Source organism: Haliotis rubra, unplaced genomic scaffold, assembly GCF_003918875.1.
Source record: "Haliotis rubra isolate DU_JTF1 unplaced genomic scaffold, ASM391887v1 Scf494, whole genome shotgun sequence".
In the NCBI taxonomy this organism is placed as follows: domain Eukaryota; kingdom Metazoa; phylum Mollusca; class Gastropoda; order Lepetellida; family Haliotidae; genus Haliotis; species Haliotis rubra.
In genome coordinates, this window is record NW_025767184.1 from 202,928 (window position 1) to 275,016 (window position 72,089).

General features: G+C 40.2%; 1 protein-coding gene and 1 long non-coding RNA gene across 2 annotated transcripts; one reads left to right on the plus strand and one right to left on the minus strand.

Moving 5' to 3' along the window:
* Positions 1–7,085: 7,085 nt before the first annotated feature.
* LOC124291528 lies at positions 7,086–30,191 on the plus strand. The gene is made up of 3 exons (XR_006902233.1): positions 7,086–7,096; positions 20,234–20,237; positions 29,815–30,191. It is a non-coding gene; the product is annotated as an uncharacterized LOC124291528 (long non-coding RNA).
* Positions 30,192–36,074: 5,883 nt separating this feature from the next.
* LOC124291529 lies at positions 36,075–38,590 on the minus strand. The gene is made up of 2 exons (XM_046728530.1): positions 37,907–38,590; positions 36,075–36,515 (listed from the first exon to the last, which is right to left on the minus strand). The coding sequence occupies exons 1-2, from the start codon at positions 38,142–38,144 to the stop codon at positions 36,322–36,324; spliced, it is 432 nt and encodes a 143-aa protein (XP_046584486.1). The 5' UTR covers positions 38,145–38,590; the 3' UTR covers positions 36,075–36,321.
* Between the last annotated feature and the right edge of the window lie 33,499 nt (positions 38,591–72,089).

The window sequence follows — 72,089 nt, forward strand, 5'->3', positions numbered from 1 at the left end:
AAGCTGAGAAGGCTTAAACAGCATTCAACATACATACATTAAACAGCAGAATCATTCCAAAACCTTTTTTACAGATTCATTATCTTGCCTTCAAGCACTTCAAAATGTTACTTCAAGTCACCCAATCATTCTGGACATTTTAGAACTTTACAACGACCTTTCTACTGGCAAATGTGACATCATCTTCTGCTGGTTGCCGGGTCACGTCGGCATAGCAGGTAACACAAAAGCCGATACTGGAGCTAAAGCAGCTATTTACAAGCCCTTATCTCCACTGCTGATCCTGTACAGTGATTTCAAGCCCACTATCAAAAGCTATACTCGGGACCTCACGCAAAAGATATGGGACACTCAAGTAGGAAGAAAATAAACTGTCTCTATAAAAGACATATGTAAGCTAAATGAGTGTGCAGTAGTTTTTGAGGAGAAGTGGATAAAGTACAACCCCTGTTGTATAGGACGAACAGGATGAATAGAACCAAATTCAACTAAGTTCAAACATCTGTAGATGTGACAAAAGTAAGAAATTGCATGAGGAAGGTGTGAGATGCACACCTTTAGAGTCCCAATGAAACACACGTAGAAGCTCAATCAATTCTGTTGCGCAGCTTTTGTGGAGAAGTGGATAGACTTCATCCCCTATAACACTTTATTCAGAGAGAAATTCAACAAAATTTATGTAAGTTCAAACTGCATTAAACTTGGAAAAATAAATACAATACAAAATCAAAATATGAGATGCACGAGTCCCTAAAAAGCACATGTGTAATCTAAATGAATTCCATAAAGTAGTTTTTTAGGAGAAGTGGATAACACTGTTGGATGGAACGAACAGGCTGAATAGAACAAAATTCAACTAAGTTCAAACATCTGTAAAGGTGACAAAATTAAGAAATTGCATAAAAAATTATGCAATGCACACCTTTAGAGTCCCTACGAAAGACATGTAGAAGTTCATTCAATTCTGTTGAGCAGTTTTTGTGGAGAAGTGGATAGATATCATCCCCTATTACACTATCATCATAGAGAAATTCAGCAAAATGTACCTAAGTTCAAATGTCTCTAAACTTACAAAAAAACCAATAAAATACAAAAACAAAATATGAGATGCACACCATTCTAGCACGACAATGTGTGATACTCGATTCTGATTGGCTGAGAGCTCATCAACACCGTACTTAAATGACAGTTTAAGGACCGCTAATTAAAGTGACTGATTCACCGCGTATGAATACAACGAACTCGTTGACCCTATTGTTTGTAAACAAACATGTCGGACATCTGCAATTTCTATCTCGGCAGCATCTTTGGTGTTTTTGAAGTAAAAAGCGAATGGATTGAAGAAGAATTTCATGACCCTAATCCCAGTGAAGAAACTACTAAGCTGGAAAATCCGTCAGCAGCGCAAAAGCGGCAGTAGATTCAAAGCGGATCCAGATCTACGTGTGTTGACGTCGACAACACACGCCGGCCCACACGTCCTAACCTGACCGCTTCCGTCCCGGCCGTAATGCCCAGTCCTTCCACTTCCGCTGTCCATGTATCCAACATAAACGTGGCATGTCAGGTCTTTTCCAAATTGGGAATAGTAGGGTGGTTATCAACGATTATTTCCGTGAATAAAGTTAGCGGCGACTAAACTTAGTGAGTTCACGGCTTGCATTTTGGGCGAGTCGATTGTCATACAGTAGGGGAGATCAATAATTCGCTTGAGAATTGCTCACAGTATAAACTGTATTTCTTTTCCTTCATGTATGCTACTTGTTACAAATACAAGCATACTAATTCCTGAAATATAGCATTTATGTAATTTCCAGGAAAAGGCCCCTTTGCGCCTTGTGTTCTTGCGCGCCAAACAGTTCGGTTTTAAAACGCTTATCAGACCGCTAAATGTTTAATTTAAAACCTCACGCTAACGCTTAGGATTTTAAATTACATTTAGCGATCTTAAATCAACGATAAAGGACCGCAAAATTGAAAACAGAGTAGCTTTATCTTCTAATTAGAGTCCCAAGAAAGGCCATGTATAAGTTCATTGAATTCCACAGAGCGTTTTTTGTGGAGAAGTGGATAGTGTACATTCCCTGTTTCGTACGGACGGACGGACACGGAGGGTGACCCTATATGCCCCAAGGCCATATATGGCGGGGGCATAAAAATGATGCATTAAGTCCAGTTTGTTAGTAGACTTTGAAAAAATAGCACTAAATACTGAACTGTACAGTTTAAGAGATGTGTTTATGCAGCATGAATTTTGACCAATATTTATAATGCATTTTTCTGTACAATATTAGAATCCCAGTTTTTACGTAATTAATTAATTAATTTAATTAAGGTCATCGCAGTGAAGCCGTTCGTGTGTACAAGAGGTCTTCAGATCAGCAAAGGGCATCAGTTTCCGATCTATTATGCGCTGTCCCCGACAGAAAAAGAAAAATTGATTCCGAACCAACTGTTCAAACTCTTGAAACGGAAGGAAATGATTCCGGTAAAAGTGCAAAGAAACACGACATTCTGTGACTATCAACTTCAACTGAAGTAAAGAATTGTTGAAAGATAGTTTTGTTAATCATGTGAGATTTCACAAGAAAACTAGGGCCTGTATTCACAAAGCGATCCTAGCGTTAGGATGTCCTAACTTGGTTCTGTCTATGTATGTGAGTTAAAGCTATGATTAAGTTAGGACATCCCAGCACTAGGATCGCTTTGTGAAAAGCTAGCCAGGTATCTGGATCAGATACGAAAGTATCTCCGGTAGGAGGTCTTACTTTCGATAGTAAGACCCGGTAGGAGGTGTTACTTTAAGAGGTAAGACCTGCTACCGGGTCTTACTTTTCAATAGTCAGATCTCCAGCTCAGCAAGAGGTCATTACATGAAAATTGGGTACCTCCAGTATAACGGTATATATCACACATAGGTTTATATTGTCTGTTGTAAGTCAGATATCTCAGTAGGTTTAAATACTCATCGACGCAGAGTGCTGACGGTTTATGGTCTTGAATTAATAACTGAACTTCATTTAAGTTCTTTCAAAGTCCTCTGCAAATCCACAAAGATTGAGCCATGTAGGCTGAATTGGGGACCCTATTTCGTGACTGTGAGGAAGTCTGCGTCTGGTTTGCGTACAGTTTTGTTGCTTCAGAAAATGAAATGTTATTGTTGTATTTAGGTATAACTATATCAGACTGTCTTTGCCACTCGGGACAAGACTTTGAAGAGACTATAAACATGACTACAATGACAGTTTGCACATTTGATGTCTTTTTGACAATCTCAAACATCATGGTGGTAACCACACAGATGCCACACAGCAGGACCTCGACAAGATTTTGAGCCATGACTAAATTTGTGACAGGTGTTGTATCAGAATGGATTGGGGATATACACCTCCATTCTGATATTCAGAGACCCGTGAAGATCCGGGATAGAATAGGTCTTCAGAAACCCATGCTTGCCACAAAAGGCGACTATGACACATGTCATCGGTTCCCAATTGCGCAGATCGATGCTCATGCTGTTGATCACTGGATTGTCTGGTCCAGACACGATTATTTACAGACCGCCGCCATATAGCTGGAATATTGCTGAGTGCGGCTTAAAACTAAACTCCCTCCCTCACTCTGATATTCAGATATCTAGACTTAATGGATCGTGGTGCTGACGCACAGGCAAAACTCACCAAACACGTGTTTGTTTTTTCAACTGTACCATCGATATTTTGGGTGAAACGTTTAATGGATGTTACACCTCGGTCTTCATGTTCAGCTTGAATCTCCTGTTCAGAGATGTCGGATAGGCAACCATTCTCTTTCCACAGAAGTAACTTGTCATATCTTTCCCGGTTCTCGTATAATCCCCTAGAGGCAAAAAATCGCAACGCGAATTATCTCCCTTCTTACTCTCCAATCAGAACACGTGTTACATCGACTTAGATCCAACTTGACTAACATAAGCAAATATGGGGCCACAAATATCACTCCTCTGCCGGGGACTTGTGTTGATGTGACACACAAGACATTTAATGGCTAGCTTGTCCGTTGTCAACGAGGGCGATGGAGACGCCTTTGATCCGCCATAACATGACCGAGTTCTGTCTAGAAGAAACGTTTGCGCATCGCACAGGGGAAGAGGTTATTAGTTTTCCCGAAGCATACGGAAATTACCGAGGCCTTGCGAACGATCACTTTTGAAACAACGTCGCTGATTGCACAACTAAATCTGATTGCAACCAATCACGAATCCTGAACTCTCGCACCATGAAAGGGCCGTATTAGAACAGAGGTTCGTAGGAAGGTATGACAAGCAACCTCTGTGGGAAGAGAATGATAGGCAACGAGCTCTGTTTCGGACAATGCCCCGACATGAGTTAAATGAGTGTATACTACCACAAGTATATTGGCAAATTTTGGGCCTGATGGAAGATTGTGAGATTGTTGTTTTCTCCCACATTCTACTAGAAGTGAGCCAGTTACATTTTCACATCTCCGCAAGGATACAAGTGAGTGAGTGAGTTTAGTTTTACGCCGCACTCTGCAATATTCCAGCTATATGGCGGCGGTCTGTAAATAATCGAGTCTGGACCAGGCAATCCAGTAATCAACAGCATGAGCATCGATCTGCGCAATTGGGAACAGATGACATGTGTTAACCAAGTCACCGAGCCTGACCACCCGATCCCGTTAGTCGCCTCTTACGACAATCATATTCACCTGTTGTGGCAAGCATGGGTTACTGAAGACCTATTCTACCCTGGATGTTCACGGGTCGATACAGCAAGTATGACACGAAAGGCAGAATGAGTTACCAAATTAAATGCCTGCTGCGGCCCATAAAAAGAACACCAACATCACCAGATTGGCCTATGAGCCACCGCCTTCCGGTATAAGATTCTAGGCAAATGGTATGTGAACGAGATAAATATTTTGGCCATGACTAACCAAAATACATTGTGTATTCAAATATGCTCTACCGCATACATCAGTTTAACAAAATACGTATAAGATAACTTGCTATTTTGTTGTCTATGTTTCCCGTTTCTGTATATTGAGACAGATATAAAAATATGGTGTTTAAGTAGAACAAATAAGTTTTCCAAAGGTAAGTAATGTATCGCTTACCGTAGGTACGAAACACCAGCATTCACGTTGGCAACTTCACGTTTAATGGATGGTGATGATATATGTGAGTATGCATACCAATTTATAGCCTCTTAATAGAGTGTTTTGATGAAAAGAATTGAAACTGGAGCATTACTCATTTCAAGAAAATAACGTCACCTATCAATACAGTTTAATACGTTTAATATGAAACAATATATGGGCTTAAATCATGATAATATCGGGGATCAATCCTTTGATTTTTTTGGGAATGTGAAATCAAAAAGAACGCCCGATAGTCTTTCTATGGCCCAATAATCATTTGGTATTATTAGAAATGTCACGTCATGTACTTTTTGTAATAAGGATGAAATGCATCCCTGAAACATAAGAAATATGCAACAAATTCGTTATTAAGATTTGCGATTATTCTCATGATTGCTTCAAGGTGGGCGGGTGTTTGTGGAAAGTAATAAAGACAGAATGTTCTTTTGCCTGCCATTATTGTTATTGGATGGTAAGAGCAGAGCTCATTAGCCACGAGGGACAGAAAAGATTAAGCTAACATTAAAACTATCTAGAAGAGTAGTAAAGGGATGTCGAACAGATCAGCGATGCCCTGTAGTTTTCTTATTACATGAAACGTTAGTTCATTGTCATTTATATATAACTTTTTATTCAGTAGAAATGGTCACAGGCCCATGTACAATGTATACTAGCCACATACAGAAACTGTACACACAGAAAATCCCTTCAGAATTGGAATACAACACAGAAAAGACGAAATGATGTGGACACTTTATAAGCTGAAGTATCGGGCCACAACAACATGTCAAAAGAACATGAACAATAAGCGTAACGATGACGTCAGAAGTTCAAAATTGAGTAGGGGGTCACACGTCAAAGTCACAAAGTCAATAACGGGTATGACCATCATGCGCGTGAAGCACGCATAGAGGCTACCAAATGAGCATTGAAGGCCTGGGGAATGTTTGGGACGTGGTCACTGCCGTCTGGAACCTGTGTCTGAGATGAGTCACCCGAATTCATCTGTCCTGTCATGGCGTCGTTACTCGGGGACGCCCAGAACGTGGGTGGTCGGCAAATCATTAATGTTTCCATAACGCCTGAGCAATGCAGATATCGTCTTACGATGACATTGGAAATGTGCTGCCACCTGTTGTTGGCTCATGCCTGCTCGAACCATTCCAATGGCTTCATGACGTTGAGCAGATGTTTATCTTGGCATGGTGTGCATGTGACTTCTCATGTGAATTTGTGAACGTTTGAATGACCAAAGATCAAGCTTTCGACAATGACAGCAATTTCTGAGTTTCACATGTAGTGTGCAGCTGCACAGGCTGCACGTGCAGTAACACATTGCAAGTCCATAGGCCACCATCAATGACGTCACGTCGCCTGGCACCTGCATGAGCTTTTGATTGTCTCCAATAGTTGGTATGTTCACACCTTTATTTATGTATAAAGACGCTGTCTGCCTATCTTTATGTTTTCTGTGTGCACAGTTTCTTTATGTGGCCAGTATATAATTCAGTACAAAAGGAATGATGTGCACAATAAGTAGAACATATTTTTTTTATATTTACAATAATAATGCGCTACGTCGCATAAACGCTTCCTTAATATACTACTTAAAACAAGTTAAGGGTCATTCGATGTCATCATGTAATGTTATTGGTGAGGCTGGTTGAATTATGTATAAATAAAATTTTACATTCCGCGTATGGCAGTTTATTCAAAGCCATTGCAGAACCTGGATAACGGCTGCAGATAACCGTGATGCCAACAGTCATCATGTGGTAGGGTGTTAAAAAATGTACAAATTGAAACATCGAGTGCTTTACAGAAAGATGATGTTTCAACATGAACAACATGTGCACGTGTTCGTCGTGGGGTTAGTCCTGTACATGCTTATTGTCCCTATAAAACTTGTAATTGTCGCATTGTTATTGTCACTTGAAACTACCAAAAGGCACCAGTACACCACAAGATCTATGTATGTGCCAAGTTTGGTGAAGAAATAGAGAACGGTTTTAGAGTTCTGCTCCGGAAAAGAGCACTACCCCCAATTTCAGTCTAAGTCAAACTTGTTGCCATGGAAACGCCACAAATATTTTATTCAGAATTCCAAAACTACCACAAGGCACCAGTACACCACCAGATCTAGCTATGTGCCAAGTTTGGTGAAGAAATATTGAACGGCCTTAGAGTTCTGCTCTGGAAAAGACAAATGTGCACGGACGGACGCACGGAAAACATCAGAAATTGTACCAGTTCCTATAAAGGCACAACCTAAAGAACTCTACGACTACAGGCCAGTTGCTCTCACATCTATAGCAATGAAGTCGCTGGAACGCATCTTGTTGAGACATCTCCGTCAGGAAGTTGCCGACATACTGGACCCGCTTCAGTTCGCCTACAGGTCAAGGAGAGGAGTTGTTGATGCCACACTGTCACTCCTGAATAATGTCTATAAACATCTAGAGACACCTAAGTCATACATCAGGATCCTCTTCGTTGACTTTTCATCTGCGTTCAACACTATCCAGCCACATATCATGGTACAGAAACTGTTAGACATGGGCGTTAACTCATACCTCATCAAGTGGATCGAAAACTTTCTTGTGGACAGACAGCAGTACGTAAATGTTAACGGGGCTGTATCGAGTAAACGGACCACCAACACTGGTGCATCACAAGGCTGTGTAATATCTCCTGTTCTTTTCACCCTCTACACTAATGATTGTGTAAGCTCGAATTCGACCTGTTCAACTGTAAAGTTCGCAGATGATGCAGCAATTGTCGGCAAACTGAACGACACTGATTCTGAAGAACTGTATAAAGAGGACATTAATCATGTTACGACTTGGTGTACAGAAAACCACTTACTCTTAAATGTCACAAAGACAAAAGAATTGATAATTTACTTTCGGAGCAAACCCACAGAACTGCTTTCAGTGATAATCAACGGTGAATGTGTTGAGACAGTGTCGGAAGTATAAGTATCTGGGAACCCACAAAGTTCCAATTGTGAAAATTAAGAGAGCCCGTACATCCTTTATTCCAAGTACCATATCTCTCTGAAACAAATGTGAAGATGCCTAAATCAACGAATTTATGTAAATATGTTTGGTATCTCTCTAATGTGTCAGTAGCTCTGCTGATGTAACACAAATTCCTGAAAAGGCATTAAAGTATTATTCTATTCTACTCTATTCTATTCTACCTTCCTCACTTCAGTAACCCATGGCTTGCGGTTATTATCGTCCATTCTTTTTAACATAATATAGGTTTGTTTTGGATATCTATTTCTTCCATAACTAATTATTTACACCAGTACTTAACACATCTTATTATAGAATGACAACAAATATGATGCCGACCGCATTCAGATAAAACAGCTGCATTTGTTGTGTTAATACCAACACCAAGAACCTATTTACAGTATTTTACATGAAATCTTTCTAGAATTAGCCACTCTTGAAAACCCCATATTTCTGAGCAATATAATAAGATAGGCTTAAATTGAGTATCAAACATTTGAAATAAGACAGTGGGAGATGAATCTGTTTAATTGGAAGAAGGGCTTTATTAGCTTTATGAACGAGAGTCTGGACTGCTTTTGACCAAGATAGCCTGCTGGAAATAAAATACCCAAATAACTGTAATAGCTTGTAGTTTTCAACTTCACATGGTTAAACACCCATTTTTCGGTCTTCTTCAATATACCTCCGTTGCGAAAAACAATTATCTCTGTTTTGTAAAATGAACATTTAAGCCCCATTTTGTACAAAATGTGGATAAAATATTTTTTTTTGTTGAAAACCTATAACTGTGTCAGCTCTAAAAATTCTGCTCCAACAAAAATACCTCTTTCGTCAGACGATGTAAGATCTTCTTCAAGTTGTTTTACAAAACATACTGAATAATAAAGGACTTAGTATACATCCTTGGCGTACACAACTCAAGAAATTGAAATATTCTGAAACACTAGAGTTCCATAGTTTTACAGCTGACATTGATTTAATGTACATATCACGCACTATTGAAAACATTTTATCCCTGAGAAAGAACATACCATAATAGATCTCTATTTATGTAGCAGCTTTATGGCTTCATCTCGAATGAAGATGACAACATGGCTACGGGTGTGATTCTCGACGACTGGGTATTATTTCATTATTTCTTATCACACCCTGAAATACACAATGACATTGAATAAGATAATAAATATAATCAGAGCATGATAATTCATTTGGGGTGCAAACAAAAGAATGGATAACACGTACATCATATGCGTCGTTAAATGAAGACGGTAAATAAAGCATCACTGAATGGTGTTATGATACTAGCCTTGCGACACAGTGAAGCATCTGACTACACAGTGCTGACAAGTAAGATACAACCTGAATTACAGTTGTCCAGATAAGTAATAGTAGATATAGAATATATGAAATATACACACATCTTACTGCGTGTAAAACGTCATCAATAGATAATTGTATATATTTACATTATGATAATATGCCACTATACCAGAAGTATAGCCTCTAGGTGTAGGTCGAATTATGCACGACTACATGGAGAAGGCTACAGTGACTTGCCTCCAACAGTGCCTACAAATATGAAAATAATTCCAAACTAACTTCCCTGCACAATGTCCTTACATATGTACATATTATCATCAAATCAGAATTACTGTAAGTACATATTTACAGATCTGGCATAGCACACAGTAGTCAAAGTCAAAGTCAAAGCGTGTATTGCATGAAAGGCCATTGGCCTATATACAAATCATAGATACAATATGTAAACATATTCGTTTTGCTGTAATCATTCATTCAATTATTTAAACCATGGATATTAGCATTCAATGAGCTGGTAGAATAATCATACAATAGAATTTCTTTCAGTGCGTGATGTACATACAAAGCAAGATCAGACAAAAACATTGCTTCATTTTTTTAGCCAAGAGCTTGGTTAGGACAATAATGTTCGCCAAGAAATTTTTTTCGCAGTAACTTAAAAGTTGGGCACAAAAATATAAAATGGAATTCATCTTCAATTCCAGAGCTACACCATGGGCATAATCGTAAAGACTTTTCTACATCATAATTTCTACCTTCATTGATCATTAGATTTGTAAGACCAAGTCTAAATCGAACCAATTTATTTCTAATATTTTTAGCATGAAGACAGGATAAATATTTTTCAGGTTCTAAGGTATCCTTAAAATAGATATAGGAGGTATAACGTGAACTGTCACATAAAGTAGACATCCAGCCTTGCCGAAAGTTATCAATCAAACGTTGTCGAAAATCGGTGATAAACATGTTTACATTTTCCACAGATTGTGACAGCCATATATATCCAAAACCAAGAGAGAAAAGTAACATACGGATGTGAGAAGCCCATGTGTCTTTACCAAGATTATCATAGTGCAATAATAGCATGTTGTAAGCAAGTTTGGGTAGGCGATGTGCTGGCATTCTTAAAATTCTAATCCAGAATCGAATACATTTTACGTTAGTAATCACGTATAGAGGGTACCGTCCACATTCTCCATATACCATAGCATTTGGTGTAGACAATCCAGCATTTAAAAACCTTTTACAAGCAAGTAAGTGTACCTTTTCTATAACATCTAATCTAATACATATACCCAAATTTCTGAACAATAGGTAAGTATAGGCTGGATTTGTGTATCGAATAGTTTAAAAAACAAATGGGGTGGCACCATCCCTAGTTTATTAGTTACAGCGAAAACACGCAAAAGAGCTCTTTTCGCCCTAAGTGAAAGATCGAAAGCAGATTTCTTTACATTCATTGTACTGTTAAAGAGCAAACCAAGATAGTTACATTCTTTAGCTATAGAAATACTTTGTCCTTTATAAAACCATATTTCGTTTGCAGAGAGCGTTCCACCTCTTCGAAACACAACAATTTTAGTCTGTTCATTTTAACAGCAAGACCACGTTCGTCACTATAAGAGGCTAAAATATTGGTGACTTGTCTGTCCGGTGACTGGGGTGCAAGTGAGGGTTAAAAAGCATGCAAGCTAAGAACAATAGAACATTTGCCCTGGTTTAAACAAAAGGAAGTGACAGGTAAGTGACTGACCCAAGCATCACCAACTTAAAATATTTAAGGTGTAGTATCACCTCTTAATTAAAATCCTTCACCCCCGTAATGCCAACTAATATCAATAGCTACTAACTAATTACTAATAGTAATACTATATACTAATACTAATGCTATATATACTATATAACACTTATACTATATACACAGTATACAAATAACTAGTTCTAATACTAACACAAATACGAATACTATATACACTGTATACTAATAACTAGTACTAATACTAACACACATACCATACTATATACACTGTATACTAATAACTAGTACTGATACTAACACAAATACCAATACTATATACACTGTATACTAATAACTAGTACTAATTCTAACACAAATACTAATGCCACTATTAATACTAATACTAATTACAGTGGTGTACAGTGTATGATTTATTTGACAGTAACACAAATATATGTGACTGCCACATTTACACCATCAAATGCTTTATGAAAATCAACAAATAAACAATAGAATCGACCCTTAGACTTTGACAAGTATTTTTGAATTAAAGCCTGTAGGGTAACAAAATTATCAACAGTTGAATAGCCTGAGCGGAATTTTATATTGTATTGTTTTCTTTAATTAAAATGTTTTTGTTTTACATGCTAGTTCTATATTCATATCTGTGATACTCTAGTATTTTTACAGTCCATCGTTGACGGGTTTTACTCTTCAAAATGCTTTTGATTTTTTATTGTATATATTGTTTTCGTCACGATATGGCTGAGATAAATATTAACTCACTCACTCTTAACGAATCAAACGAAGTACTGGATTAAAGTCAGTCTCGAACTGATTAAAACATATACCTTTAACACGAATGGGGCTTTTCAAATCGACCTAGGTGAATCGCCCTGACCCAGTTTCCCTCTATTGCACGAGCCTGTCGTGTGTTGTGATGAAGGAGTAAGAAAGGTGGATCTAGCAAAGTAAAACAATGTGAGGATATAACCGCAGAGCTGTCAACCCCTAAAGATGGTTTGGAGTGAGACTGAAAAAATCGGCCGGGGTCAAGCCGGGGTCATGTCGAGGGCGACGCCCCCCGAAAATTAGGTTTAGTGATTTTCAGGAGCATTTGGAGCCTTCTGGTGGCATTATTTTGACACTAAATGCTAATAAATAATAATAAGCCGAATCATTCGCATAAACATCGTTTTAGTACTTTGTTCATTCAGGCGTTCTTTCAATGTTCAAATTTACGCAAAAACGAACGAAAATGCGTATTAATTTTGAAATTATTTTTGGCTACCAGATATGCGTGAGATTGTTATTTGGAGGCGTGAGAGCGTGACATTTGTCAATAAAGCGTGAGACTCACGCCAAATGCGTGAGAGTTGACAGGTATGTAACCGGTTGCGTAAATCTGTTTATGAATGTGCACCAGTGCATAAATGTAATATTCACAGATAGGAGTCACGGACGTCGATCCCTCACTCCTCGAACCTCAATGGACCAGGCTAGTCCGGGCTTACATCTCTCATTACAACGTGGAACGGCAATACGAATAGTTAACTGTTAAAGGGTCCACTGAGGACCAAACACAGTTATGACATGGTGGAATCTGAGAATTTTTCTGGAACCAAAGGTTTAAGACGATCCTGTGCTTTGTTTTTCTTATTGACGATCCCTCCCTTCATTTCCCTCGCCCCACCTAGTTAGATTTTACTTCACTTTTATTTCCGCAATAGGGATATGTTACCTCTGGTGTTTCCCAAGACGAAGTTGTCTATCAAGCAGGCAACTGATTGCTACACTCCCCAACTTCATCACAGATCAATATTGCTTTGTCCAGGACGAGTTTCCGTCTCCACTTCCCAAGACCATGCCCTTGGTATACTGGCGGGGTACACCTGAAATGGGCTGGAATGTATCAAAAAGGGAATGTAACCCGGGTTTTATACGTGTGATGCGAACGCTTTAACCTCTAGGTGAACCCACTGTCCAAAACCCGTGACGATCCGGGTTGGAATTGGTCTTCAGTAACCCATGCTTGTCATAAGAGGCGACTAACGGGATCGGCTGGTTAGGCTCGCTGACTTGGTTGGCACATGTCGTCGTATCCCAGTTGCTTATGATGTTGATCAATGGACTGTCTTGCGAGCGTAGCGTTAAGCAACAAACAAAGGTATAGTGCCGCAGCTTTCAAGCTAGTCAACTTACCAATCCTGTTTTGATGTGCATTGTCTGCACACCTTCCTGCGTGGCAAAATAGAAATGAGTGATTACGACCAGTGAACTTAATATAAACTTGGCTGTTCCAATGCCCTACACGAGCGAAATACCGTCATAGCAATAGCCACTTGACCATGTTACTCTGGTATAGTCCGTTTGGCCCAAAATCGAACCGATGAATTGCACTCGAAAACAACTAAACATAGAATACTCAATGAAATACCAATCATAATCATAACATCAGACCAACTCTGATCACCGAGTCCTGCTGAAAACAAACGAAGCACATGTGTAACACGAAGTTAGTTAGCAATATTTTATGCTGCTTTTAGCATATTCCAGTCATACTTCGTGATTTTAATTCAGATAAAGGGGTACATTCCAACAAAATATTTTCTTTTCATGAGCTCCATACTGTCCCGACACTGCCACAGGAGCTGATATCATACCTTATCAACTTTTGAAGCACTTACCAGAATCATGTTAAGAGAAGCTCTGAAATATTTTTGAAGATATTCAGACGTCAGGGAAATTTCATTCTTCGTGCTTTAATCGTCCCAATACCTTTGGAGTGAGTTAAGAGTTTTAGTCACATCAACAGTATTTCAGCAATCGTGACTAAACCAAGTTATACATTCAGGATACAAAAGGATATATTATAAAATGTTATCGACGAAGTCAAGCAGGACAACGGTTCAAGAATCTGTATCGAAATATCACACTCACGAAATAAAAGAAGTTGTTTTGTTATCCATAATTTTTGCACAATAATTTTACAATATTTTAATCCCCTTTGAGCATGCAGTCCTTAACAATCTCAGTTAAATCCAATTATTATAAAAGAATTGTTCTCTATTCACAAAACAATTTATTTATCACAATTTTCAGACAATTTCATTTATATTTTAAGAAAATCAATAATTAGATAAAAGTTGACAATATTATCAAAATCCTTGATCGTTTGTGTGTATATCGTGTTACCATTGATTCCAACATTTCTTGGTAACCAACAAAAGCAGATATCGTGTTGGCCAGTATCAAGAACATTTATTAATTCAATAATTTCAATATAAGTTGAATGTTTAGAAGACATGTTTTTAATAGTCTGATGATACCAGAATATATTCAGAATACGATAAACTTTCTATATGGATGTATATATGTTCAAGCTTAATCGACTAATCTACACTTAAATATGTTAAATACATTTCCTTTTTTTGGGCCTGTGTGTTTCTTTTTTTAAGAGTTCAAGTTATATATTATGTTATGGTAGAATAAATGATATAGTGACGTTCCTCGTGGAGCGGTTTAAAAACACAGGCATATGCAGGATTGGATGTAGGAAAACGTAATTTAGAAATATACTGTAAAGACGGCGTAGTGTTAGCGACGGATCATCAACCTCCACATATAAACTAGAAATTGGTGATTCTGAAGGCTACATGGCAAAGCCTTAGGCATTAGTGATGAACAGATTCTGATAATTCAAATTGCTTTTACAAGTTCCACCATAAATGATGGAGCCATAATCAAGGTTAGAATGGATGAGGGGACTGTACAGCTAGAGGAGAGTTTAATTATCCCCACGAAACTTAGAGTTTAACACGACTTTTAATATATCAAGTGCCTTGAACTATTTTAATGTCATATGAGTTTACTGAGGGATCCAGGTCTATCTGATAAACATAATTCTGTTAATTGCTTCGGTTGATAATCTGTGTTATCAGCTGTAGCGGTAACCTGAGCCTGTTCAAGAGCGGTATTGAGCTCATAGACAGGAAATATATCGTAATAATCTTAACCAGTTTCTAAAATTGAAATTAAGTTTTGTCTTTTTCTACTGTTTTTGATACTTTTGCAATTTAGGTTTTTAATCAGATGAGAAAGAAAGATTCGCCAAGCAGTATAGGATTCATCAGTTAATAACTGCTATTAAAAGATCGTGAATACGTAATGTAGAGCCGTTAGCTTTGGTTTTCTCTATCATGGGCCATGACTTTAATAACGGCGCTCATAAGCTGATATTTCATACATAACTTCTTCACGATTGAGCTTTACCTTGTGTAAGCCGCCTATAGCTGGAATATTGCTGAGTGCGGCGTTCAGCAACACATCAAAAAGATTGTGGACCATAGGATGGCGAAGGAAATAATGCTCAGTTGAGGGTTGCAGTTTGTTTAACATTTTTGTCTGATGTATTTTGTTGATTTCTCTATGATTGCTTCCGAGAAGTACCCGAATCCTTGTCACAAGATGTCTGGGACTGAATGCCATTTGTGATCAAGACATGGTTTGTAAACGTGAGATCTCTTGTTGACGCCTCACCTGGATAATATAAAGTAGAAGCAGAGTTCTTTGGAACATTTTTCGGGGTTTGTATGAGTGAAGAGAGCAGAATTTGGGATTTTATCTGTCTTCTACATTCGGTCAGTAGAGAACCAGATCGTAGTTTTGCAACTCCTTTTGCTGCCCTTTGGTTTGGCAAATGGATTCAGTTTCAGAGGCCCATTATCCACAGCAGATATGCAGCAGAAAATGAGACTAATTGTCAGGATAAACGTCGTATTTTTAGTGGCGGCGCCATGGTTGAAACGAATATGGTTAATTCTTTTGGACCCAACATACCACGGAACCACCAAACGAAAACGATGCCTCATGTATTCACCAAGAGTGAGTGAGTGAGTTTAGTTTAACGCCGCACTCAGCATTATTCCAGCTATATGGCGGCGGTCTGTAAATAAGCGAGTCTGGACCAGACAATCCAGTGATCAACAGGATGAGCATCGACCTGCGCAATTGGGAACCGATGACATGTGTCAACCAAGCCTGAACACCCGATCCTGTTAGTCGCATCTTACGACAAGCATGGGTTACTGAGGTTCATTCTAACCCGGACCTTCACGGGTTTCATCAAGAGGGTATACTGATAGAGTATATTCGTGCAGAAAATATCTTGAAAAGATACATTCTACCAGATTGGGTCAAGAGCTACCGCCTTTTGAGATATGACTTTTTACAAATCCGTAACTTGTGACATTAATAGCTAAGACCAAGCAAACAATTTCAGGAAAATCAAAATGTGTGCGAAAACGTGCCATGCACTGGGCTCTACTCGTCTAGGTGAAGGAAGGGTGGAAATGATGTATTGGGCAAAAGAACACTACTCCTGTATCCAGAGCCCTCAGCCACGAGAAATGCCGTACTCCACCGATACTGAGCGCAACCACGGCAAGCAGGTTACCTATTCGGTCGCCTGTTCCGACCAGCAATGGGGTGCTGTGAACCTATTCTAACCTGGGTCCACACGGCGGAAATGCTACTAGCTTTACCCAGCACTCACCACAAGGAGGTTGCTCTTCACGAGTGCCAAACGGTAGATGTGTTACTATTACGACCAGGTGTTCGTGGGTGGGGGGCTGATGACCAATCCCGGGCCCACCCGGGTCCACATTCAACATTCAAGGAGAGTTTATAGCGTTACTCAACACTCTCCGAGAGGATACTGCTCTTTACGAGTGTCATTAATTTTGTTCACTTACTTTGTACATAACATTTAGAGGGGTGGGGGTGGGGTTTAATTCCCATTGTTTCTCCATAAAAAATCATCATTCCTACTTACCTACTTATCAGAATAATTACATATACTGGCGTGTAAAGACGGCGTAGTGTTAGCGACGGATCATCAACCTCCACATATAAACTAGAAATTGGTGATTCTGAAGGCTACATGGCAAAGCCTTAGGCATTAGTGATGAACAGATTCTGATAATTCAAATTGCTTTTACAAGTTCCACCATAAACGATGGAGCCATAATCAAGGTTAGAATGGATGAGGGGACTGTACAGCTAGAGGAGAGTTTAATTATCCCCCACGAAACTTAGAGTTTACTGAGGGTCTCATAACATAATTCTGTTAATTGCTTCGGTTGATAATCTGTGTTATCAGCTGTAGCGGTAACCTGAGCTTGTTCAAGAGCGGTATGGAGCTCATAAACAGGAAATATTTCGTTATAATCTTAACCATTTTCTAAAATTGAAATTAAGTTTGTCTTTTTCTACTGTTTTTGATACTTTTGCAATTTAGGTTTTTAATCAGATGAGAAAGAAAGATTCGCCAAGCAGTATCGGATTCATCAGTTAATAACTGCTTTTAAAAGATCGTGAATACGTAATGTAGAGCCGTTAGCTTTGGTTTTCTCTATCATGGGCCATGACTTGAATAACGGCGCTCATAAGCTGATATTTCATACATAACTTCTTCACGATTGAGCTTTACCTTGGGTAAGCCGCCTATAGCTGGAATATTGGTGAGTGCGGCGTTAAGCAACATATCAAAAAGATTGGACCATGGAGATTGTGGAAGGAAATAATGCTCAGTTGAGGGTTGCAGTTTGTTTAACATTTTTGTCTGATTTATTTTGTTGATTTCTCTATGATTGCTTCCGAGAAGTACCCGAATCCTTGACACAAGATGTCTGGGACTGAATGCCATTTGTGATCAAGACATGGTTTGTAAACGTGAGATTTCGTGTTGACGCCTCACCTGGATAATATAAAGTAGAAGCAGAGTTCTTTGGAATATTTTCGGGGTTTGTATGAGTGAAGAGAGCAGAATTTGGGATTTTATCTGTCTTCTACATTCGATCAGTAGAGAACCAGATCGTAGTTTTGCAACTCCCTTTGCTTCCCTTTGGTTTGGCAAATGGATTCAGTTTCAGAGGCCCATTATCCACAGCAGATATGCAGCAGAAAATGAGACTAATTGTCAGGATAAACGTCGTATTTTTAGTGGCGGCGCCATGGTTGAAACGAATATGGTTAATTCTTTTGGACCCAACATACCACGGAACCACCAAACGAAAACGATGCCTCATGTATTCACCAAGAGTGAGTGAGTGAGTTTAGTTTAACGCCGCACTCAGCATTATTCCAGCTATATGGCGGCGGTCTGTAAATAAGCGAGTCTGGACCAGACAATCCAGTGCTCAACAGCATGAGCATCGACCTGCGCAATTGGGAACCGATGACATGTGTCAACCAAGCCTGACCACCCGATCCTGTTAGTCGCCTCTTACGACAAGCATGGGTTACTGAGGTTCATTCTAACCCGGACCTTCACGGGTTTCATCAAGAGGGTATACTGATAGAGTATATTCGTGCAGAAAAAATCTTGAAAAGATACATTCTATCAGATTGGCTCAAGAGCTACCGCCTTTTGAGATATGCCTTTTTACAAATCAGTAATTTGTGACATTAATAGTTGAGACCAAGCAAAAAATTTTCAGGAAAATCAAAATGTGTGCGAAAACGTGCCACGCACTGGGCTCTACTCGTCTAGGTGAAGGAAGGGTGGAAATGATGTATTGGGCAAAAAGAACACTACTCCTGTATCCAGAGCCCTCAGCCACGAGAAATGCCGTACTCCACCGATACTGGAGCGCAACCCACGGCAAGTAGGTTACCTATTCGGTCGCCTGTTCCGACCAGCAATGGGGTGCTGTGAACCTATTCTAACCTGGGTCCACACGGCGGAAATGCTACTAGCTTTACCCAGCACTCACCACAAGGAGGTTGCTCTTCACGAGTGCCAAACGGTAGATGTGTTACTATTACGACCAGGTGTTCGTGGGTGGGGGGCTGATGACCAATCCCGGGCCCACCCGGGTCCACATTCAACATTCAAGGAGAGTTTATAGCGTTACTCAACACTCTCCGAGAGGATACTGCTCTTTACGAGTGTCATTAATTTTGTTCACTTACTTTGTACATAACATTTAGGAGGGGTGGGGGGGTGGGGTTTAATTCCCATTGTTTCTCCATAAAAATCATCATTCCTACTTACCTACTTATCAGAATAATTACATATACTGGCGCTAAAACACCTCGGGATCAGAATTTCTAGGCATGCATTACGGCGTTGCATTGACAATATGTACTAGAACTGTCTCGTTTGTTCGTTGACATAGGTCAAATTTGAGGTGACATTATAGGAATAGCTAGCCCAGTGCAGGCGGACACTGGTTGCGTTACTAATTTCAGTTGAAGAACGACATCTATGGAAACAGTATAATATGTTGAATATTGAACATATTTTATGTTTAAATCAAGACAATATAACAGTTCAATGTCGACAAGAACGCTCGATAGTCCAGATATGGACCAATTAATCATTTAATATCAGAAGAGTGAGTGAGTTAAAATTTAACGCCACATCGGCAATATCTCAGCCATATCGTGACGAGAACAATGTAATTCATATCAATATAAAAACCAACAAATTGAGACAATAAAAACCTGTCATCGAAGGACAGTGAAACTACTAGAATTTCACAGCTTTTAATTTAAAACTAATACGCTATCATAAAAAGATATCACTATAGACAACAATACAATGTAAAACCGGGCTATTAATATCGGGGAAATGTTTTATTTATTCTTGAAGATACAGTTAAGATTTTACACACACACACGTGTGTGTGTGTGTGACATGGAACCGTGATATTGTCTTGATTTATACATAAAATGTGTTCAATATTCAACATATTATATATATGTGTGTTCGTGCGTGCCTGCCTGCGTGCGTGTGTGTGTTTATTGTTATTATCGCTGCTTTTGCATCGTACTGCCTTTGTATCTGTACAGCCACTCTATTTTGTACCGGACAGTGGAGTAGCCAAGCAGCTAAAGCGTTCGCACCTCACGCTGAAGATCCGGGTTCGATTCCCTACATGGGTTCATTGTGTGAAACCCATTTCTGGTGTCCCCCTGCAATGATATTGCTGGAATACTGCGAAAGCGGCGTAAAACTAAACTCACTCACTCACCTAATCGTCATCAGTTTCACGTAATCATCCCACTTTCTTTAACCAAAAATTATATAACTATCACAGGTTTGCCACAGATGACGAAAGTTCAAATTCCCTGACTTTTGACTGACTTATCCCTGACCAATTTGATTTTTCGGTGATCAAATTAAAAGAAAACAAATAATATTTCGGCCTCCAACCTCCCCTACAGCCGACCTTTCGCTCCTTTTTACTTAAGACAAAGTAGTCAGATCAACTCATTCACTCTCACATTCATACTAATACTGTTGTGAGCTTAAAATAAACTGCCATCTCTTCACTTATGCTTTGGCTGTACTAATTGAAGAGTGGTTAATAGAATGCCCACTTTGTGTAAAATTTATTGAGTTTATTTATGCTTGAGAAACTACTTTTCTCAATAGAATACCTCTGTTCACACACTTTCTTAAAACCATCAATGTGTGGTTTTACGCCCTGACATACACAAAGAATTTAGCCATTCATAGTAAAAGGTAAAAAACAGTATCTGTGACAGTATTTGAGTTACACCCAAATATTAAAAGTTCAGCAGAGAGCTTGAGATTGAATATTTGGTCACATTTGTGTCAACCATCCACGGAAGTTATTCTAAACTATGTCTACAAATGGAGTCTACAAAATCTAAACTCACTCACTCACTCAAAAAATTAAGGACTATAAAAACTTTTCCGCATCCATAAGAAACCTCAGCTATATATAGTCTGCTGCACGATTCCGACTAATGATATGACATCATTTCTATGCGTTTATATTAGGAATTACTATACCAGGTGAGAGGATGGTGCCGCGCCGCTGTCAAACGTCACAAACACGTGAAAAGGCAAGGCCGGGAAAAAACACGGGAACATGTGGTAAAGTCAAAATAGTAAATTGCGTTGGACATTATTTGTATAATTGATGCGCAAATCCTGAACCAGAACTAATGGATTATTCAGTGTGCACCTTTCAGAACTGACGATCCATTCGAAGGAGACATGATAACTGATATGATTGGCCCAGGCCTTTTGTGAGAAGACCTGTATTTCACATTGGAATAACTATACCACCTTCAACAAATCGCCACGACTATTGCAACTCCAATACTTAAACATGCAGTAACGACATCCGAAGCCGTAAACCCCCCGTAGGTATTGGAGCAAAGGTACTTTTACTTTATACGACCCGACCATCATCTCACTGTAGGCAATTGAGAGGATCATTACGAAGATCCCGCCAGATCATGAGTTTGTCTTTAGATAATACGCGCAGAACCATTAACGTATGTTCGGAATTAAATGCATGTAAGAATCATGAGAAGTATGGCTATATGTCTATAAACTTACCATTAGTCGCTATGTTATTCAGATCACCTGTACATTTTGACATTGGTAATGGGACACTGCTATGATAATGTCTGTCTCCAAGATGAATGCTGATATGATCATATGAGTGGAAGCAGCATGTCGATCATTTATCACTAGGTTGCTTGTACGTTTTCTCCAGCGTACCGTATTTCCATCACAGTGTGTTCAGGCTGTTGAGATTCTAATATATTATAGATCTCTGCATGTATGTTGGGGCTCTTTAATATACTGTAATAGCTGGACGCTTTGTGATTTTCTCTTAGATACTTATGTCATCGGTTCCCAATTGCGCAGATCGATGCTCATGCTGTTGATCACTGAATTGTCTGCTCCAGACTCGATTATTTACAGACCGCCGCCATATAGCTGGAATATTGCCGAGTGCGGCGTAAAACTAAACTCACTCACTCACTCTTTTATACTTCTGATCTCTAATACATGTAAACCCTGGATCTCTATTGTACTTCGGATCTGTAATACATGTAGACAGCCTCCGTGGTGTAGTGGTTAGAGCGTCCGCCCGGAGAGCGGAATGTCGCGGGTTCGATCCCCGACCGCGTCACACCAAAAGACGTTAAAATATGGTACTTGTTGGTCCCTGCCTGGCGCTCGGCATTAATGGGTACAACAAGGACTGGTCGGCTCGGAGTATAATGTGTCTGAGTAGAGTATCCATGCTTCACTGCGGCATGGTATCTCAGTGGGCTAGCACTATAAAACCAGCTTCAGTCTGGGCTAGTACAAGCAGCCGCACATACACATACACACGCATACACGTCGTCATATGAGCGAAATATTCTCAAGCACGACGTTAAACCCAATTTCACCTCACCTCACCTCTAATATATCTAAACCATGGATCTCCAATATACTTTGGGTCTCTAATGCACGAACGCCCAGGTCTGTAATATACCCGGACATCTTATACATTGGCCCACTGTGTTTCTAAAACACACTGGGTCTGTACGATACTCAGGACCTCTTATACATAGGCGTCCTGTGTTTCTATGGTCTCTTAAATACTTCGGATCTTTTATACATGTACACCCTGGGTACCTAATATACTGGGATCTCTGATACAAGGAAATCGGATCTCTTACACATATATACTCCCATGTGTTTCTTAAACACACCGGGTCTGTAAGATACCCTGGATATCTGTGTTTCTAAAACACACTGGATCGCTAATATACTCCCACTGTATTTAAGACAACGCTCATAGTCACGACATGGCTGAAATACTGCTGATGATTTAAAATTTAACTCCCTTACTTCAACACAGGAAGTACGTTGACAGACATTTACTTTATATTTAAGTTTATTTAATACATCGCTCATAGTCACGATATGGCTGAAATACCGCCGATGTGACTTTAAATTTAACTCTCACTTCAACACAGGAAGTACGGTACAGTTATCAGTGATTATGTCAGCATCTGTAGTCTATGTGCATGCTGCGATGCAAGACGACATTTCAGTTTGAAGAAGCATTTCATTTGTGCGCTGTTCCCGTGTGTTGAGGGTAAGTATTTTGTTCCACAGCTGGTCAGTCTCCAGTCGGTAGAGACATGTGAGTGACAGCTGAGACTAAAGTCCATTGTCTTGTTTCATTGCTGATCATGTGCATATTTGGATAAGATATAGATTTATGCCATCGTCGTTTACCGTTGATATCTAAACATCTATATGTTTTTATTTTATATTCAACGTCACGTTTCGGACCGTACGTAGCAATTATGTAACAGTCAACTGTGCTATGGAATATTTTGGTGTCATCTAGTTAAGGGGCGGTGAGGTAGCCTAGTGGTTAAAGCGTTCGCTAATCACGCTGGGTTCGATTCCTCACATGAGTACAATCTGTTAAACCGATTTCTGCTGTCCCCCGCCATGATATTCCTGGAATATTGCTAAAAAGCGGCGTAAAACTGAACTCACTCATTCATCTAGTTGAACTAAAATACATTTAAAATTAAACATGTACGTTTTCTAGTTTTCGGCTTTTTACAGAATTTAGTGCGCAATTTCCTTTTGTTCCGGTTAATGATTTGCCATGAAAGAATGCCCTTTGAACCAGCAAAATAGAATACAGAAAAGTCTAAAATATTCAATGATATATTGAACAAACAATGACCAAGCTACAGTGCAAATGAGTCACAAGTCTAACATATTGGGTCACAAATATCAAATATTAACTCACCATTAACTTGACATTTATAGTGAGAATGGGGCGGTGAGGTAGCCTAGTGGTTAAAGCGTTGGCTCGTCACACCGAAGACCCGGGTTCGAATCCCCACTTGGGTACAATGTGTGAAGCCCATTTCTGGTGTCCCCCGCCGTGATGTTGCTGGAATATTGCTAAAAGCGGCGTTAAACCAAACTCAGTCAGTCAGTCAGTCAGTCAGTATAGTGAGAGCAGATATACTGAATGAAGGTTGTTTACAATGACAGCAGTTGGATAGACATGTACGGTCTATCTCGAAACGTTGATCAGCTTAATGATGGCAGACAGATGTACTGATTAACACTTCCCGTTTCTGTATAATCTCGGGAGTTACAGCGAATTGTGTTGTTACATCATTTGGACCCAATTGCATCAAAGGGTTACGCCGTCTTTCATGTGCCGGTTTTTACAGATTCGTTTTCATAACAACTTGTTCGTTGGGACTGAAAAACAATGCCGATATCCTGAATAGACAGATGCCGATGTTTACAGAAGTTTCTAAATGATAATAACGTGCATTTCTGCCGGGACTGAAACTTTGTGCAGATGTAGACAGAGTGCCGGTGTTTACAGAGGCCGGTATTGACAGAGTCCACTGTATATAAATCCAGTCTTGTAATAAGTCCCAAGTCGCACATCTCAACAACCAGCTTTTATATAGCTCTTACACAGTTCCCGAGCATTTTAGCAAAGCTAGGCTCCATCATTATTCTCTCAGAACGTTACGGGATTTTCTCGAACACATGACATGATGAAAGCCGGAAGTCAAATATGATGTGAGATGCGAGCCAAAACCCACACTCAAAACTTTAAACATTGTGACCCATAATAACTATCACTTAATCAATGTGATATTACAAATTACAAAAAACCTACTCTCATAACACTTTGATCAGTAGTTTAAAACGGCAAATTTTTTTAATCAATAGGATATCCTATGTGTGCACCATATGTGCTCCAAAGTTTACATAGTGGCCGCCAAGTGACGACATAGCGTTGTATCTAGTAACATGCCCCATCCAAGTCTTCTACTCTGTATTGACACGGTGCTGCATATAGTAATAACACCCCGGTTAGACGTGACACGGCATAGAGACAACGCCCCATATGCGTAGTACGGCAGATACACATAGCGCGACATACATGTATCACGGCACAGAGACATAATGCCCCATATATGTAGCACGGAATATGCACGTTATAGCCCCATTTATACGTATATACACATAGTGCCCTATGTAAAAATACCCGGCATATAGATTAGGGCTGCAACGATTCGCTCAGACCTCAATTCGATTCGTTTTTCGATATTGGACCCTCGAATCCATCATTTTCGATTTGGTTCTTCAGACAAGTAAAAATATCAAATTTTATTTAACTCTCAGTGTTGTCTATTTTAGGGTGAAATCCATCGCCAACTTAGCGATATCTACTAACAACAATTCTCAATGGATAATTAGCCCCGTGTCAACCAAACACGTTTCGCCTTATTTCCGAGCTCGAAACTGCTCGAGTTGGACTTCTGGCTGTGTGTAAATTTTTGAAACACGTATTCAAATATCGAATCAAAATGATGATAATGGTTATCGAAAATCGCGACTAAGGTGCCAGATTCGATTTTCGATGAATCGAAACGAGTCGTTGCAGCCCTAATATAGATACAGGGCCACATGCCGTAAAAATAACAAACATGGACGTGGTGCCTATATGAAACGTGTGCTGAGTTATTTTTTCACATTTTAACTTGTTTTACGAACTGATTAACATTTACTGACTGTATTTAATGTGTGTTTTTTTATCGCAGTACGAATCTATCTGTGTGACAACTGATTCAGCTGCTGCGGAAGTGTTGCGAGTATTCATGACCTTAACATGCCAATGAAAGGTATCTTGAACGCAGCGCTGTGTTGGTTTGCCTATGGAATAGTAACTACGGATCCAGTGGAACCAAAGGTAGAAAGAAATGTCTTGAAGACTCTAACTCAGTGCGGTGTGAATCTTGACTGTCGTCAAACTCAAGGTGGTCCATCTTGCTACCTACATAGAAAACAAGCAGGGAAACATTTGAAACTGAATTCACGCCTGACAAATCAGCTCCACCATCTATTTCAGTCGAGTCATGAGGACTCGAGTACCAAACCAAACGTGAACACTGCATCTGTTCCCAATGACCAGAAACGCCATTGTTCTTGTAAACTACCGGGCTATGGAGCCGTAAACACGCAGACCAAATACTTGTTCACCATTTCTAAACAGGGACCCGACAACAGTGTATACCTGCACGAACCATCCAACCTTTCTAAGAAGATCAAGCTAGACCTGAATTTCAACGGACAACCGATCTATCTGTTTCCGGTTATAAATTGGTGCCGGTTTCTGTGGATGCCGGAGATGAAACATCAATATAACTCCATGTGTTTTGACGGCAAGCACAAGAAGGTCGTCTTCAACGGTAACGCCCGATGTGGTTTCTATGATCACCTACGAGGGTTGCATTTCTTCTGGGAATATTCCAGGAACTCAACAACTCTGAAAGTATTTGACGATGACAAATACGAAGCGACAATACTCACTGTTGAACAATATTTGGACTGTAGATGCTTTTCGGGAAACGCAGAGTCCCAGACAATAGCCTTCTGCACCATCCGCATGACAGGAATGGACAAATGGTATAACCTATATACAGTAAACTATAGAAAACTTGATCGTGTAATACGAACAAAGGTGCTGACATTCCCCAGTGTGGTTGTATACACGGCAGTCGTGTCTGAAGACACTGTGGCTTTGCAGAAAGGGGAAGACACACTATATATTTACAATATCAGGAATCGAACAAAAAGATTAGTTGGTCAATGCCCATTCCCTTCCATCAGAATTCCGTCAATAGGTATTTGGGATGGACAGGTATATATAAAGTGTACGAAGAACACAACAGAGTATTATTACTTCTACACATCTAACGGTCTAAAGACAGCTGAAATGAAAACGGAGATCGGGACATTGTTGTCTGTTGGCCTGGCTTAGGTTCAGCGCAGTCTTGGTTCCCTGGTATGATGCGCAGGCACTTCAGTGTAGAACCAGGAGTGAAGCGCCAGTGCAGCATTTTAGACAGGGAACCAGGCTTGGGTTAAGGAGGTTGGATACAAAATTTCAAAATGTCAAAAATTACCAAATTTGGTATCATTTGGTAGAAAAATGAGTCCCGAATTTAATTATGTAATAAATATAGCAAGTCACCACGGCATTTGTTTGACAAGTGGCGCTCCCTTGTGGCACCGTCTGTAAAAAGTAATATGTCAATAAAACTTCTCTTAAAAGTAAATTGTTGACTTTTATTATTCAGTATGTGTTTTTTATAAATATTTCAGTATTGATATGAAATAAAGCAGAAAAATAATTTTCAAGGCAGTATGTAGGATTTGACACATTAATTAACTGCGACAAAAAAACAGGAATTTAAGAGAAATATTGATTCATCAATGAAAAAAAGATGTTCATAAAATGAATATTTATATAGTAAATTCACACTAGATTAATATTCAGCATATGTATTCAGCATACCCAAACTAAATTTAATAAGGAGGTACATAACTCTTGCCCAGGTTTTACCTCAGGATAAATGACATGTTTATTCAGGGGAGATAAGCGATGGTGGAAGTATGATTACAAGCCAGATAAAGGGAAATAACTGAGTAACATAAAACGCGCTCCTGCTGTCACGCTCCCGTCACATACGGTGTGCACACAAACACAGGTATCCAAACTCTTCAAGCGTGGCAGACGGACTTTGTCCAGCATAACTGTGGCGGAACTTGTGTGTTGGGGACCGTCGAGTCGTTTATTCATTGCCCCATTTATTCATTGCTACGTCATAGTGACCAAGAATAATGGTGGAATTAACCTGGCAGAGGTGATTACGCAGACATCACCTTAAACAAGAAGGATGCTGAGTGCTTTGAATCTTTTATTCGTGGTAGAGAGACACATATGTTACCTATCTGACATTATGTATTGTTCGTTGTAAATAATCGAGTCTGAATCAGACATATCCAGTAATCACAGCACGAGCATCAATCTACGAAACTGGGATACGATAATGTGCCTGGAGAGCCTGACCACCCGATCCAGTTAGTCGCTGCTTACAAGCATGGGCTGCTGAATCCTCACGGATCACATGGACCGTACCCGTGACCACGTCCAGCATGTTCCAGACTGGGGGAATAACGCCAGCCGTGGCGGCTTGACTGGGTTGCACACTTCAGGGTTACCGGTTACTGACGGTCAGCTGTGTTTACAGCAAGTGACTCACATTATCTCACTTAATATATGTTTTACTATTCGCCACATAAAATATTTGTGCATATTCAAACGTATTATTGAAATACCTCTGTAATATTGGATTAATTATAGTTATGTTACAACCATAACAAGCATTGTCACTACGGTGACATAATCCCCCGCCGCAAATTATCAAATCAAACTTAAAAAGAAATGAAGTTTAAGATGAAGTTAAATGTCAACAAAAACATGACCAGTCAACCTCTCTAGATATCTTCTCTTTAGTTGTTCAAACACACAAATATTTTCGAGACTGACTTTGACCTTGACATGAATGTCATAGTGTATGAAATAAGCAAATATGGTACTAAAGAAATTGCTTATTGAAAAACATTCAAGGGAAGTCTTGAAAGTCTATGAAGATAATCCAGTGAATTCAGGTTAACATGCTGAAATCTTCAAAGTGTCGCAGTGACCTTGAAAATTATGTGATGGTCACCAAAATTGACTGGGCCTTGGGCCTTCATTGGATAAAGCTTGGTGTCAAATATGAAAAAAATTCCAGTGAATATTTTTTTGCGATATCTTGCTGACTATCTCAACCTGCAGGTTAACATGCTCAAATCTTCAAAGTGTCTCTGTGACCTCGAAAATTAAGTGAAGGTCACCAAAATCTACTGGGCACTGCGCCGTTCCTAGATTAAGCTTGGTGTTAAATATGAAGAAAACCCAGTTAACGGTTCTTGAGATAGCTTAACATGCAGGTTATTATGCTGAAATATTCAGTGTAGCCATGACCTTGACAATTAAGTGAAGGTCACCAAAATCCACTGGGCCCTGCGCCTTCCCTCGATAAAGCTTGGTGTTGAATATGAAGAAAATCTAGAGAGCGGTTCTTGAGATACCTTGAAATGAAGGTCAAGGTACGTACGGACGGTCGGACGGAGCCTAATACTATATCCCCCGCTTTGCGCTAAACGCGCGGTGGGGGATAATAATAGCAACTTTCTTTGAAGTGAGTGAGTGAGTGATTGAGACCGGTTCTATACAAGATACAGACAGTCAGTTAATTACAACACTGATCCACTTGCAATGACAATAATACAAGACATCACAGTTTGTTTCCACTGGGAACAGTTTACTGACTCCGAGGAGAAAGTGAAAACATCTTAGAGAACACTGTGGATTTATTCCCAAGACTCAGTGGAAGAGCTTTTGCAAAACATGCGCAAAGACAAACCCAGAAGGAAATTGCAAAACTACATTTGAAGGGAAAACAAACCGAGGAAACGTTTGAGAACTTAAGATACTTTAATTCATCTTGGATGACCCCAATATAGAATTTCTATTCTTCCTTGTACATACCGCAGTTTTCTGCCTGTTCTATCAGGTGTTCAGTAAACTCTTCAAGACGTGAATAGTCAAATAAGGTTTGGATACCCTTTGACTTTCCCATAAGTTATATGAGTTTATCGTTTTCACTGCAGTTTAACACACGTCATTTTGTTTTGATGACATAAAGAAACTGTCTTTTAAGTCGATCAAGTACTGTTTGAATTGATCTCTGGCCTGGCTAGGTTCAAGATCATATGACTGAACATATATCCAACCATTATTATTTTCGCCAGAAAACAGTAAGTGACCAAAGGCTGATAGATCTAGTTTGACTTCTTCCAGGAGAGCAAGATAGAGAACGGCACCAAAATCGTGCGGCGAAAACGGCACCGTATTGGCGAAAACGGCCACTGATTTCGGAGCTACAACGGCACCATATACAAAACACAGTATGATGTTGACTTTTATGTTTTAGTTCGTTTAATTATAACATTAGAATCAACATATAAAAAACACAGTATGACGTTGACTTATGGTTTTTATTTCAGCAAGATTATAACACGCGATATAGCTGGAATATTGCTAAAAGCGGCGTAAAATCATAACTCACTCAATCAACCATTACATTAAAATAACAAGATTATAATAAAGACGATAACAAACCGTCAACATTACACATGTTCACACGTCCATATTTGGCCGGATGCTTATTTGGCCGAATGTCTTCATGAATTGCACTAACAAACCGTCATTACCCGAATGACATATGTGAATCCATATGAATCGACCAGCTTCTTCTTTCCTTTCTGAGAACCAATCTCCACGATTGTGTACTCGTTGTCCGGGATATCAGCAGTAGAGGGGTCGAGGAGGGCGCGGTCTACCACGGAATGGTTGATATCATGGTCGTCTTGTGGTGGCAATGACGCTGTTGAAATATTGATGTCCGATAGGTCGGGAGCCCTTCCTTCATCCTCAGCATCCATGTCTTCTTCTAGGGTAGGGGGTAAGGTGGTGTCCGCTTCCAAACTTACATGAATGAAAGTTCACTGTGTCCATCATGTTGTCAAATGAACACATACGAAAGGAAAATCCTCTTCATTTCGACAAATCTCACGGTACCGTGATACAGACAGGCCGGTACCACAAACACGATGAGTCCATAAATCACACTCGTCACAAGATACGGCATGTTGATTCTTCCTGACAGTCTTATCGCATACAACACAGTGGTGAGGCATTGTGATGAATGATATGTAATGTGTACATTCTTGCCTTTTAAATACAGTTTCATTTTGACACTGAGTTTGGGCGATTTGAGTTGAGTAAATGTACTTAAAACATCAAAGGTTGTGATGTTTTCACTCTAAATTTACAGGCTTTTCCAATCACTCTCGGCACAGTAGATGTTTTCCAAAATTCTGTATTCAGATTATCTAATGACAAATAATGACAAATAAGATGTTCCCAATAATTAGAATTTTATTTGGTGCCGTTTTCACCATAAGATTTGTAGCCGTTTTCGCCAAGTCGAGGTTCCGTTATATCCAAATGGTGCCGTTTTGGCCTGGTGCCGTTTTGCTGTGGTTCCGTTTTAGCCTGCACCCCACAAAATGAATGCGAAAAAGGGGAACAGGAAACCTAACTGGACAAGCGACGAATGTCTGTCACTTGTTAAGTTAGTGGAATCAAAGAAAGAAATAATAAGAGGCAAATTCGAATAACATCAGAGGAAAAGAAAATGACGTGGATGTCAATCACCGAATCAATCAATGCATCCCATCCTCATGTGATTCGATCAAATGAAGAAGTGGAGAAAAAGTGGCATAATCTACTTTCAAAATCAAGGCAGGAAATTGCAGCATACAGACGAGGAACAACAGCAACAGGTGGGATTTAAAATATGGCATAACGCATTCATTTATTTACATTAGGGCTTCCACGGGTACTCGAGTACTCGAGGACGAGTCGGGTTTAGCTGGACTCGAGTCCATATTCTAGGACTCGAGGACTCGAAAAGGGGAGATAACTCGAATTATTTGGTTACGTTGACAGACTGTCTGCCATGTGCTGAGCATGAGCGGCCGTTAACGTCTAATATTAAGATAAGATATAACTTTATTATCCCGGTGGAAATTCTTATACATCCAAACTGTCTCAAAATGAATATGTACACAATTCACAAAAATATACACAATAATTATATGCACAAAACGAAACCTATTTACACAATAAAACTGACATGATATAATTCAATTAACCACATAGGTAAAGAGGCTGAATAAAATTCTAGTTGTTATCACATGGTGATAATTCAAAATATGTGTTGCATTCACGAATACTTGAGGGTATGAAAGACTTACGAGCTCTGTTGAGGGAAGGTAATCGACAGCAGCGTCCAGAAAGAAGAAATGTTCACACTCTTTCAAAGGGGTGAGATAAAATAGGTTAACTATCAAATCTAATCTTAGTTGCCTTTTGACAATCTGGCGCTCATAGATAAAGGGAATATTCTCGAAATTTAGTCGGCGGTATTAACAATTTTGGAAAGTTTGTTTTGTTGCGATCAGACAGGCCCCATACCAACATAGAAAATTGTAGGTCAACACACTTTGAATAAAGGTTTGATAACAACTGTCATTACGGTTTTGTCAATGCCTTGACGATAATAAGGTTCAGAATCAGAAATTAGGCCAGTAACAGTGGCGTCATCTGCGAATTTCACAGTAAACAAGTCATTTAATGACAAGTAACAGTCATTGGTATACAAAACGAAGAGTACGGATGCAACAACACAGTCCTGTGGAGCTCCAGTAGAGGTTGAGAGTAAAGAAGATTGATAGCCATTGACACTGACATACTGAGTTCTATGTACCCTGAATTCTTTAACCCATCTTATAATGTTTTTTATTAAGGCCTATATTAAGTAGTTTACTCCTCATAAGGTGTGGCTGTATGGTATTAGTTGTTACAAGTCTGCAGATGAGAGTAATTATAATACATCGTTTGAGATTTCACTTCTTAAAATGATTAGGCAACTATCTTAACAAACATGGAGAACGATAAAAAATCAAATGTATGGGCGTGTCTTGATCTGGATAATGAGAGAGAAAAATAACCAAATGCCGCCTGTGCGGTATATCACTGCGTTATGCAGGCAGTACAATCAGTACGATGAAAAAAAAACATATGACAAGTAAACATCCAAATACTGATTCTGACCAATAGGAAATGTTAGTCACACGACGATATGAAGTCGGAATGAAGTAAGTGTTCCCTTGTGTGATAGAAACACATGTCATGCCGGTTACGCTATCGTTTGTTTGAAAGCTATGAATTTCGAGTACTCGGGTCCGAGTCGAGTCTCACCCCTCGAGTACTCGAGTCCAAGAAAATGGACTCGTTGAAGCCCTAATTTACATTATGAGAATACAGTAGATCTACTTAGGCCTATCATTTTTTAGTAATCCATTTTTTCTAGTAAGTTAATTAGGAAATAAACATGAAATAGTCTGTTGATCAATACTGTAATGTTCTTGTTCTAACATCTAAAAAGCAATTACTTACATAAATAACACAACGAAAATCTCACATGAAAACAATATTTTTTTATTAAGTTAAAACTTAATGTTAAAAGAGCATAAGTAACAATCATATTTAAAATAGTTTCTATACATTACTAATGGAATAGCTTTATAAATAGTATTTGGTATTGATCTTTAAATGTAACACAGTGTAATTTATTTTTGAAACACATCAATACCAAGAAAAAACAGTACTTTTTTCCCATGGTCATACTTTTTCCATTTTATTCGAAACAAGTATGTTTCTCAATTAGATCTAAGTAATAAAATACAATTATGCTCAATCTCATAATTTGTTCACCACACTAAAAAAAGAGTGACCGTGCTCTCATAAAAGTAAACATCATAAAGATTTTTATATACTTCAATAATTTTTAATGATATTTGTATACTTGCCAGTAACATTTATAAACAGTCCATTACTTCATTTATGCTCACAGATTTTGTAATTAATTACTTTCACTTACATTTCAGTTTCCAATCACCTCATGTCTGATTTACAATGTACATAACTTTGAGCAGAATTTTTGGTGAACTAGTGATCCGAGTTGTGTACATAATTTCAGGTGGAGGTCCAAGTACTTCTCCCCTCTCAGCGGTTGCAAGCACAGCTGAATCAATTCTTTGTGATGCTAACGCATCTATAAGTGGATTAGACAATGGGATTGACACATCCATGTTGCAGTGTATTAATCTGAGGTATTTATATCATTAAGACGAATGTTCCAACTTGTTCAATTATTTAAAAACAAGTCTTATTACCTTATGGAATGTATCAAAGGTGATATCAAGCTTGATCTTTGGTTCATGTATTTAATATGTGCACCATATCATGACGAAATGAACAATATTACATACGTACATTACTCTTTACAGCACCTTACCAAACAAATGCATGTACCTAACTGAATGTAATGAAATTATTTTATGAAAGGCTTAGTTGAAATGTTGAAATTATACAACCTTAAAGAAACACATTAGCACAGTAGTTTCCCCGGTCAACTAATAGGAAAGTAATATATCAATTTTGTGTAAATATATAGACTTATTTTCATCATAGAATATAATACATGAGCTTGCTTGAAGTGGTGCAACTTTGAAATGAACTCCAAATTATCCAACAAGCCCACACTGTCAACACCATATAATGAAAAAGGGCACCACCTCTGGATATCACAAATCATTGGCATTTCACTTATAATGATTCTCTAAACTGTCCCCTTAAGATTCTGATGACATTCAAGGTTCTTGTACTTGCACAAGAAGATACCAGTTTGCTGATCACTACAGTGTTAGTAATGTCATGTTTCAGTCCATATGAGAGCGATTGTCTCGATGTGGATGTCCCAGTGTCGGTCCCAGCCATGGTCCCTGATCCAGCTGCGGGTACAGTCCCTGTTCCGGCCTCAGTACAAGTTCCAGTTCCCGTGACTGACAGGAAGAGGGAGCTGGAATTAAAAGTGTTAGAGGCTCAACTTGAGTATTACCAACTGAAGATAAAGAAATTGAAAAGAGACTAAGGAACTGTGTGATATATAAAGATGTTCAATGTTGTTTCCACCATAATACAGATATTATCACAGTAAAAGATACTTATCTAATGATTATTATGATGTAATTTGGTCATGAATTCTTAATACAAACATAAATATTACTCAAAGTTGTGGTCCTTAGGAAACTTCGGGAAGGATCAATTCCTAGTCTTCCCAGTGTCTTATTTATAAAAATGAATTAATAAACAATCAAAATTTAGTGAATATTATTATAATATGGAGTACCATGTCTAGAAGTGAAGATTGACAAATTGTTGGCGATACCTGACACCGTCTGCTGGCGGCTGAACAACCTGGGGAGGCGGTCTCTGTCCATCTTGGTGTCCATCTTGTCCAGGAGGTAGTGGGATATTTCTTTGTTTACAGATATAATGGAGCACGGCACACACAATCACAACCTGTAAAATATTCAATTGCAGCATGTAGAAAGATAGAAATTACACAAATCAAGGAAACCAATTATGTTATTTTAATTATTACATTTCTCTAATAACAAAGTATTACGAAAACACAAACATTACAATATATCACAAACAAACCTTTGATGCTTTTTGAGGTGTCAGCCTAATCTCTCCATGCAGGACATGAAATCTTCTCTTTAATTGTCAAATGCCTCTCTCAACAACACTCCTTGTATTCTTGTGAGATCTAAAAGGAATTTTTAAAGACATTTAAATTAAATGTTTTCAAGCCTTAACATATATCAATGTATTGAAATAATTAATCAAATTCACTGAGTTCATATATAATTCTATGCTAATGATTCACATGAATTTAAAATTTATTTGACTGAAATACTGGCTCAATTTCTAATTTGTAATTTCATACAGGAACTCTATATTGTTCAAAATTTAAGTATATGTTCATCACAAGATATGAAAACCATATTTGATTGCAAAAGACATTTTTCTTATAATTTACATGCAGTATGATATTTGAACCCATATGTACTTTTGGAGATTTGCATTATTGTTATATTGCATTCATAAATGTAGATGAACATCTGACAGTAGTATATCGTCTTTTATATTTACTACGTTTACTCATCTAATAAAACAAGCATCGTTAAATCCTTAATCGTTAATCCGTTTTATGCAGAATTACAAAGCTACAATGTCATTTCGTTTAAAAAACACAATTTCAAATTATAGAATTTACCACCTTCCCAAGGGAATCTACTCTAATTCATACTGTGTCGGACAAGTTTACATCTCTGTGGATATAAACAAACAGAATACCTGTTATAATTTGTCTCTGGTCCAGCTTGCGGGTGCAGGAAGGGTGTTAAAATATATCTTCTGCATGGATAGCCACTATCTACAAGTAAATGGGACCCAGCTGGCATAAAACCCCTTTCAAACAGCTGACGAACGCCGCTTTCATGAAAGATCCGGGCGTCATGTGTTGCTCCAGAGTCCAGCCCACTTCGCTACAACATCTCGGATAAGAGAATCGGAATCGAAAATTATTTGGGAAAGAGTTCCGCCCGTACCCCCCTCTCAAAAACCGAGATCATGAATTGTCACTCATAAAACACAATGAATACAAGGGCAATAAAGTGTACAGGGTCTGAAAAATAATGCAAGAGGTTCGTTAAATGCCGGTGATGTATTCAGCCTCGTGAATCAAATGCGAGTCACTTTACTTAGCTGTCTGAGTATCATCGCCATATGCAAGCTATATTCCTTACGACTGAATATTACACAGGAAGAACACAACGTATCTCTACTGTGCACCTCCATACAATGAGCCGATATCCTCCAGCAAAGAAACGAAGATATCCTTCTCCGCACTACAACAATATATGTACTCCGACAGATGTAGGAGAAAGTCTGACCGGCGGGTGTGGGTCGACGGCAACTGCCGTTTGATGCACCACCGGTTCTCTATCAGATTGGTACAAGCACCGGTGGTGGGATCTGAAAATAATAAAACAAACATGACATGAAATGGCGGATTTCAGTTGCATATCATTACATAATGATAATGTATGGTGTATACATTTACCTTTGAAATTTTCTGATTGATTCACTGTAGTATGGGTGTAACCCAGGTCAGATAGTCCGTCGTAAACCTTCCAACAGTCCGTGATGATATGACTACCCCCAACCACTTTACGACAAATAACGTCCAGTAATGTCCGTCGGTCACGCGTCTCCACGGGAACTAGAAAGAACTGTCGAGTCTCCCTACAAATACCTCCCAAAACCCACTGACCCTCTACCATTCTACCCCTGTGATATTTACGTTTCCCAAACTTACTCTCATCTATTTCCACTGTCAAGCCAGCCCCACCTATTCTGTCGGAACCATTCTTTTCCACCATCACAGAGCATACCTCTCTGCAATACATGAAAAAGTCCGATACTGTTTCTCTGGACTGACTGACTGAGTTTAGTTTTACGCCGCTTTTAGCAATATTCCAGCAATATCACAGCGGGGGACACCAGAAATGGGCTTAACACATTGTGCCCATGTGGGGAATCGAACCCGGGTCTTCGGCGTGACGAGCCAACGCTTTAACCACTAGGCTACCCCACCGCCCCTGTTTCTCTGGAGGTTTCTAGGACTTTCCCATCACCATCACAATCGATACTCGTTTCTCTGATTGTGTCTGCATATGACATTTTATGGGCAAAGCAGTAGGTGAGCAAAACAGTTTTTCTCAGTGACAAATTCGACCCCGAAAACCACGTACCCCTCCGTGCTGGAACCTGATTTTTGTTACTTTTTTTACAAACTTTACGGTTACCCTGGAAACGATAGTCAGGCACCTTACCCTTGCGATTAATTGCATACGTGCGACTTAGAACCTGATGACAGTTAGGACAGTGTGCTTGGGTTGGTAACACCCCATACCGCTGACAAAAAGAAATAGTGCTATCGGTGCTTCCTAAATGTGAAATTAGGAAAAAAAGATTCATGGGAGGGGGTTGTTTAGCATTCGAACGTGTGACAACCTGAGGTGCTGGGAGGGGTGCTGGGGCCGTGTTACGAGGGTGTGTGGGGTGAGACACGGGATCAACAGGTGGAGGTGTGGGAGAGCGTGGTGGTGAGAGAGAAAGGAAAGGGTCGGCAGGAGTGAGGTGCAGGGGTTTTTTTTTACACTTACGTGGACGATTTGTTTCAGATGGGTTAACAGGGTTATCGGGTGAAGAGGTTACAAAGCGAGCGGGACGTTTAATAGTGCGTTTAGGGCGTGCTGGAATGGGGGGAGACGACGTACTAGGGAGTGCATCAGGAAGGACGGGATCAGTGTTAGTACTGTTACTGCTGGGGTTAATATTTTGGGTCAGTAAAAAAGATAAACCTGTGCTTGAACATGAAGAAGGAGATGGCTGGCTGTCACTCGTTCGTCTCTCAGTCGATCGGTCTCTAACGCTCGAAAATACCGGTGAGTCCTGGTTCAAGTCGTCAATCGGTCTCTGACCTGGGTCGATGTCACCCTCAGAGTGGGAAGAAAAGAGATCCCGTAGAGGATCCGGAGACGATGAATCAGGTTTCTCGGCAACAAAGTTGGGGGTGAATTCATAATCGGACGAAGACATGCTCGCTAAATTATGATCAATGGCACAGACAATGTAGTCAATGGTCTTCTGGTATTCGAATGGCAAGCCCTTGTATGTTACACTCACAAAATAGCTTTACATCATGTGACGTCAGTAGATACAAGCACTTCATGCCAAATTCCTTCCATGCACGTGAAAAGCACACTAGGTGATCTGTCATAGAAATTTCATTATCACAAACAGAGTAGGACAATACAATTCCATTGTTACCCAGCATTACGTCCATGTATCATGACAGATGCTAAAGCGAACAGATTATTAAAAGATTATCACACGGGGCGAGGTTCGATCTCTCCAAGTCATCACCATCACGTCCGTCCTTATTGTCTTTCCATTTGTCCACGGCCCCGCCAACACAGGCAAATACACTGAGTTCAACAGAAAGCTTAAAAATAGACAAAGCGCACAACATAAGTTGTGAAGAAAGTTCTATCTGACGTCACACTAACAATATCGCTACACATAACATGAAGAAACTATCATCTCTTGTTGTCAATCACAAAACAGCCGTGATCACACTACGGAGGCTCAGATGACCGGAAGCAAAGACAGATGGAGGACAGTGGATCAAATCCCAGGTACGACACAAACATTTGCAATATATTTCTTAAAGGGAGATAATTCAAATGATGTGAGTTACAGTAAATGATAGATAAAACCGGATGTACAGTGTCGTCGAGGATGGAAGACAAAAGGGAAGAATAAGGACAAGCAGGAAGTAGTTTTTCCTCCTCCTCCCCACTTTTTTAATGTACCCCCAAATATCTAAACCCCCATTAAACGCTTCTACCCCCAAATATTATGTAAGCGCCCTTTTTAATATAACCTCCAGGGGAAATGATCCCCGGGAAGAATGAATTTTGTTTTGGAGGGGTTGGGGGTGGGGGGTGGTACGGGCGGAACTCTTTCCATTATTTGTACGTTCAGGGAATGATAGTTCTTCCGATTCACATACTCGGGCTCATCTTGAGAAGGAGCTATTATCCTCACATGTGTCCCATCAATGACACCTACGACACCGGGGCAGCCCGCAAGTGTGTGGAATTGGTGATTGTGGCGTTGTGTTTCCTGCTGTGAAGTCGGCATTGAAATGAATTGCCTGACAGTTTGAGGGTCAGAAAGTACTGACAAAGTTTCGGATATTATTCTACTGACAGTGGGCTGACTTACAACGAAATCGTCGCCGCTGCAAAGCTGCATTTTGCCAGTGGCTAAGTAACGCAGAATGATGGCAATCTTAGTCTCAGCGTCCAAGGAATGATTCCGTTTTGTCGGACTTGTCAAGTGTTGCCGGACCAAATTCGTGATGAAAATAATCCCCCCCCCCAAGTCCATACGGTACCTCTATATCAATTCTTCATTGTTGTACACTGCTAGTACATCTCTTCTTAACCTAAAATCACTCAAGCGACGCATACGAGCGGCCATGTTTGTCAAGCTAAGAATATTCTTAACTAGTTAGGAGTACAAAAGGGGCACTCCTAAATATGTGCCATACTCAGGATTAATTCTAAGAGTACAAAGATTTATAAATGTGACTTAAGAAATTCTTAACACTTAAGTGTAAATATAATGGAATTCTAAGAATTTTATTGATTTAAGAATTCTTATCAATTCTAAGAATTTGTATAAATATGGCCCCAGTTCTACGGCTCTCTTCTCCAGTAGAATTCCTATGTTTTCGGCTAGGAGCTCTTTTTTATTCATGAAGTGACTGTGTGATTTCGACAACACAGTCAGATTGAGGAGGGGGAGCCGTATTTGTATACATACGATTACGTATGGACCCTCTAGGATGGAACAGTTCGCCCAGAAGATCCCTATTCCCTCACCTACAGGTGTTGGGTATATTGGGACGAATGAAGGTGGGAATGTCCAGTCGTGCATGCATTTCACTTCACGTTCGTAACCCTGGAAGGAGGCGTGGCGGCGCTGATACCCTTTTTTTTGTCGGTGCGAGACTTGCCACCACGTCCCTTGCCACGAGTCCGGGCTTGGTTTCATGCTAGCCGAATAGACTGGCGTGGAGGCTGGTAAGTGTTTCACTGATGTGATGATGGACGTTGTACTTTCTGGAAAGCCTGCAGGGCTGTCTCCCTCTTAGCGACGTGTCCTCCTGAGAGGGCACGTAAGGCCCAAAACTTTCAAAGTAAAATGTAAATTTACCATATTTTAAACGTAGTATCTTTGTTTTTTTAACTGCTTGCTACATTTTCCTACAATCGCCAGCGGCTGAAGGGATGGTGTAAATCCAGCTAGGGTCCATGCAGGTAGCAAAAGTAATGTAAGTCCCCATGGTTCCTAGTATGGTGATCTACCGTCAGTTGTTGGCGATCTATAGCCCGTGTTTTATACTGTATTGTCCTCTTTAATTAAAATGTTTTAGCTTTGTTCGCTAGTTTTATTCATATCTGTGATTCTGTAGTATTTCTACTGTCCACCGTCGACAAGTTTTAATCTTCAAACCGTTTTCTCTTTAAATTGTATAAATTGTTTTCGTCACGATATGGCTGAGATATTGCCAATGTCACGTTAGATATTAACTCACTCACTCACCCTTAGCGACGTCGCACCCATCCCGATAGATCATCATTGATGGAAATGGTAGTCGAGGACCAAGGTTGGTGAAAAAACTTTCTTGGAAATTCTGATTCCCAACTTGAGATGGAGAGGAAACCCTGTCGTTGAATAACACACGTTGGTGAGCACACTCCGTAAGTGTTCGCGTAGGTCAGTAAGGACCTTCCCTTGCCAAGCCATAGTCAAGGTGATCAGGCCTATCGGGGTTTACCTGTGTCAGATCTTGCGAAATAGTGTCGGTTGCTGAAGCTACGGCCGAAATAGGATGTAGCATTCGTTTACGTTCTTAATCAAGGGCCGCCATCATTGAGTCTTGTACCTTGTAGCACGCAGTGGATGTTTGATTTCCTCACCAACCTTAGTTGTCACATCTGTGAAGTCTAGACCTTGGACATGATAATCGTCACGAGAGGCCTTAGACGCTCTGATGGACGGATTCAGCGACACCAATGCAACATCTTCGTCATGAGTAGAAAGGATTTCTCTAACCGCCTCATACGTTGGTAGCATTAACCATGAAGTGTTTAGATGGTTAATTATTTCTCAACATCTGATCCCGGTGAAGGGAAGGTGTCCAAAAGTCTGTGTGCAATCCATTCGAAAACATGGTCGAAACAAAGATGACTGGTCATGATGTCATCATCTTAGTCTGGATTAAAATCGGTGTAACGCTAGTTGACACCAGCGGTGAGATAATAATCTGGGCCTAGATTTTCGAAGCTCTCTTAGCGCTAAGATAGTCGCAAGCGCCATTCATTAACATTGACTTCCAACTATCTTAGCGCTAAGACAGCTTGAAAATCTATGCCCAAAATGCTTGTCGCAAGTGCAACGGGGGATACAATGATACAATAATACAACAATAATGAAACAATAATACAACAAGGCAACATCATTAAAGTCTTGAAAGATTTTCATAGATACCTTTCATATATTTACTTAGTTTATCAATCATTTTGTAATTTCTTTCCGTAAAATGATTATGAATTCTTTTTTATCTATTCCTCCTTGGGGTACTTATAAGCATTTAAATGTCCACTTAAAATACCTACGACAGTTGTAAAAATATTTGAATAAAAATATTCACAAAACAAAAACTACGTTTTTGTCTTGTGAGACCACCCTTACAGGGCCTTCCGGCCCCCTACAGCCAAGAACAAGTAACTCTAGACCGTAACCTCGTACCTCACTTTCCATGCTGTCGTTTACCGGCAAGACGTGGGTCCATTTCAAGAAAGTTTCATTTCCCTACGCAAAATTATGAGTGTCTCAGAAACAGCAACTGTATGTATGGTTCTCCTTTTTCCATGCATGGGCGATTTGGAGGCTTGTTTTGAACTTTTTCATTTATAATTTCTAGTTGTAACTTGGTACCTGTCGCGGTCGGCTGGCCGGGTGCGTGTCAAGATGGCGGACAGGTCCCTTCGCTAGTTCATTGGTTTCCCGTGTGGTTTTTCAATGTTACAGGTGGTTATAGTACATTTTATTTATATGTTGTTACATGTAGGGCGTTATTTCCGCTGCTAGCATGTTCTATCTTACGCTAAAAGTCGTAATTGTTCGTTATGTTGCAGTGCGTATTGATGGTTATTGTCAACTGCATGCTACGTTTGTCGCATTAGTTGTGTCGCCCATGCGTGTTACTTCATATATGTATGTGTGTATAGGGTTGATTGCTGCACAGGTTTTTTACTTGTTGCAGTTTAAATCCTGTACTTCGTGCCTCGCTGCCATTGCCGTCAGGGATACGCACGAGGTGTGTTTAAGATGTCTCATACAGACTGATCATGAAGAAGAGTGGTGTCCGGCGTGTGCGATTTTCACACCTCAAACCATTAAGGCAATGCGGGTGGACCGGCTGTTTTACAGCAACCTGCTTTGGGCGGGGGGTGATATCTGGGCACAGGATCCCCCGTCGAAGTGTTCACATAGCAAAAAAAAGGTGTCTGCTGGAGACGCTTCCAATACCGAGCCGGCTCCCAAAAGAGCTAAGGTTACCAAGGAGGCTTCGTCTAAAAAAACTAATGCTCCTTCTATATCTCCACCTGCCCCTGTCTCTGTTGCCGCCAACCACCCTTTTGTATCGGCACCCGTTGTACCTGTTGCCTCTTTAACTGCTTTGTTTCAGGAACAGATGTCGTCAGTGAAATCCCTGATCAATACAGCGTTGGCTGGGTTCCGTAAGGAGCTCAGCGCGCCGGTCGTCGGGGGTGAATTGGACACATCTGGGGGGGCTGGCTGCGGCCCGAGCTTTGGCTCGGAGAACGCGCCTCCCCCGGGCAGCTTGATCCCGGCTTAGGCCGTAGGGGCAGCGCGCCCTCGGCACCTGGTGGCGACCTAGCTTCACGCTCAGGCCGGTCACAGGTGCCTGGCGCCGGCAATGCAGGGTTACCCCTGTCTTCGCCTGGTGCCATGACTGGCGGTCGCCTAGGCGCTGACCAGCTCGCGGATACCTCGGCGCCTGGCAGCCAGTCTGGGTTGCCCGGGAAGCCTGTTGCGGCAGGTTCTTCTCGGGCGCCCGGCGACCTGATGTGGGTTCCACCCGGCAGGGCGACTCATTCCCTCTGGCGCCTCTTGACCTTTTGAGTCTTTCTTGTTCAGCCTCTGGCGTATCCTCGGCGGTCTCTCAGGAGTATGAGAGTACAGCTGCCGAAGATTATGCCGAGGTGGATATGGAGGATGATAAAGGGAGGAAGGAGTCGGAGGCGGGAGTTCCGTACTCCGTTGGCTCCTGCCTGCGGCAGGTTCGAGATAAGATCGCCGTAATCCTGCCTCAGGTGGCCGTTACCGTACAGGGGCCCGACCCCGCAGAGTTTCGGCTCCCAGGGGGGCTTTCGCGCCTAGCCGGGTCGCTGAGGCACGCCTCCGCATTCTGCCATCACTGTAAGCAGAGCCTCCACACTGTGCGTGATGGATACTCTGGTGTCCCTTGGCTGGATTATCAACCTCAAGAAATCAGACCTTGTTCCGACGCAGGATCTGATTTTCTTGGGGGCCAGATTCAACATGGAGCTAGGGATTGTTTCCCTTGCTCCGGACCGCATCGTCAAAGTCCAGAGGACTGTGTTACAGTTCATTCAGCCGCCCAATGCGTCGGCGCGAACATGGCTTCGGTTGACTATTCATCTCAGATAGTCCTTGGGAATACACCTTGGGAATACACCTTGGATCCCCCTAAACACCCCGACACCTTCCCTCTCAGTTCAGGCGGGCTTTACGCCTCCCTCACAGGTTGGGGGGGGTCCTGGGCGAGCACTCAGCCTCCGGCCTCTGGCCGCCTACACATCAATGTGTTAGAACTGAGAGCAGTCCGCAGGGTGTTGCTTCCGGGTGTTGGTTCTAGGCCGCGTGGTTCGTCTAGAAATGGACAATCAAACGGCCATGTCTTACATTCTCAAGCAAGGCGGCGCAGTGTCTCCGTCGCTCCTTCAGGAGGCGTGGCAGTTTCTACTGTGGTGTGATCAGTTCAACGTTCGAGTTTTGCCTGTTTATCTCCCGGGGATAGACAACGTCCATGCAGATGCACTCTCACGGCGTATACTAGCCCCAAAAGAGTGGATGCTCGACCGGGAGATATTCGGGATTATCTCCCAGTTGTTCGGGTTGTTCCAGGTGGATCTGTTTGCATCTTGGGTGACGAACCAGATTCCTGTGTTTTGCTCTCGGATTCGGATCGAGGCGTTAATAACAGCCTTTCAGCTTTCGATTGGACGGACGGGGTACTGTGGAAGTTCCCGATACCACTGATTTCCAGGGTCCTGTCACAGCTGACCGCACAACCAGCTTCGGCTACTTGTGCTTCTGGCACCCCTTTGGTCGGCTGCTTCGCTGGTTTCCGGTAATTCTCAGGTTTCTGGCTCAGCCTCCTGTTCTATTACCTTTTTAGACCGGACCTCCTATCCCAGAGCGGGCCCCACCGAATCCCCAGGATTCAGTGGGTGGCTTGGCGCTGTCAGGGATCGCCTCCGTGCGAAATTCCTGCACCAGGCTTCGCGGAGGGATTCGACAAACGTTCAATATGGGGATTGATGGGCCTGTTATTCGCGCTGGTGTGTCAACAGGGGGATTCTTGATCCCTTTTCTACAGATTTAGTCTCTGTTTTAGAATTCCTCCAGTCTCATTTGGACGCCGGTCTAGTGGCTGCAACTGTTCCAGGATATTCTACGGCTATTTCTGCGTTTCATATTCCTGTTGACGGTGCTCTCTTGGGGCAGCACCCTCTTGTGCAGCGCTTTTTAGCAGACGTGGACAGACTCCGTCTGGTTGTCCGGCGGATTAGTCCCCCGGGGGACTCGTCAATCGTTCTTGATTGGCTGTCCGGTCCACTGTTTCACAATCTGTCGGCTCTTTCACTCCAGCTGTTGATGTGGAAGACAGCGTTTCTTGAGGTGGTGACTTCAGGCAGGCAGGTTGGCGATATTCACGCAATGTCGGCCGATCCCGCGCTTACTGTTTTTCACAAAGACAGAGTTAGCATACGGCTGCCTGATACTTACCGTCCTAAGAAGGATAGTCCCTTCCATGTGACGGCCTATTGAGCTCCCAGCTTTCACTCAGCCTTCCCTGTCCGGTACCTCTCTACGACGTGCTCACGTCTTACATGTCCGTAAGACACTTAAGGCTTATATCAAACGAACAAGGAGTACCCGTCAGGGTAACCAATTGTTTTGTTGTTATGGCGGGGTTCAGGCTGGTCTTCCCATTTCTCGGTGGCTTGTCTCTGCCATACATATGAGCTATACTCAAACAGGGCGTATTGAGGAAATCTGCTCAGCGGCTATTTGGAGCCGTCCGAGTACGTTCATCCGTCTTTACCAACTTGACAGATTCTCGAGTGAGCGTGCTCGGTTCGGTCAGTCAGTTCTCTCCAGTGGGCATGGTTCCACCTCTCTAGCCGATTGAGCTTTCGAGGATTTTATTATGTGAACCATTCTATGCCAATTTTTTAACACTGGCGTTGGGTTTTAAACATCTTGTTTACATATCGCCTTGGTGACGGGTTTTATGTGGTGATGGTTTTTATTCCCATGTCTTTTGCATTCTGCTCTAGACTTACTGGCCTTGGAAACTTTGCTGAATATATATGTTAAGGCATTTCGTTTCTGGCGGCTTATTGCGGGACCCCTTATCTTCGCTTCCGAGTGATTACGGGAGGGAGGGAGGGTTTCTCTCGTTTGTTTGCATTAGCGAGGTTTCGCTGGGCAATTAGCATATGTTGGACCCTGACCCTGGTTCATGCCCCCGCCTGATTGGCTATGGTGGACACGTGATCAGGTAAGTGAGCTTTTTCTGCTATATTTAGCTTGGGAAATTCCATTTCTTGTCGGGGGTGTTTTCTGCAGACAGAATGTCACTCCTTAACTCCGTCTTTAGGAGTCTGTCTTATGCTTATAAGTACCCCAAGGAGGAATATATAAAAAAGAATCGAATTAACCTGTAGAGGTTTCAGATTCTTTGAATATATTCCTCCTTGGGGTACGCCCGCCCACCTCCCCACATTCTGTCTGACGTCGTTCAGCATAGAAAGTGAGGTACGAGGTTACGTTCTAGAGTTACCTGCTCTTGGCTGTAGGGGGACGGAAGGCCCTGTAAGGGTGGTCTCACAAGACAAAAACGTAGTTTTTGTTTTGTAAACATTTTCATTCAAATATTTTTACAACTGTCGTAGGTATTTTAAATGGACATTTAAATGCTTATAAGTACCCCAAGGAGGAATATATTCAAAGAATCTGAAACCTCTACAGGTTAGTTCGAATTTATAATAATTAAGGTCTTGTACAACAATACTTTGGTGATAACTTAGTTCTATCTTCTAACAAAGAATTACCCAACATTAAGTCAACAACGACGTTGAGGTGGTGCTAATACGAGTAGAGCGCTGTATCGTAGTGTTAGCTGATGACATATTTAATGTCGTTGGTGAACCCAGAGCTTGCCTTACTGGTTCCCGGGCCTCTCGTTAGTTATATAGAGGTCCTGGTATTGGCCTCGGAACCCACCGATGATACTTCTAGCTGCGACATTCACACCACACTCGGCTCAGTAATGCAGAATGAAATTAGTATCTGAATCCCGGTAGCAAATAATTTTTAGAACAAACTCCAAAAGCGTAAGCCCCGCCCTCTCGCGAATGTAAACACAACTTGCACGTTTAAGTGCCTCACATTACATGGTGCACACACTGATGACGGGATGAATATCAAACTATTTATTGATAAATCCATAGCTACATACCTCATTTCACCGTTTGGCATTGTTGAATCGCGCTTTACAACTACAGAAAATACAAAAATTCGTCTCCAGTCTTTGCCAAACGTGCGCTGTCCCTACCCACCCCTGTACAGGGGATATTTTTTTCATCTCCCACAACGCGTTTTGTATTAAAAATGGACTCCGTCCGTCCGTCCGTGTGTCCGCGTCCGTGCACATTTGTCTTTTCCTGAGCAGAACTCTAAAACCGTTCAATATTTCTTCACCAAACTTGTCACAAAGATAGTTCTGGTGGTCTACAGGTGTCTTTTGGTAGATTTGGATTTCTGAATAAAATATTTTTTTTTGCGTGTCCATGGCAACAAGTTTGACTTAGACTGAAATTGGTGGTAGGACTCTTTTCCGGAGCAGAACTTTAAAACTGTTCACTGTTTCACCAAATTTCATATATAGGTAGGTCTAGTGGTGAACTGGTGCCTTTTGGTAGTTTTGGATTTCTGAATAATTTTTGTGTGTTTTTCCATGGCAACAGTTTGGGCTTCAACCGAATTTGGTGGTAGTGCTCCTTTCTGGAGCAGAACTTTGAAACCTTTCAGTACACCCCTTCCACTTAGCTACATACACGCCAACACATTTGACATAGTCATAACTCGTAGACATATTCATTAAGAGTATTTTGCCATTGCGGGGGATATTGATGACTTTGTCTTCTTGTTTGTTCAAGGTTATTTAGTTGGGAACCTGATGTTTTATCAGTATATAAACACCTTCATACTTTTTTAAAAAATTTTGTTATTGCTAACACAATTTATAAAATATTCAGTTACATGATATTTTTATTAGGAAATAATCGTTCATTCCCAAAATCGTGCATAGTTAATACTTGTTATTGTATAGCAGACTGCATTGTCAAAGTGTGGTTGTTGTTGTTTTAGAAAATAATTTGATTGTGTTATCATAAAACTTTCTTATATTTTAATTATTCATAAAACTTTCTTATATTTTACTTATTCATAAAACTTTCTTATATTTTACTTATTCATTTTATATGTATTACCAATAATTGGCGTCAAGTGCAAAGTATACTTTTGTTCATTCATTTCATGTTTGAAATATAACTTTCAGGATGTGTATGCTGCATATCTCTAGGAGTACAACCAAGAACACAAAACTGCAATTTTGAACTTCGAGCCACTACAGAAAGAAACGTTGAATAATGTTTTGCAAAGGGATACAATTTCTGTTTCACCTACAGTATATGGGAAAATCACTGATATATGAAATTCTACAGATAATACACCATAAATCCTGTGACAAAACTGCATTCGTTATTATCATTGTGCCACCGAATGTGATCCTGGATCAACAACTTAGAAAGTTTAGGCATAAAGCAATAAACCTCCATTATACTCATATTTTTGCTTATCCTGAAAGCATCGTTGGGAATGGGATTTTTTTTTTGCATAAACACTTTCAAGAAGATGTGAAAAGCTATATTGTTATTGATGAGGCCCACTGTATTTTGGGCTGTGGGGACAACTTTCGACCAAGCTTCCAGAGACTACATAAGCTGCGAGCAGTACTGCCACAAGCTACTATACCCGCATTGACTGCAACGCTATCACTGAAGGGACAGAATGATATTGCAAAGCTGCTTGCATTACAGAATCACAAGGTTGTCTCTACATACCCTGCCAGAGACAATATTTCTATCATTGTCATCAAGAGGCCTGCAGCAACATCCGCAGGGGAGGAATCAGCTCAATTTTCAGTTGAATACTGCATTGAGCCTTTTAATCTTAAGAGCTGATTGATAAGGGACAGAACTTCCCGCTGACCATAGTATATTTCAGTGGAAGTGAAAATTGTGTTGGAGTCAGTTATGAACGGTCACAAAACATTCTTGGTCCCAAATTCTATGTTGATTCTAACAATGAAGACTCTGCCAGAGTTGTAATGTTTCATGCCTCACTGGAAAAAGGATCTGATCAGGTAAGACATGTTAAGCATCTGCATCTCTTGTTTTATGATAAAGGTATTTTCCTCATCTGTCCATTTTCTTCTTGTGCCTGTTTCAGGTTGGTCGGTTACTGTTTGCTGTGTCAGTGGTTCCAGCTAGAAAAAGGGATGTTATCAAAAAAGGGCCCAATATGAAATACACAGTGTTGAGACAATAATTTTCAAAGTATGAATATACAATTATGTTAGTGAAAACTACACAACAAAATGGTGAAAGTTAAATACATATATATACAATCTGTATACCCTTGGGAATGGATGAATATACTTCATTTGTACTTACAGACAGTCTCTATTCCTTTGAATAAGGTGTATGCCCTTTTGGCGATGACCGAATTCTCTTTTTGTAACTAGAATCAGCATAGCTATGCTAAAGATGGCATTATTTGTTTCATTTTCTTGATGCTTCAGCATCTTTGGCGTAGCTATGAAGGCTGAGACTTATCTGAAAAAAAGTTTTTCATAAATGAAAGTTAAATAAATACATAAATAAATAAATAAATACATAAATAAATAAATTAAAACATCCAGTTCTGAAGTGATAAGATTTTACGCCCGTCGAATGCCGCTGCCGATCGAATCTAGCCCTCCATAGGAGCTGTCAACGTGGCTGGAATTAATAAACCGATTTAAAAGGTGAGTTTTCGCTATCTTGGCTGATCCATAATTTTGGCTTTGAATTGCGAAGGTAGCTGTTTTCGGTGAGTCGTGGCGTATAACTTTTGAAATAATGATCCGATTGTGACCATTTATAGCTCATTTTGTAGGGAAATCATCGAGCTTTCGATCCGTAGGCCTCGACGGGGCATTAATAATAGTTTACGTTGTGAAATGTAACTTTGATCGAGGAGGGGGTGGTTCCGTCGTTACATCCCTTTCCTTTATATATACTACCCATCAAAAGTTTAGACTCACTGAAAGCACTCACTATATGTTATGTATATGTATGTGGTTACATCGAAGATGAATTTCTCCACCAACTTGGGGGGAACCAACTGAAAACCTTATGCAGATGAATTGCACAAGGATGATGCTTCAAATTGCGAAAGGCATGAGCAAATGTCGTGCATGTGAACAGATTCGTTTTGGTGTAAAGTTTTGTTAAGAATTCGCCAATTTTCACAGATTTTAATCATTTACTGAACTCATGACAATAATCTTTTCAATGTTACGAATATGTTTTACAATACACCAGTTCATAACTAAACAGTACCTTTAAACAGTATGGAATATTTTGCAAAAAGCTAGTTTAGAACAGTGGACAAGTAAGTGGCTACATTTACACTAGTGAGTCTAAACTTTTGATGGGTAGTATAGTACTAGTAGTCCAGTCATCCTGGTTAGATTTTGACCTAACCCATCACAAATTGCAACATAAATGATTTCAACTGTTTTAAGACCCTGAAGCATTCCTTTATAACATATAAAAAGTCTAGGAAAATCTCAGTGGTGGAACAAGGTCAAATTCGACCCTCAAGGTCATAGGGTCATCTTCGCTTTCGAAATCTTAGATATAAATGCAAACTTTTATGTAATCTACTTAATTGTGTCATGTTATATATCAAATTAAAGCTCAGATTACAGGCTTTTCAGAAATATATTTATATATTCAGAAATAAGGATTAGTCTCATCATATTATTCTTTTTTTAAAAAAAAAACATTCCGAAAAATATGAAAATCGTATCTGGACATCCACATGTATATGTATGCTACGATTATGCCAAAATATTCATTTTTCAATTGTGTGACAATTTTTAACATGAAGAAACATTGTGATGAATATGAATCAACCAATAGTCATTCCAAATAATAATGAAATAGAATGAACGATCAATGTTTTCTATCAACACATTTTCATCAAGTACAATGATGAAAAACAAGTCATTTTGTCGATTGAAACTTATGTAAAAGAGTTGTCTATTACTCAACTGCATAAATGGTATTTCATTATGAATTACCTGCATTCATTATATCAACACATTTTCATCAAGTACAAGGATAGGATCCTTTTGCCATCTCTTTTCCGTCCCCAGTCTGTCACAAAGTGGATGAAAAACAATGTCACACCAAATGACAATGGTAATTTCCAGTGAGCCTTCATCAAGTGTTTTTAAAGAACGTCGTCCTAAGGCTTGGAGGAATTCACACACAGATAAGCTTTTTTGGATGCATTGGAAACATCATGTCTGGATCGGTTCTGTTTGAACTTCTGGTATATGCCAGTAGCACAGTTAGTCACATACTAACAAGGAAAGTTGTTGCCAGAGCTATTCGAGCTCACTTTCTTGTAGACACAGCTCTCAATGGTCTGTTGGTATCAAGAACTTTTAATGTGAGCCTTCCTAGCTTCCGTAAACCTTCTGATGAAGCCGACCTTGCAACTCCCCTTCACTGATGATGAGGATCTAAACATGCAACAGTGCTGTAAAATGAGCTGGTGAGTGAATCCTTGACTGTTGGGGAAGTATTTTCTTCAAACACATTAGAAAGCATTCACCGTCGTGTTAACCAAGAAAAAGATGCGCTTAGCAATATGAGGACAGCAAAACTTTGGATCCAGTACATGAACATAGTGGATATCATACGGATTTTCATTAAAGCTGAAAGATAAGGAAATTGGAAGATGCACCTAAAGTCTATTGCTGAGATGTTGCCATTATTTGCAGCAGCTGGTCATAACTTATACACCAAAGCAGTTCGGTTGTACCTTCAGATGATGACCTGTAACATATGTTATATTTGGGATTACACTTTCTTTGTAAAGTACAGATTCTAGTACTTTTGTTGGGTTGAGTCCCATCCGGGAATCGAACCCACACCATCAGAGTCAAGCACCTAATCGCCAGCACACAAAGTCAGACGCCTAGACCCCTCAGCCACCGCAGCTTCCACAAAAGTGGAAGTCGGACAACTGGTAGTCTAGACTGCGGACTTTGTGTACCCCTCTGATAAGTGTTAATTGGCACGGCTCCCACGGCCAAAAGCTATGAAATACACAATGTCATTTAGAAAGTGGTCAAATGTAACATATGTTATATTTGCGATTACACTTTCTTTTGTGGAAGCCGTGGTGGCAGAGCGGTCTAGGCGTCTGACTTTGTGTGCTGGCGATTAGGTGCCTGACTCTGAGGGTGTGGGTTCGAATCCCGGATGGGACTCAACCCAACAAAATCCGTATGATATCCACTATGTTCATGTACTGGATCCAAAGTTTTGCTGTCCTCATATTGCTAAGCGCATCTTTTTCTTGGTTAACACGACGGTGAATCCTTTCTAATGTGTTTGAAGAAAATACTTCCCCAACAGTCAAGGATTCACTCACCAGCTCATTTTACAGCACTGTTGCATGTTTAGATCCTCATCATCAGTGAAGGGGAGTTGCAAGGTCGGCTTCATCAGAAGGTTTACGGAAGCTAGGAAGGCTCACATTAAAAGTTCTTGATACCAACAGACCATTGAGAGCTGTGTCTACAAGAAAGTGAGCTCGAATAGCTCTGGCAACAACTTTCCTTGTTAGTATGTGACTAACTGTGCTACTGGCATATACCAGAAGTTCAAACAGAACCGATCCAGACATGATGTTTCCAATGCATCCAAAAAAGCTTATCTGTGTGTGAATTCCTCCAAACCTTAGGACGACGTTCTTTAAAAACACTTGATGAAGGCTCACTGGAAATTACCATTGTCATTTGGTGTGACATTGTTTTCATCCACTTTGTGACAGACTGGGGACGGAAAAGAGATGGCAAAAGGATCCTATCCTTGTACTTGATGAAAATGTGTTGATATAATGAATGCAGGTAATTCATAATGAAATACCATTTATGCAGTTGAGTAATAGACAACTCTTTTACATAAGTTTCAATCGACAAAATGACTTGTTTTTCATCATTGTACTTGATGTAAATGTGTTGATAGAAAACATTGATCGTTCATTCTATTTCATTATTATTTGGAATGACTATTGGTTGATTCATATTAATCACAATATTTCTTCATGTTAAAAATTGTCACACAATTGAAAAATGAATATTTTGGCATAATCGTAGCATACATATACATGTGGATGTCCAGATACGATTTTCATATTTTTCGGAATGTTTTTTTTTTTTTAAAAAGAATAATATGATGAGACTAATCCTTATTTCTGAATATATAAATATATTTCTGAAAAGCCTGTAATCTGAGCTTTAATTTGATATATAACATGACACAATTAAGTAGATTACAAAAAAGTTTGCATTTATATCTAAGATTTCGAAAGCGAAGATGACTCCTATGACCTTGAGGGTCGAATTTGACCTTGTTCCACCACTGAGATTTTCCTAGACTTTTTATATGTTATAAAGGAATGCTTCAGGGTCTTAAAACAGTTGAAATCATTTCTGTTGCAATTTGTGGTGGGTATTCTCATAAATTGACTGGACTATAGGGTAGGGTCTATATACCTATATGTCTTTCTAACGCTGTTTCTAAGCGTGACACGCCCCTGTGACCAGAGGGCCATCCCTGTCTGACATTGACTTCATTATGTCTGTTTTGACAGGTGACATTCCCTGTTCTTTGGATGAATCAGGCAACTTAGTTGTTGAACTAGCTAGTGTCCGAGGCTGCTGCAATGGACGCTGTCAAGTCCGAGTTTTCTCTTCCAGCTCCTGTAATGAAACAAAGTTCGAAATCAATCCACGGAAGCTGACTTCCCACCGCATACTGGCGAGCGATGAGATCATGAAGATGAAGGTAGAAAAGAGAGATGAGAAAGAAAAACGAGAAAGAGAAAAACAAGCGCGACTGGACGCCAGGCAATCTCGGCAGAAGGGTGAGCTTCCAAATCTAATCCTGTAAATACCTAAACCAGATTTGTTATTTGGGACCGTTCATAATTTATTGATAGGTGTGTGTGTGAGAGAGAGAGAGAGTGATATGATTTTAAGGAGTCACCAATTTTGTTCCGGGGGCATCAATTTTGTACACATGTACTGGGGGTGAGCAATTTTATACATAAAATATTACAAAAAATATGCTTAGAAATGATGGGAAAGGAGGGGGGGGGGGGCATTGATTTTGAACATCACATGCAGAGGGTCATTCAAATTGTACATAAAAAAAATTTCTCCATTAAATCAAGTTTGATTCAGTATGATTCTAAATTGGTTTCGTGGCTGTTTCCTCCATTTTAACAGGCGTTGTACCACGCTTGGTAGTAGTCTCGTTGATGTCACGTAATGTAACCCGTTAGCGGTTGTGAGGACCCGCGCTCTATTGCATAAAGGATCATGTCTTCATATTAACGCCGCTTACCAAAACACTAATTGCCCATCTTGTATTAAAACGTTTATGTTTAAACTCTTACCTTCTGCGATGCATTTCAGGATGTCTTGATTTTAGTGACATAAGACAGAGACCGCCCGCACGAACAGTGCTGCCAGGTGAAATTTCTATTCCCATGCTTCAGTTATTCCCATATATTCAGTTGACAGTTCACACTATTACATTCAAATGACGCGCAAATTCTACCTCAAACTGTTGATGACGATGATGCTCTGTTACTACGTCACTGCAATTCAAATTTTCCCGCGGAACATCAGGAAGGACGACCCCCAACCCCCAATTTCTCGTTTATTGGTGTGGTAGAACTTGACGTATATGTATTTCCTGTGTTCATGTTTTCAAATGTTTTAAGAAATACACTTGCGTATTATTTATGATCAAGTAATGAAAAAGATCTTTACAAGTCAGCGAGAAATCTGTATTTTCAAGATTAACTAAGATCACAACACTCGACATTCATCAACTCAAGTCCATTACATTCTAGTAAGAGCATCATGTTTGTATGTGTAGACACCAAGTTCTGAACATGGGTCGGTCGGTCGGGGGAAAAAAACCCCAAAAGAAACAACTTAATAAAGACAAATTTACCCGAATAATGTTTTTGATTTTCATTTATTGTAATTCTTATTACAATTTCTCGCGTTCTTTGGACAGATAGTTAAACATTTTATATGACGAGGCGGTACGTTTTAGGTTCGAGTCGGCGGTGTTGGAATGAAAGAAAAATTAATAAAAAATTAGGAATAAAGGAACGTATATGAATATAATTTTTGAACCTGAGTTACTTCCGTACCCTTTATTCCCCGGAGGGGAAGACGGTTCATACTCCGAACCATCAGACTTTCTTGCCGAAATGAACAATTTACATAGGATAGTGTTCAGTTCATGGGGGGCAATGTCTTCAAGTTGTCTTGGATCATTAAGACTCTCGCGAAGAAGGGGGTGTTAAAAAAATCATCTTGCAGTAAGTCATTGCTGACGCTCTGAGGCAGGTGGGAAGCCGACTCGCTCGAGATTGTTTCCGGCAACACTTTCAGTCTGTACCTTGCAACTTCCCTTTCTCCATATTCCGTGTTTATCATGTACACGTGAAAGGAATTTAGCGGTTGTGTTATTCTTGTTACACGACCAGTAATGTCTCCGTCCACCTTGACCAGGTCATTGACTTTGATTGGTGTTAACGATATTATCAATTTTAGAAAATGTTTTATTACAAAACATGTTGTTGAGTAGACGACGCTATATTGTTAATGAAGTATGAAATAAAGCTTTAAATTATCGTCAAAATCGAAATCCTGTATGTTGTTTTTGTTCTGTTTTAAAATCTCGAATCAGTGCGATTACAGCACGGTCCATTTATCAATAAATCGATGAAATATTATGAATGAACATAATGTGTGAAAGTAGTTCCGGCATCCAATGAAAATGCACAAATATACGATCGACCAATCAATGTCGAGAATCACTAAATTGCACACTGTGCAAATATCAAAAATATATGACACGGGATCTCCTCACCCGTATGTGTAATAGTAACGATTCTAGTACAGTATGTGTTGTTGAGTCCCATTCGGGATTTGAACCCACACCCTAAGAATCAAGCACCAATTTGCCGGCACTGAAACTCAGCCACCGGGCATCGAAGCGATGTGCACCTGTTCATCAATTAAATGGCATGGAATAACTGGTTTTGTGATTTCCATTTATTTCTTTTGTCTGAATTGCTAAAACTATAGAAATATGCAATACTTTGCAAGTACGAAATTCAGAGGATATGTCTTCGTTCCTGGATGCCGTATTTGGTGCTTATCCAACTTGCTGGAAGCTGGGGCGGTGGGGTAGCCTAGTGGTTAAAGCGTTGGCTCGTCACGCCGAAGACCCGGGTTCGAATCCCCACATGGGTACAATGTGTGAAGCCCATTTCTGGTGTTCCCCGCCGTGATGTTGCTGGAATATTGCTAAAAGCGGCGTAAAACCTAACTCAGTCAGTCAGTGCTGGAAGCTACTCTCTTCTATGCAAAGAAGGAAGACCGTTGTGATGCCTAGATTCATTTTATTGTGCTGGGCAGAATCAAAGAGTGTTTAGATCGGTGTGTACTGCTACCAAGCTTTTCAACCAAGCTTTGACTCGTGGAGGTCCGGGTTAGAATGAGCCTTCAGTAACCCACGCTCGTCGTAAGAGGCGACTAACGGGATCGGGTGGTCAGGCTCGCTGGCTTGGTTGACACATGTCATCGGTTCCCAATTGCGCAGATCGGTGCTCATGATGACTGGATTGTCTGGTCCAGACTCGATTATTTACAGACCGCCGCCATATAGCTGAACTATTGCTGAGTGCGGCGTAAAACTAAACCCATTCACTTCAACCAAGGCTTGACCGTCCTCGGTCTTGTTAAATCCTTCCAAACATTTTATGGCAGACAATGATATTCTACCAAATATGACAGGCCATACCGGTAGTGCAGGACACGTTTCCCCTTTTCGCGAACACCTGGTGTCATTCCGATTTGTAATCAGTATTCCATGCATGTTTTGTTTCTCTTTACATCGCCACAAATGCCCCAATGGATCTGTTTCGGCAGATATGATACATGACTGCCCTAAATCGTTGACGTTTACTATTAAATAGCATTAAGTGCAATCTGGTTCGTTAGTGTTGGTGTTGCTGAGTGTTGTCATAATGGAGTAATGGTTAAAGTAATTTCAGTATCTGCCACAATTAAATACGCAAAGGTTAATAGGTGATGTGAAATTGGGTTTAACGTCGTACTTGAGAATATTTCGCTCATATGACGACGTGCATGCGTGTGTATGTGTATGTTCGGCTGCTTGTACTAGCCCAGACTTAAGCTGGTTTTATAGCGCTAGCCAACCGAGATACCATGCCGCAGTGAAGCATGAATACCCCACTCAGACACAGTATACTGACTCCGAGCCGACCAGTCCTTGTTGTACCCATTAATGCCGAGCACCAGGCAGGGACCAACAAGTACCATATTTTAACGTCTTTTGGTATGACGCGGCCGGACAAAGGTTAATAAATAAAAAAACATAGTTGGAATTTTTTCACAGTTAAATCAGTTATTATTCATGATAACGATCTGACCGATGCACAGGTATGCACATGAACTTTGACATCTGATAATTAATGGTTAATGAGATAATGTATGAAACTGTTAATTATTATATGATATTTGTATAGCGCCAATATCCAGCTCAGCTCAGCTGCTCAAAGGCGCTTAATTCTTCCCTCGATCATAGGATGTCAATCTCAACGGCACATAGTATTTTTCAATCTGAACTCCCTGGGAATCATACAAATCACTGTTTTGGAGAACGTTCCAATGAAACAAACACATGCAACAGAAAAATTATCAAACTAAAAGTTATTTCATAAAGTGGATAATTTGTGGGTATTGTTCGAGCTAAGATGCTTAGCCTTATTTGTTTCCTTACACAATAATAATAATAATAACTAAGGGCCTGATGATGTACGCCTCTACGTGGTGGGCCTTGATAGGGGAATATTATTCCCTGAACTGAACGTACATCACCCAGTTAGGGCTGACCCCCGAAGCTGGTTTTTCTTACTGGGTTACAGACAAACAAGGAGCACACCATCTTTCAACTCCGCAGCCCAGTCAGCCTTCTTTCGGTAGTCAAACTAACCACACTGGAGATGGGACTTGCCCCAGGGGAAGGCACAGCACCCGACCAAGAATATCTTGATCAAACCATCTGAAAACCACACTACTAGAGTGTGCAAGAGCGACAGGATGGCCTGCAAATCCGCGAATAAACGGCAAGCTGCTTAAGCTGCATTGGGACAATGCCATGCCCATGTATGCTTTCTTGACGGAGCAAAATCTCCGAGATCAATTCCGGCGGCTTAAAAATCTCATGCCCCGTGAGCCAGTTCAACCCACAACTGGAGCCCGTCAGGAACCTTTGCATGAGCAGAATGCTCAAGTGGCAGCAGACCCGAAACTTCTGATGGACGTCCGCGTTAACCTCTCTCCTCTTCCTGATGGAAACTCTTCTGGTACAGAGCCAATTGGCCCCGAAATTTCGGATTCTCACTCTTCCTCTTCCTCAGTTGCAGATCTTTCTGAAAATCCTGTGTATATTTTTTTCCATTCTATTTATGATGAAATATCTGACATACCTTTAGAAAAACGGAGGCCAATCAAACAAACAACTGAATCTTTTCCCAAAAATGAAATTAATTTATAAAATGACATTATTTCTTAGAAACCTTCTGCGGACTGTTCATTACATGAAGTTAATTGCTGTGTTTATGCTGCCGCTAGAACCTTGGAGGAACTTCACACAGTTTCCAAAGAAAGCACATCCAATACTAAGAACAATACACCAAAGAAAAACCGGTTTCAAGTGAAACTAACAGAAACTAGAAAATACATTTCCCGGATAGAGCTTTGCCTGAAGTTAAGATCATCAGGGAATCCCATGTCTAAACGACAAAAGTCAATTTGGAGAAAATGAAAACTGAAATACAAAACAATGAAAGAATAGATACTTCTCCAAATTGTCCATTCGCTTCAGGCCAAAATAAAGGTTTGGACAGAAAGAAAGAAAAAATGGGAAAAGAAAACTAAATTCTTCAAATAAAATCAACTTTTTAGAAATAATGAAAAACACTTCTTCAGGCAACTTAAAACAAACGGTGATGGTGAGCATTATAAACGGCCTCCCATGGATGCCAATGAAAGGTTCTGCAAACAGATGTGGTCTGTACCCGGCGAGTGTAACCTGGAGGCACCATGGGTCAGTGATTATGACCATGCAATGCATGAGAAAGTAACTAGGTCGTTTGTCTGTTACATCTCACCAGATTGCCTGAAAAGTGTCATCAAAAAGTCCAAATCTAATGCAGCTCCAGGGCCTGATGGCATTCGAAACCGGTACTGGAAACTATTCCCCTGTGTCCAAACACCATTACTTCACTGTTTCAATTCTCTTGTGTACAGGTGATGTTCCTCCATGGTTCTGCAAAGGTCGCACAATACTCCTTCCCAAAAAAGGAGACTGATCCCAAAAACTTCCGCCCTATCACATGTTTGAATACTCAGTATAAAATTTCCACAGTGTGTGTAACAAGTCTCGTGTCATCTTACTGATCTTCCAATGATATAATTTACAGAGAGCAGAAGGGAGCAAGAATGGGATGTTGGGGGTGCAAGGATCAACTTCTTGTTCAGAAAATGATTTTGGAAGAGGCTAAAACATATCACCGAAAACTCTCCATGTGCTGGATTGACTACAAAAAAGCCTACGACTCTGTCCCTCATGAATGGATTCGGAAGTCTCGCCGTTGTATTGACCTCCCTGAGCGACTACTTGATTTACTCAAGTCTTTAATGAGTTGCTGGTCGACTCGACTTGAGATGTACTCGCAAGGGCAGGTGCGGACTTCGGAATCTATTCCAATAAGAAGGGGAATTTTCCGGGGGGAGTCCTTCAGTCCTTTGCTTTTTTGTTTGTCTCTAACTCCTTTGTGCTTTCTGCTCAACAGGGAGTAAGGTTACCATCCCGGACCTCCTCAGCACACATCCCCAACACCGCTTACTCATCTTCTTTACATGGATGACATAGAGCTCCTTGCCAAATTAGATGCCAATTTGAAAGAGCAGGTTCTCCTTGTCGAGTCTTTTTCTAAAGATATTGGCATGACATTTGGACTCGACAAATTTAATACTCTTCATTTGAAACGTGGCAAGGCAGTTAATGGTGGATCGGTCAAGTTACAGTGAGACAAGAGTGCCCATATTCAAGAAAAACTTCGGGCTGAGTACAAATCTCGCTTAAAGAAAATCTGGAGCTCAGAGTTAAATGCTCGAAACAAGGTCAAAGCCACCAATACTTTTGCTGTGCCAGTCCTCTCTTATTCCTTTGGAGTAGTTGATTGGACAAAACAAGACATCCAGAGTCTTAACCGCCTGACCAGAAGGATCATGTCTGATAACAGAGCTCACCATCCTCGTTCCTCTCTTAACCGTTTATATATGCCAATCAATTCTGGAGGTCGGGGTTTGATTAATGTGGAGGCTCTTCATGATAGAATTTTATTGTGTCCTTTTGCACATATCTATTTATCGGATGATCCTCTGGTAATGCATGTCAAGACTCACGATGAGAGCAAGGAATTCCACAGCTATTTTAAGCGTGCCAAGGTTGTTGGACAGAATCTGAAATTTGAGGTTGATTTTGCTGATGGCGATGTACTGCTGGACGGTACAGCGATTGGAGTAAACCAGGTGAAGTCCTTCACCAAGTCTGCCCAGGGTTGGTCTTTTGTGGAGAAGCTTTCTGAGAAGCCATTGCATCGTGTGTACATGTAGTGTGTGGAACAGAATAGCAATCCCACCGACTCCTTCGCCTGGATGAAGTCGGCTGGTCTTCAATGTGAAACTGAGGGCTTCCTTATTGCTGCTCAGGACCAGTCACTTCCCGATCGTAATCGCCTTAATGTGATTCTTTAAAAAAATATCAATATGAAATATCGACTATGTAATGAATTTACAGCGACTGTCCAACATCTTGTCAGTGGATGCCCTTCTTTGGCACAAACAGCATATCTTAAACGACATGATGGCATGGGTCGTTGCTTTTACTACCTCCTGATCTCTTGGCGCAGATCAGGAAAGAGCCCGGGTTCTCCACCGGGAGCACAGCCCTTCTGACACTCTGGGTAATGCAGAAGGCTGCAGTGTTGGGGAGTCTACATATTCTCCGGAATGTTCTTGGTGAGTTCGACTAGGCAGTGTTTCCTGGGAGAAGTCCAATTCGCTGTTGGGCTGCGTGTAGAGGGGGCTAGGGCCCTGAGCTGATGATGAGCCTTACCAGCCTGACTGCGCCAGGATCACCCGAACCCTCTCTGCTGCATTTTCATCTTTAATCTGTAAAACATAATAACTAAAGATTTATATAGCGCATTTACCAGCTGAGCACAGCTGCTCAAAAGCGCTGCTAGAGTCTTACAACGTATGGATATACACAATGCTAGGAATGTCTATTGTATGCCTCTTGGAACAAGAGAGTCTTGATGGCATTCTTGAAATCATCCAGATACGAAATTGATCGTATGCTTTCTGGAAGTGAGCTCCACAGTGCCGGGCCTGCTGCTGGAAGTCTACGGTCGCCATAGGTTTCTGACCTTGAAGATGGAGGGTCAAGCAGATTCTGGCTAGCTGACCGTAAGGCTTAATTATACACAACGATTAATTATACACAAACTACTTTAAGCTAACAAAGGTTAATGTCTTCAGGGCTCAATACACAAAATATTTTTCTTTTCAAGATTCAACAAAGGATTGGACACTTTGGGAGCTTTTGCAGAAATGCATCTTCACAAGAAAAGAAGTAAGGGAATTTTTCTGTTTCGATGAAAAGTATGAATTGAACGATTCCGTGCTTGAAATGGCGTTCAGTGTACCATCATTCTCCGAACCTGGGAGCAGCAGGTGCAGAATTGAAGAAGAGACAGTCAGTTTCTTGATGGACTATCTTCTGGACGTAGCAGATTCAGAGAATAACCAACGAGGTACGAGTGATAACGGGAAATATGCCCGAGTTGAAATAATGTTCACAGTGCCGAGCCTTGGCGAGGCACTGAACTGATTTTAACGAGGGCATATTTCCCATAATCACTAAATACCTCGTTGGTTATTCTATTATTACCCATAATGTAATTTAAAAGGGAAGAACCACGAAATAAAATCCACCCGGAGACAGGACTTGTGACCTTAAACAGCTGATTCGTATTCATAGGCGTATTAAACCTAACTTCCCCAGCGGTAATAACATAACTACGCTATGGAAATAGTACATCATAAAATCCCTTTAAAATACAACAAAATTATTATGCCTGGAATCATTAATAAACATTTGTTAATATGATAAAAATGATCTTTTAAATATATCATGGAACTTAATAAGAGCTAAACATTTATTCGATCAAGTCAGTGCGACGGAACATCGTTCATTCACGACTGACGTGTTTTCTAGTGACGGGTGACGGTGTAGTGTTAAAACACTCTGGCAAAAACCTGTCAATTTTTGGGAAAGTCAACGGTTAAAAGTTGGGAAATCTAAAAGACAACCATCCCACGAATACATCTGGAAAAAGTTTTCTGTCAAGAAACTCAACAAGTTTGAAGATTAAACAACATTTTGTTCTGTGGAAGGCGTGTTACACTCTCGTCTTAGTAGAGTACAGCAGTTCCAAGAAGGATAACTCTAGTCGGAATCCGAGTCTATGAAATGTGTCAATCTCTGCATCGGCTACTGGGACCAACCTCTCAGATTGATTAGAAATGCATGGATATAAAAAGTCATCTTGAAGAAGAACATTTAGCACTGATTCCGGTAAGAAAGGAGCTGTTTTCTGGTTCGATGGCATGGACGACTCACTTGTTACACTTTCAGATAAAGTCTTTAGTGGGTATCTTGCTGTTTCTATTTCCCCGAATTCAGTTTCAACAACAAATTGGTTTTGGGAATTCAAGGGCTGTAAAATTCTTATCACTCTTCCTATTTGGTCACCGTCAACTTTAACTAGGTCAGTGACCTTGATCGGGGTTAGCCTAACGGCGGCCATGTTTGTTTACAAACAATGCAAACGATTGTTTGGTGTTTTTTTTAGAGATTATATAATTTAAAATGACTACTATTTATAACGCAGTTTTATTCCAAAATAATAACGTCTAATAAAAAGAATATTCATATTCTTTAACCTTAAAGGTCACATGCAACCAAAAAATCAAACATAATTAAAACACAATTATCACTTATTTATGACATATAATATACATTGCTGGTTACGAAAAAATATATATACAAAATTATAAGCGTACAATCGCAAATCAAAAGTGCAAAATTGTGTACTTCGGTTTACTTCCCAAGAAACGAAGCAGCCGGGATACCGAACCCAGTCAGAGCGGGTGGGTGTGCACTCAAGTGTAACGGCTGGTTCATTTGCAGATGCCTTCACGGCTAATTGTGTGTATATATAGAGAGAGATGTTGGGTTTTGTAAATACATGCTCATTTTTTGTGTATAACATTTTGCGATCAACAGACATCATAACATGTCGTGTGTTCAAGTATCACACCTGCCTGTCTGTGTAATTACATAATGTGACAGAGACCGAACTCGGGCCATAAATCAATGCGTTTTGTTTATGGTGTATAGCCTGATTGGTGTTAAGTTCAAATTGCACGTGGTCAGTGATCGCAGCTGTGTATTGAATATTGTCATTAGCAGACAGGCAGACAGACACACAGGTGTCAATAAAACAAGACATTGAGTTTTGTCTGTGACAGCGACATATCTATATCACAGTTAGAAATTGTGTCAACTCTAAATAATGACATTGCTTTTAAGTATCGAACTGAGAAAGTGACTCGGAAAGAAGAACGTGTGGTGAAATAGACAAATGAAATTATATAAACAGTTTATTTACTGTCATAACATATAAAAAGCTCGCGCCTGTGATATCAACAAAACATTATGAAAATAGCTCACACCAAAGCCTTCACCGAGTATTCACCAGACAGCCCGCTTCCAAGTTGCGCGAACCTATTTCACTGCGCACGTGCTATGAGCGCAGCCCAGCTGTTGAAACCCGAATTCCCCAGAAAAGTCTGGGGAAACTTAGTCGAAACGTTTGAACTCCGATTTCGCGCGTTTTTTTTCATCGCGTTATTTTTCAACTTTATAAGTTGAATTTGCATTTTTGACGCTTTGTTTCGGTAAGTCCATACCGAAAGGTATCAGAATCTGCAAAGTTGTGTTTTACGTTGCATGTGACCTTTAATGTTTTCTTTTTTAGATCTCGGAATGTGTGATTACATTTCTTAATGTCAATTTATCAATGAATCGATGAAACTTTATGAATGAACGTAGTGTGTGAAAGTAGTTCCGGCATCCAATGAAAATGTACAAATATACGATCAACCAATCAACGTCCAGAATCACTAAATTGCACACTGTGCAAATATCAAAAATATATTACACGGGATTTCCTCAACCGTATGGGTAATAAAATGGGATAACAAAAACAGTCGGACGTTAATGTGCTTATAATAACTGTTACGGTGAACCATGTACATTTATGACAACAAATTACATGGGCATATCCATCTATAAAGCTAGAACGTGTTTGAGAGTCTAGATAACGAGACACGATCAGGACAGAAAATGGTCCTTCTCCTTCAGGTGTCTATGATCACCTGTTAAGATCTAACTGCATTCGCAAATGTGTGTCATGATTTTATTCCCGTTTGTTCAATTGATGACAATTCTAGTAGCTATGCCCCCGATCCCCTTTTTCCCACACCCCATCTACAATATAAAGAGTTCGAGGAGTAATTGTTATTTTGGAAAGAAGAATTTCGTTTCCATATTGTTTAGTGAGTTCATATGGTTGGGTACATGTTGCTTATTGAGTTAATATGGTTGGGTACATGTTGCTTATTGAGTTAATATGGTTGGGTACATGTTGTGTATTGAGTTAATATGGATGGGTACATGTGTATTGAGTTAATGTGGTTGGGTACATGTTGTGTATTGAGTTAATATGGTTGAGTACATGTTGCTTATTGAGTTAATATGGTTGGGTACATGTTGCTTATTGAGATATTATAGTTGGGTACATGTTGTGTATTGAGTTAATGTGGTTTGGTACTTTTTTCAAACTATATTTGTTTCACAGAACTGTATTTCCAGAGGGCACAGTATCAGTCACCCTGATAAACACTTATTGTGTTTTGCTACTTGCGCGGTATACCTACCTACGTAATCATGACCTGTTCAAGAAAAACATGAATGCAGCAATCAGTGTGAAGATCTCCAGTTCCGAGTAAAAAGACGGGCATGTTGTAACCATGAAAGAGAATGTTTTTGTCATGAACTGACTTCCCCTTTCGGACTTGTTTTGCATTTGTTTCACTTTTAAAGAACTGTTCTGTTATGATCGAAAGGATGCAGATATATGTTTTTTCTTTAAAGTCCAAAATACGTTTATATGACCTTTGTAAGCATGGTTTTGCAGACGGCATGTTTATTTCGTAGTGACACAAATAGGTATTCATGTTGTTGGTTAAGAATTAATAGATTTGGGTACAGAAGGTTTAAAACAGACAAATATCGCATCTGGTAACATTTTTTGATATATTTGAATTGCATATTATGAAAAACCTGTTATGTTCTAGACAGACAGAATTAATCCTGTTTAAATAATGAAAGTTAATAGAAGTCACCCTACCCCAAATATCCTTCGGTTGTGGTGTGTGTGTGTGTGTGTGTGTGTTTGTTTCTGGTGTGGATTGCATCGTTAGCATTATGGTTTCTTAGAGTATTGTGTTAAATTTGCAGTCATGTTAAAAAGCTGTCAGCTAACAGCTGTAAAAGTGTTTGTGTTATTCATAATAGAAGCTTTTCGTAAGGCAGGAGCCTCTTACCATTCTCTTCCTGGTATTGGTATCAGTCCATATCAATATCATTAGTCCCTATCAATCCTCTGATTGCAGCATCAACAGTGAACAAAATCGTTCTACCAGCACTCCTTTACGGATGAGAAACTTTGGACAAACAGATGTGACTGATCAGATAGACTGTTCACTCTACCTCCAACTTTATCTCGCCGCTTGTTCACTTCCAGACTTCTTCTCTACCTACAGAAAGCCGACTCAGACACTGTATACGGATTCTGTCCCGCAATTGTCTCCCTTCTTCAACTCTTCAATCTCGGACACTACCTCATTGCTTTCATTCTACCTCTGACGATGCCTTCCAACGATTCAGATCTCTCCACATGAAGCCATCACTATGCCTCCCCTGGACCCTAGACGGAAACAGACAGCACGTCAAGGCCTTCCACTTCCTAGCGCAGATGTGGATTGCAGTCCCTCAACCCAGTGAAACGATCTGTGTCCTGTTCAACCTCCTGTACACGGACCTGCTCCATCATGTCTCCAGCAGCCATATACGACAAATTCTGGAACAACACGCTGGATTATCTACCCCTGAAGCTACATGTATATCTCCACAAATGTGATGACGATACCTTCCTGCAGTTGCTCATGGGTCGTCCACAGAGTGTGTGCACTAATGCAGAGGTGCTCCTCCACTTCCACAACCTCTCCGCTGTTTTCCTCATTTCTGCAACGTCTGCATACCAGCGCCTCATCACTGTGACCAGCAACCGACAGTGATGTCACTCCCAATGAACACTAATTCTATTTTGCTAACATCAGACTTTCAGTAAATGAAAACCTCTTACTTCATCTGTACATACTCCCACTGTCCCATGATGCAATCAACATCCAGTCTCCAATCCTATGAGGAAATACATATGATGATGACTATAGAATTAAAACATTTTACGAATGACGTGTCAGCTTTAAGTAATTCAGACATTATGTTATTCATGCACTAAACAAGTTAACGAAGCTTATGCAAGTGATTGTATGCAAATAGATCTATTGTTGGGTTGCGGCTCTTGTATCAGCAAACATTTGTAAAAAGTGCAATCATTTGGAAGGTTTAGTTCACATTGCTTTTACTTCTTGAAACCGTGGTTTTACATGTTTCATAAATGTCTTCTTCACGAAAGATTTTTGACTGAAGCACCGCTTCCTCAAGGCGGGTAGAGACGTCTCCGTCGCACACAACACAGAGTTGATCTTCAGTTTCCCATAGAACTGGAGCACTGTACATTCGCTGTGGATGACCACATGGTATCTGGAGTTTCTAATAATAAAGGAGCTCCACAAGGCAGCAGCCAAAACCGGATAAGTTCCCCTTTTTTCCTCGAGACCTTTGGACATTTCAATCCCAAACTGTGCATTCCTTTCTTAGAAATGACCACCAGACTTCTATTCTTGGATTTGATGTGCTGGGACCATCACTGAAGCATCTTCTGGCTTGTGGATCTGTATTGCCACGTCTGAGATACTGTTGATACTCTCGGTCGTGTACATTTTCTGTACCAAGGTCAGCCCTTACAATGCGTGGGCAACCTCTGTGGGTCCTAACGGCCTCTAAAAGGTATCCACCCATTACCTTGGATTGTTGTTGGTATTGTAAACCTTGATCCATATTACTTTTCTTGAAAATCCACAAACATAAATACAAAATCAAAATGGTTTAAGTTTATCATATCCATCTACATGCCAAACAAAATTTGGGCCTTTGGCATAATAGGAAAGCTGACGAAGTCGCCGAATTCTCCTTGACGCACCTCCCACTAGATCTAGATGATGCAAAAAAAGTCTTTCGTTTAGACCACTTTGTTGACATTTGGCGTACATGATACAGTCGCCACACAGCTGTCCTGAAGCTGATCCTGTATAAAACTCACAAGAGGCCTGAATCTACGATGACTCAGATTCATAGTCCTTAGAATTATTTTAAGGTGCCGCACACTTAGTTTGAACCCTTACATGTTATGAAGAATGAAAACATCTAGACACCATAATTACCACTTAATAAAAATATACTTCTGGAGCCTGAGCCAAGAACACTACGACTATGAACACCTCAAAGCCACACTTTCATAATGGCGAAGTGTTTAATAAGTGGAAAAATCCATGTCCATTTTAGGAATGACAGGTTTTTCTAGTGTAGCAAAAATGTGATCAAGGAACAGTAATGTGACACAAGAACATATTTACACGTGGCCATATTATCAATTCATGATGTCACATTGATATGTAAGTGCTTTGCAGGTATATTGTATTGTTTCATTGTGTGAAATGCATGCTAAATTATTGATGTGTTTTTATAGTCCTATTGTAATTTGATTTTTTCAACAGTTCCCACAAGAGAACCCGCAGCATCGTTGAAAGGGGAATCGGCCAGTTGAAGAGGCGATTTCATGCTCTTCATGTTGAGCTGAGGCTCAGTCCCCATAAAGCCTGTCAGGTGATTGTGGCCTGTGCTGTGCTACATAACATTTGTAAAACCAGGAACATCCCTGACCCCGAGGAAAGCAATGACATCCCCCCAGGCACCCCACAGCCAGAAACACTACCACATTCCCCCACACCAAGCAGCAGCAGTGTGACTTCAGGTGTTGCCTACAGAGATCAGTTTGCAAGAGTACATTTCTAATGTGAGTACATTATAACAACACTCTTATGTGGTCCACAAAAAGGTTATTGTTGCTTCACAAACAACTTCAGAATGTAAAAACAACAACCCAATAATCAAAATTTCATTATGATCCTAAAACATCAGTAACATTAAAAATGAAATGTTGTGACAATAATAGTTATATTCAGGTTATACTAGAGTGTTATAATGACAAGAAAAAGAAGCAAAAGTCCTGGGCCTGATTGTTTTTCTTCTGAATTTTAAATTTTTTTCTGGAGGTAGATTTTGAAAAAGCCTTTGATACAGTTGTTTGGAAATATATTGATAAAGTACTAAGTTTTTTTTCATTTCTGGCCCAGTAATAAAAAAATGGATAAACATACTCTACAAAGATATAAATTCTTGTATCCTTGTGAATGGATTTGCTGCTCCTTTCTTTCCTATATCACGTGTAAGTTTCTTTGAAATTGGCCCAAATCAAATAAGAGAATAAGCAAAGACTGTAAACCAATATACATGTATGTTCATAGCTGTATAGACTCACATATAACATCTTTACATACTAGTAAATAGATATTCTCTTGAAGGTGTTAAGAACATGCAAATTGTTAATCTAATGGCTCACTAACGACCCCGACCCTCAGCATGCTGACTTCTTGAATTGTGTACTTAAGCTGATGAGTGAAGTGAGTGAGTGAGTTATTATTTAACGTCACATCGACAATATTTCAGCCATATCGTGACAAGAACATTTGCCATTGAAATAGAATATATATAGATATTATAAAAACCTGCCGACGAAGGACAGTAAAAATAGTAGATACTCACAGATATGAATATAAATCTAGCGAACAAAGCTAAAACATTCCAATTAAAGAAGACAATAAAATGTAAAAATGGGCTATAGATCGCCAACGACTGAAGGTAGATCACCATACTAGGAACCATGGGGACCTACATTACGATGAGTGTAGTAGGTTCTTAAGAATACATATAGTTCCATAGACTTAGACGTTATCAATTTTGTAAAGTAGCACAACAGTACTGGATTACAAAAAAGATTGAATGAAAACATTGGGATGAATATTTTTTTCTAATCTGAAAAATTCTTCACATCTCAGAAAATGCCTAAGTCCAAAAATAAAAAAAATTCAAATAACATTAAAAAACTGGCATAATATCACTTGAAAGTTGGCACTGTACCTCTATCATTAGTGCGGAAGGCTTGGGCAAATATGAAAAGAATGAGATGAATAGTTTTTCTACAATCAGTCAGACAAATTTATAACTCTGAAATGACAAAATACCCAAAAATTCACATAAAATTACAAAATCGGTGAAATTACATGAAAATCATTACTGCCCCATTAGCATTAGTGCGAAAGTCATGTGCAAAATTTACTCTTCTCCAGTATGTTTCAGCTCTTTCACTAAGACTGCTTTCCTTAGTTTAAGAAATTCAATTTCCAGTTTTAATTTTTGGAATCGTTAATGCTTCTTGTTCCTTTGCAGAGGCCTGGCAAGTATGGCAGGTCTGGAACAATGAAGATGGAGCAGTTGGAGTTGAGACTGGTGGACACACTCTGACTAGGGGCTCGCTCACTGTTGTCGGCATGACTGGGACCTGCACCCCGGAGAAATCCAGCCTCCTCAGATCCACCTCACTTAAAGTGTCTAATCTGTTGAAAAAACAGAAATTGTTAGTCATGTCGTAAATAAATGTCCTACTATGCCATTGGCCCGAGTAACCATAATAACTGTTTACTTGCCTTAGAATATAATAGGACCAACTGTCTGATCAGCTACAAATGGAGTGCTTTCTTTGGATGTGTCACTAATGCTGACATGGCTAGCTGTTGCAAATCTAACAGTATTCATTAAAATATCACTCAAATATTTTTATTGGTTCACAGTTTCAAGCATTGTACCTTTTGATGAAAAATTCTAGTGCATGCATCTTAATCCAAAAACCATAATTTCTAAACTGTTTTTAAGGCCAGACACTGCACCTGACAAATGACAAAATGCTTCAAATGTATTTCTTGGTTTTAATTAGTTACAACTTAGATGTATACATGTTGACATTTGAAAAAGAGTCTTTTCCAGGTGATGTTGCCAGCGGTTGCCATGGAAACATCCAAGATGGCCGCCGCAAGCCTGAAAAAGATGAAAATTAGTGAAAGTTTTTCTCTAAGACTAATAAAGATAGCTATGTAATTACAGCTTTTCAACATAGCCAGGGGTGTGTATGGTGCAATGACAGAAAGAATTTTTTTTTAAATGACTGTTGTTATATTTTAAATTTATTTTGAAAAAAAACATTTTTGGGGGTTGATTTTTACTAATATTTTATTTAAAAAAAAAAAAAAGGCAACAAATTTGAAAAAGTCAGCTATTGCATAAAGTAATCACTTGTCTATATGTAGACAAAATTTCATTCAAATCGGGCCAGTAATAGTTGAGAACTATCTTCACTAAGATCGAAAATGAGGTTAATGGAGAAAATAAGGAAATAAGTTTTGTGAAGGTTTTACTACTTTAGCACCAAATAAACACATACAAAATCTCACTTGGCTGAAGGGATGTATTCCAAATACATGCAACAATGCATTTACGAAGAGAAAAAAAGCCTAAAACTCCCCTGCACCATAAATCAACCCCACAGTTGCCTCAACACAAACTCTTTTTTGGGGCTCACACTTTGCTTTGCGTTCAACCCCGGAGGTATCCTGACTTTGCTTCCTTGCTTTGAGGGTTCTTACTTGATCAAGTCTTTCAATAGAAGCTGCTGTCAGTTCATTAGCTTCTATTGCAAGCTTGTTCATCACCTTTGTAATGTGACAAGTACCCTCATTGAAGGAAGCAATAGCAGATGCGACTGCCCGATGCAACCGCCTCTTGCCGACAAAGACAGTCTTTGGACAGCGAGACCAGATCACAGAATGCAAGCATTCATTAACATTCTGTGTCTTGCCCTTTGTCATCCTCTTTAGGAGGTTTTCATCAGACATTCTTTGATACACAGGTACCATCTGTTCGGCAATATATGCATCAAGATAATGTCTGATGTTGTCTTCGTGAGCAGGAGGCTCTTGATCATTGGCAAGTGCTCTATTGTAAACACACCAGCAGGAGGAGCCATTGGGACACCTACTGTGATGGGGAGCATCATTAGTAGACATGCAGTGAAACAAAGTAGCCCAGATGGCATTCCTCGTACCATCGATGTTACCAACATTGTTAGTGATGGCAAAGCGGTAATAATACTGCAATTTCAAAGCTTTTTGTCAGCTTTCCTCTGCCTCTACCACCCAATCTAAACTCTTTTGACAAATTCAGAAAAGCTGTGCCCATCCTTTTATGAGCATGGTTTATACAGTCTTCCTTGTCAATATTAATGTCTGGTCCATAAGGTTGAAGGTCGTTGACAGCCTTATGGGTTTTGCTGTCACCATCTGAAAGTATACAAGTATAACATACATTATGCTTTTCTAATGAACGGGACCATAGCCTCTTAGCAGCTTCCACTTCCATGGCATTGGAGCTGCCTTCATAGTTCTGGCAACACTGTCCAGCATGTCCTTCATACCACTGTCTGAACTCAGCAGTGTCCTGTCCCAGACTGGTGATATGAAGGGTACATGAATGACAGTATTTTGACAGGACT

Bases quoted from the DNA above. Each gene is read 5' to 3' on its own strand.
- LOC124291529 (XM_046728530.1), bottom strand. From the start codon at position 38,144: ATGTCTTCGTCCGATTATGAATTCACCCCCAACTTTGTTGCCGAGAAA. The intron at 36,516-37,906 runs GTTTATCTTTTT...TATTATTTTCAG, and splicing joins TTCTTCATGTTCAAGCACAG to ATCCCACCACCGGTGCTTGT.